The 72,089-nt window shown below is 38.1% G+C and overlaps 1 protein-coding gene, 1 long non-coding RNA gene and 1 pseudogene across 2 annotated transcripts; 2 read left to right on the forward strand and 1 right to left on the reverse strand.

Moving 5' to 3' along the window:
- The first annotated feature begins 30,645 nt into the window (after window positions 1-30,645).
- Window positions 30,646-31,870, forward strand: LOC145125270 (uncharacterized). The gene is made up of 2 exons (XR_013715906.1): window positions 30,646-30,880; window positions 31,498-31,870. It is a non-coding gene; the product is annotated as an uncharacterized LOC145125270 (long non-coding RNA).
- Window positions 31,871-33,711: 1,841 nt separating this feature from the next.
- On the reverse strand, window positions 33,712-37,290 carry EER5 (proteasome family protein). Its single transcript, XM_079061568.1, has 13 exons — window positions 36,830-37,290; window positions 36,596-36,732; window positions 36,400-36,493; window positions 36,214-36,303; window positions 35,998-36,063; window positions 35,808-35,897; window positions 35,685-35,741; window positions 35,523-35,584; window positions 35,360-35,447; window positions 35,196-35,272; window positions 35,027-35,101; window positions 34,416-34,521; window positions 33,712-34,166 (listed from the first exon to the last, which is right to left on the reverse strand). Exons 1-13 carry the CDS (start codon window positions 36,998-37,000, stop codon window positions 34,035-34,037), a joined length of 1,245 nt encoding a protein of 414 aa, XP_078917694.1. The 5' UTR covers window positions 37,001-37,290; the 3' UTR covers window positions 33,712-34,034.
- Window positions 37,291-67,614: 30,324 nt separating this feature from the next.
- On the forward strand, window positions 67,615-69,581 carry LOC145125078 (nucleotide pyrophosphatase/phosphodiesterase 1 pseudogene; annotated as a pseudogene).
- Window positions 69,582-72,089: the final 2,508 nt, after the last annotated feature.

A 72,089-nucleotide genomic window follows, 5' to 3' on the forward strand; every position in this document is an offset into this window, starting at 1 on the left:
TCCCCAACTTCTGCTATCATGCACCAAGAAGATGTGTTTCTTATGCTGGGAAGTTTTGTCGAACCCCCAATCAACACAACCCTCAAACCAAGCAGCCACTAGGGCCTCCATTCTCCCTGTCAGGTTGTGAAACTTATCCCCGTTTCAAAACCTCTCCCGCTCTGCATCCCGGTGTAACTCTCCCCCACTTAGATTCGACTAAGCCTTCATAATACATGAAGATTGGAGGATTCCCAATCCTTCTCACTTCCCAACAATCGACCCGATGACAACCAACTCTTTCCCGACAGTGCTCCATCACTAGCCAATCCCAGTTGATCACACACTTCTTAAGAACCAGATGAACACTTCTTGAACCCCAGTGAACCGACAGTCATTAATGCTTGAATGACCTCACACTCAAGTCCTGAAGACCACAATATAGATGCTCCAACTAATACCTCGGCAACGAGCTACTTCTCTTGGCGCTTTAGTCCGTCAATCACTAACGGTTGCTAACCACTGAATCCTGACAATGTTGAATAACCCTTCTGTGGGACCCTATCTGCAGACTTCCCACATACTACCCCTTTTCCAAAGGTGTTCCAAACAAGCTTCCCGCTCTCGGGGTCTAGAAATCATTCTCTTCAGGGTTCGCACCCTGACTCACTTACTAGCTCAAACGCCCACAGCTGAACTGCAGTAGATGAAACAACCTTCGCCCTAAACCGGGCTACAAACTACTCCCAATACATAGTCTTCAATCCCAAAAGTGCAATAGATCGCACAATCAATCCTTACCGTCTGATACAAGAGATCCAAGTCAAACCGGACCTCATAAATACTTATGCCATGTCGACCCACCTGCGCTCACCGGCGCTGAAATAATGTTGCCTATTCCTGCAACCAACTGACCCCGAGCAGGAATACAACCTAATCCTGGGGTCACAAGTCTGCTCACTCCTTCGAGCTCGAAAAACTAAGAGGGCACAATCCTTGCCCTATAAACGACAGTCCGATCCATGAACTAACCATTCCACTTCCAGCTATCAAAACCCCAGCCAAACATAATCATCACTCCTTTCCAGAGTCCCCGTGACTCACATTCCGGCCTCGAGCAAAACCCCGGAAGCCTCAAATCCATACACGCCTGATAGCCACTCCCGCTCAGCCCGCGGAAAAATAATGAGTACAGAATACCTCCCTGATCACAAGTAACTGCAGCCCTCCGCTCATCAGAATACGTCCCAGTACTGGAAACTCGACCAGCTCCTCCCCTTGCCGTCGTTACAGCTGCTAAAGTTGTCGCGGCAACTGTCTCGTCAATGGCTGCATAGCGCTCGTCGAAATACTCAACCATGGCAGTATTAATAGACCCAACATCTCCGGAAACTGCCCCCGGACAATCTTGATCACCTCCTCCCCCCCCCCCCCGGATGATATCACTAACACGCTCCCCTGAAAATGCTACCCTATCCTGGTTGCCCACTCCCGATCCTAACCTGGATCCGGTCTCAAGACGTCTCTTAACCACCATTCTGGTAAAACACCAGAAGGATCACTTATAACCCATATAATGACAGGGAACCAACTCCCAACCCAACCCTAGGGGTTGTAACTGATGGGTTTTAGGTAAAACAAATAAACTAGAAAACAATTCCTAAGTTCACATGCAACCTACTTTGGATCTATGTTTTAACTATTGAACATACAACTTTGAATTGCAAGCAAGAACCCTAGAGGAGAGAGGCTAATTTTGAAATTAACAAACTAGGGTTTAAGAGTTACATACCTTTCAATTATTATAGCAAAAAATTGATAATCCTCTTGATCTTGATCTTGATCTTCTTGGAAGCTTAGCACCACAAATGCAATGCCTCTAATGGAATCACACCCAAGAACTAGCAAGAAGGAAACTTGGAGGAGAGAGGATGGAGAGAGTATGCAATTTCGGCCTTAGGGTTTCTTCCAAAGAATCAGTACCCTAAAATGTGAGCCAGGAGGCTCCTTAAATAGTTGAGGGAACTAGGGTTTAGGGAAAACCCTAGTTATCCTTTGCTTAGGGCCTAAGCAAGACCCAAGGCCTTATCTTGGACCCCTTGGACGAATTCTCTAGGGTTTCCCCTAGAGTTTTCGTCCACCCCCTTCCAAGGGAGTTCTGGATCCTTCCACTCAACTATTAGTTAATTGCAAACTAGTCCCTGCACTTTATAATTAATTCTTTTAACCCAAAATTAATTCTGATTAATTTCTGGCTAACAATTAATTAAACATAATGATTTCTAATTAATATATTAATCCATTAACATATTAATAAATCATTTATATATATATTAATTTATTAATCTTATAAATTAATATCTCTCCTTTCATAATTTCCTTGTCCAGTTGCTAGGTTGAGGGCAACCCAAAAGGACTGTGCTGCTATCAATTCAAGTACATACCAATTATAGTTATGGGCTTAGACACCTAATCCAACAGTCTCCCACTTAGATAACTCTGTAACTATAATTGCTAGTATGCCTTCTAAATTTGACCTGCAAATTGTAGCTTCCAAAAAGTTGCTGCCGAACTCTGACCCAGTCAGTTACGTGTCCTAAGATAAGTGATCATATAACCCTTCGTTCTGCTTGATATCCCCAGACAAAAGACATGGAATGTAATCAATCTCTTTGTCCAGAATCTATGTTTCCCGATTCCTGATTCGTGATGATGTAGGACTTCTAATCGAACACATCAACTTAGTCCTGGCTGGGCCCAGCACATAAGTCAACACCAAATCATCGAGGGGCCCACAGATATCGCTTTTCCTGTTAGGGCAAAAGGAACGAATAAACGTTGACTCATATGCTTGTATCTTTTACTCATCAAATTATGCATGACAATACGTTTTATAACACCAAGTTACTGATGCGTTTTCGTATCACCAATGCACAATCGACTTGTAAATTACAACTCATATATCTTCGTTTCAAGATTATAAGATATTATCGTCTCAGTATTACTCGTGATGAATTCCATGAAGTAATACTCTGAGCGAGGGTTTATCCAATACTCAAATCTCAATTTCTGAGTACTCATGAACGTTGCAGCAATTCTATTGCCATGTCTATCCTTAGACAATCTGCAATCCAATTCATGACAGTCTTAATTCACTACTTACTTCCAAGAGTACGAGCGACTGTGGAGTTTGAATAATCTCATTATTCAGGAAGTAAAACATGCAAAAAATGAAACACAATAATAAACAATTGACAAAAGGTAGTAGCCAAACTTATAAATAATACTTTATTATTTAATCACCAAAAGTCAATTACATTTACTTTGTTACAAGTTTCAAAAACTAATCTAACTACTAAAACTAATATCATCTTTCAGTCCTATGCTCCGAGCATGCTGAATATGCTTAGCCCTACTCAGACCCTTTGTGAGGGGATCTGCTGGGTTATCTTCAGATGACACCCTCTTTACTATAAGATGGCCTTCTTCAACTCTATGTCTGATGAAATGGTACTTTCTGTCGATATGTCTGGTCTTACCATGATCTCTCGGTTCCTTTGTCAAGGCAACCGCTCCTTCATTATCGCAGAACAGTTCCATAGGCTCCTGGATGGTTGGAACAACTCCGAGATCCCCGATGAAGTTCCTCAACCAAGCTGCTTCTTTCGACGCTTCACTCGTTGCTATGTACTCTGATTCACAAGTAGAATCAGCCACCGTATTTTGCTTGGAACTTTTCCAAGTAACTGCTCCTCCATTCAGTAAAAATACCCAGCCTGACTGAGAACGGAAGTTATCTCTATCCGTCTGAAAGCTGGCATCACTGTAACCATCTACTCTCAAAGTATCACTGCCACCAAGCACAAGAACCCAGTCCTTTGTCCTTCACAAATACTTGAGTATATTCTTAACTGCTATCCAATGAGCTCTACCTGGGTTTCCCTGATAGCGACTGACCATGCTCAAAGCAAATGCCACATCAGGGCGAGTACATGTCATAACGTACATGATCGATCCGACAGCGGAAGCATAAGGTACACGACTCATGTCATCTATTTCAACATCTGTACTCGGGCATTGAGTCTTACTCAATTTGGTATTGCTCTGGATAGGTAGCTCTCCCTTCTTGGAATTTTCCATACTAAACCTCTTTAGTACCTTATCCAAGTATGTGCTCTGACTAAGTCCAATTAGTCTCTTCTTTCTATCTCTCAATATTCTAATCCCAAGAAATAGGCAGCTTCTCCAAGGTCTTTCATGGCAAAACACTTTCCAAGCCAAGACTTAAAAACTCTCAAGGTTGGAACGTCGTTACCAATGAGTAATATGTCATCGACATATAACACCAGAAAAGTTACTATACTCCCACTAGCCTTGATATACACACAAAACTCATCTTCACTTCTAGAGAAACCAAACTCTTTGACTTTCTCATGGAAGCAAATATTCCAACTGCGAGATGCTTGTTTCAATCCATAAATGGATTTCTCAAGCTTGCACACTCTATTGGGGAACTTTGCATCAACAAAACCCTCTGGCTGACTCATGTAAACATCTTCAGCCAACTTCCCATTAAGGAAAGCAGTTTTGACATCCATCTGCCAGATTTCATAATCATGAAAGGCAGCTATGGCGAGCAATATCCTAATAGATTTAATCTTAGCTACTGGTGAGAAGGTCTCATCATAGTCAACCCCTGGGGTTTGAGTGAAACCTTTTGCAACCAGTCGAGCTTTGAATGTGTGCACATTCCCATCCATGTCTGTCTTCTTCTTGAAGATCCATTTGCACCCAACTGTCTTGCGACCTGGTGCACTATCAACCAAATTCCAAACTTGGTTGTCATACATGGACTTAATCTCGCTGTCCATTGCCTCTTTCCACTTGGAAGCCTCTGGGCCTGCCATTGCTTCCTTATAAGTGACTGGTTCATCTAAGTTTACCAGTGTTCTGTCACTTATGAATGTGTCACCATCTGAAGTAATATGAAAACCATACAAATTAGGTGGCACACTCACCCTACTGGATCTTCTAAGAGGTAATGAGTTATCAATTGGTTCAACAGGAACTGTTTCCACTGGTTGAGTGCTAGTGTCATCTAAGGTTCCTTCATTGGCTGACTCTTGAATTTCTTCAAGGTCAATAGTGCTCCCACTGTCCTCTTTGAATATGAGCTCTCTCTCCAGAAAGACTCATCTTCGTGCTACAAAGACCACGTTTTCACTAGGTCTGTAGAACAAATATCCAAAAGACTGCTTTGGGTAACCAATGAAAACACATTTCTCACTTCTAGCTGCTAGCTTGTCGTGAGTCTCTCATCTTACGAAAGCTTCACAACCCCAGACTTTAATATGTGCTAACGAGGGAACTTTCCCTGTCCACATTTCGTGAGGTGTTTTGGCAACCTTCTTTGTAGGGACAAGATTGAGGATGTGGGCGGCTGTATCTAAGGCATACCCCCAGAAGTGAATAGGAAGCGAAGCCCGACTCATCATAGAACGAACAATGTCTAACAAGGTTCGATTGCGCCTCTCAGCTACACCATTTAACTGTGGTGTCCTAGGAGGAGTCAATTGTGAGACTATCCCACATTCTTTCAGATAGTCATTAAACTCGATACTAAGATACTCCCCGCCTCTATCGGATCTAAGTATCTTTATCTTTCTGCCCAATTGATTTTTGACTTCATGCTTAAACTCTTTGAACTTTTCAAAAGTTTCTGACTTATGCTTAATCAAGTAGATATATCCATATCTGCTATAATCGTCAGTGAAAGTCACATAGAATCGATTAGCATCTCTTGTAGTTGATCTGAAGGGCCCACACACATCCATGTGTATGAGATCCAACAAACCTTCACCTCTTTCACAAGACCCTGTGAATGGTGATTTTGTCATCTTTCCCAAAAGACAAGATTCACACATATCATCTGACTTTAGGTCAAATGATTCCAACACTCCATCCTTTTGGAGTTGGGCTATGCGTTTCTTGTTAATGTGTCCAAGACGACAATGCCACAAGCATGCCTTGTCTACACTATTAGACAAGTCAATATTAAGTACACTATTTCCTAGGCTATCAACACAAGTCACTGTTTCATACACACCATTACAAGGCAAAGCTTCAAACATAAAAACACCATTCTTATAAACAGAAATTGAACCATTCAAATCATTAAAAGAATATGTAAAACCTTGTCTGAACAATGCATGAAATGAAATAATGTTTCTCGTCATCTCAGACGAATAGCAACAATTTATTAAATCTAATCTAACATCATTACTAAGCAGAAGCTGATAAACTCCGATCTTGGTTACTGGTGAAGACTTTCTGTTTCCCATGATCAGGTTTATCCTTCCTCGCTCTATCTCCTCACTTTCCTTTAGACCCTGCAAATCAGAACGGATATGAAAACCACATCCTGTATCAAGGACCCATGAACGAGAAGATAATGAGTTATTAGCAGAAATAGTGTAAATACCTGCCGAAGATGGCTTCACTTTGGCATCCTTGATATCTTGCAGATATTGTGGGCAAGATCTCTTCCAATGCCCCTTTTGGTTGCAGTAAAAGCAAACTGCCTCTTTTGGATCAGAAACATGGGGAGTGGAACCATTGGGCTTAGCCTTTGGGCTATTACTAGATGACCCAGCTTGAGCCTTGCTCTTCCAGTTTTGCTTGGGAGGACCTTTCCTCTTTTTCCCCTTTCCCTGTCCAATAGCCAAAACAGGGGCACTCGTAGGTGTAGAGGGTATACTTTTACCCTTCATCCCTGCCTCAGCTGTCTGCAACAAGTTGTGCAATTGGGCCAAGGTCTGCTCAGTATTGTTCAAATGGTAAGTTAGAATAAACTGACCATAACATTCAGGAAGTGAGTTCAAGACCACGTCAATGGCCAATTCCTCATCAAAGTGAATATTGAGCTTGACCAAACGCTCTATGTAGCGTTGCATTCTTTGCACATGTGACACAACCGACTCCCCATCTTTCATCTTGCAAGCCATGAGTGACTTGACTACTTCGAACTTTTCTTGACGAGCTCGCTTATGGTACTTTTCCATAAGGTCCTTGTTCATCTCGAAAGGCCAGTAGTCCTCATAGTACCTCTGCAGTTCTGGGGACATAGTTGCCACCATGATGCATGCCACTTTGGTAGCATCATCGTAATGTTTCTTGTAGGCAGCAAGATCTTCAGGAGTAGCTTCATTCTCATCAAGCTCTTTGAGCTCCTTTTCAAGAACATATTCTTTGTTCTCGAAACGAAGAGCCATCTTGATGTTGCGCATCCAATCGTTATAGTTTGAGCCATCCATAACGACTTTGGAGCATATATTGAGCAAAGAGAAGTTTTGGTTGGAGGAGGACGAAGCAGAAGTGTTTCCAGGAGTAGACATCTGAAAAGAAAGAAGGTTTTAGTTAGATTTCAAGATACCTTAATAGAATAACCCAAAGATATAATATCAAGGTTAGGATCCAACTATGAAGATTCACAACTTAGAAATGGGATGCCGAGATCCAAGTGCAAATTTCATAAAGGTAGGTGAATGACGATTCACCAATTCCACCATTAGACGAAACAAACGAAGTGAAATTCCTAATTCTTTTGAGATACATTGAAACTATTCAATGGCATGTTTTAATCTCAGATTATGCTCTTTTATTTGTGACTGGGATGCTGAGGATCACAAACAAGATGTGAATAACCATGCAAATGTGCTTGGTAACCTCATTGTCTTTATCATTAACTATTGATGTGCTGGTAAACCACACACGCTCCATCAAAATGATAATTATGAGATACCCATTACTACTCTTTATTAGTGCCTTTTAGTGTGCTGGTTAACCACACACGCTCCACTAACGACCAATAAAGCATAATGTGCAATTTCATGGATTAGCATACTTTTCACATTTTTCCTAAAGTAACTAGAGTTGGGATTTTGAAAATAATGTTCTAGTACTTTCTTTAATATCATTATACTTTTAATGAGAAGTAGTTGTCCTATCAAATCCGTTCTGCTAACGATCCTCCACTAATCAAGGAAGCGGTGGGTGAGAGTGGACACTCATTCAACTACCATTTTATAGACAGTTTCCTTATACCCCCCTTATAGATTAGCTTCGTGAATGAGGCATACTAGCGATTTGACTGACCATATTCTTATACATATATAATATTAAACTTTTAATTATAATATATATATAAGGTGTGTTTTAAAACATTTTAAAACTTCAATGGTTTATAAATTTCGAAATTTAAGCTATTAAATTTAAATTTAAATAAACCAATTAACTAGATTTAATATTTATCTTTTAATTAACTATTAATCAAATTAATAAATCTTGTAAGGATTATCTAATTAAATTAATCCATTAATTTAATCCTAATCCTTATCCCTCTAAATTTCGAAAAATAGGGTAAGGATAATTATCCAATTAATCTAATTAACAATTATCCAAAACAAGAAACCCTAGTTATCCTCTAGCATATTTCAAAATTCACAAGGGAGTAGGCTAGGGTTTTCAAAACCCTAACCCTAATTTCGATTAGGGTTCTTTGGAGGCTAGGGTTTTCGAAAAAAAAACCTTTGATCCAAAACCCTAGAAATCGCAAATTATGGCCTTTAGGGTTTAATAGCTATAAACCCTAATTTGCAATTCAACAATTGTAGCAATTAAATTTAAAACAACAATGGCTCTGATACCACTGATGGGTTTTAGGTAAAACAAATAAACTAGAAAACAATTCCTAAGTTCACATGCAACCTACTTTGGATCTATGTTTTAACTATTGAACATACAACTTTGAATTGCAAACAAGAACCCTAGAGGAGAGAGGCTAATTTCGAAATTAACAAAATAGGGTTTAAGAGTTACATACCTTTCAATTGTTATAGCAAACAATTGATAATCCTCTTGATCTTGATCTTGATCTTCTTGGAAGCTTAGCACCACAAATGCAATGCCTCTAATGGAATCACACCCAAGAACTAGCAAGAAGGAAACTTGGAGGAGAGAGGATGGAGAGAGTATGCAATTTCGGCCTTAGGGTTTCTTCCAAAGAATCAGTACCCTAAAATGTGAGCCAGGAGGCTCCTTAAATAGTTGAGGGAACTAGGGTTTAGGGAAAACCCTAGTTATCATTTGCTTAGGGCCTAAGCAAGACCTAAGGCCTTATCTTGGACCCCTTGGACGAATTCTCTAGGGTTTCCCCTAGAGTTTTCGTCCACCCCCTTCCAAGGGAGTTCTGGATCCTTCCACTCAACTATTAGTTAATTGCAAACTAGTCCCTGCACTTTATAATTAATTCTTTTAACCCCAAAATTAATTCTGATTAATTTCTGGCTAACAATTAATTAAACATAATGATTTCTAATTAATATATTAATCCATTAACATATTAATAAATCATTTATATATATATATATATATATATATATATATATATATATATATATATATATTAATTTATTAATCTTATAAATTAATATCTCTCATTTCATAATTTCCTTGTCCAGTTTCTAGGTTGAGGGCAACCCAAAAGGACTGTGCTGCTATCAATTCAAGTACATACCAATTATAGTTATGGGCTTAGACACCTAATCCAAAAGTAACTTCCTTGCTACGCATATGGGTCCTGTGCTTTCAGTAGTACGGGCCCATACTACCTTCCACACCTACCCATATTTGTCTCAAGTGTCACCACAACACCCTAACAATATACATACACATGGTGGTCGCTCAACCTCACCCCTAGAGGAAGGCTAACTGTCTCATAACTGACCTACCGATCTCACACAACCCACCCATCCATGAACTGCCACACGACCCTCCATTGGTGCCAGTTAACTATTGCGTGAATACAATCACATTCCGCATGGCTTAATCAATCTTAGACTAAAAGATTTAATCCTACAACGGTTGGACTCAGACAAGAGCTGCACAGCAGGGCCAAATCCCTTACCCTAAGACCATTTAACCCATGTAGCATGTGACTTAGAGTACTCACCCAATAGTTAGTTCACACGCGAAAGAGTCATAAACAATCACTAAGGTACTCTACATAAGATAAGGCATCAAAGATCAGGCAATTCTATCATACGATTCCTGAGGATCCCTATCATAGTACTAGCATGTTGTTCTAACATATCACATAATCAAACAATTGCATGGTATTTTGGGGTCTACTTACTGGCTCCGGCTGATCGTACACCTTCCATCCTCCTTTACTTATTTTGAAAACCATTTTAGAAATCATTTTGAAAATCTTTCCTTGATTTGAGACTGGATTCACACAAATGTGTCCTCCAATTCACTCAAACCAAGGCTCTGATACCAACTTGTAACATCCATAAAAATCATGCCAAATTAAAATTTTAAAAACATTTCAAATCTATTAACCATTACAAAACTTGTTTTCAAAATGTATCATATCATAGTATCCAAGAAACAAAGTTATAAAAAGTGAGGAGTTGTACGATCATGCATTTGCCTTGCCACGATCCCCTGATGTACCTGAAACAATAAACTGAAACTGTAAGCCCGAAAACTTAGTGAGTTCCCCCAAAATACCAATACCCAAAACAACACACATATAATCATAAACAGTATACTATGGGTCCAGTCAACCATCAGGTTAGAATACCCCAGGCCCACAACCAACCGGTTGGAATGCCAACATACAATGGGTCCAATCATCCTCGGGATGGAATACCCCAGGCCCACAACCAACAGGTTGGAATGCCCACATACTATGAGTCCAATCATCCTCGGGATGGAATATTCACGGCCCACAACCAACAGGTTGGAATGCTCAGGTCTATTGGCCTCCGCACAAAGGAGATTAGCCTCAACCGCCAAACAAACATGTGCACATATAACAGATAATCACATAACAGTCTATAGACAACACTGATCTAACAGATCATACCACATAGCACATAATACCATCCTATCTACCAGGATACCGATCTAATAGATCATACCACATACTATATAATATTATCCTACCCTTTAGGATACCGATCTAACAGATCCTACTAGCATAACATAACGAGATAACAATCCAAAGGGCCGGCATTGGTGCCTTAGACCCTTGAGTATAGTGAGGATAACTCACCTCGCAACTGACGCGCTGAAGTGATAAGCTCGACTCTCGGATCACCGTCACAAACTCCACCACCTATATTCACCATAGAACCATACTCATAATTTCCAATTTCCCAAAATGCTCCCAGAAGTCAAATAGTCTACCCATAGTCAAAGTCCAAGTCAAAGGTCAAGGTCAACAGTCCATGTTGACCTCAACTCGTCGAGTTCCTTGCATAACTCGTCAACTCGCCGAGTCACATGCATGACTCGTCGAGTTCCTAATGTTTACGGCCGTAAACTCCTTTTCCAACCCGTCGAGTTTCCCTGCAACTCGCCGAGTTCATGCGTGCTAAAAGCCGGGAAAACCCTAACTGACTCGCCGAATCACCCTACTGACTCGCCGAGTTCGCGACAATCTTCATCGGACTCGCCGAGTTCACGACAATCTTCATCGGACTCGCCGAGTTAACCATGCAACTCGTCGAGTCCCTTCAGTCCATTTTCCATTCAGATGCTTTTTAAGCCATCTTAAGGTTCCATATTGTAGATCCAGCTTCCCAAGACATGTTTATCACGTAAAGTTGCAAACTTTACGTGCATGCAAGGCTCTAAAGTCTTATAATGACAAAACCAAGCTTCCAATGGAGTTTTACACTTAAGGAGGGGTTCATACTTGCCAAAGCTGATAGCTTTATGGACTTAGAGACCAAAGAGATTTCAGATCTGAAGTTACAACGTCAGATCTGAGCTCATTCCCAAGAATAGCTTCATAATATGCTAGAAAAGCCCAAATATTTAACCAAATGAGATCTAGAATGAAATGAGGTCAAGGTAACGACTTGATACCTTCCAAAAGATGCCAACTGAGGTAGATATCAGATCCCCACATGTTCCTTGCTTCTAGCCACTTGCTCTCCAAGCTCTCCTTACAAAGATCCTCATTCCAAAGCTTAAAACACACAAGAATGATGCCCACACACGGATTAGGGTTTATGGACTATTAAGAGGTTGTAAGGGGAGGCTAAGGAGGCCAATGATCCTTTAAATAGGGAGCAAAACCCCGGAAATTAGGGTTTCGTCCTCTAGCTCCTACCCGTCGAGTCCATTCTTGGACTCGGCGAGTAGGTCACTTAAACACGTGGACCAACCCGCTGCTACTCGACGAGTCTGGCAACCAACTCGTCAAGTAGACCTTGAAATCATGAGAATTTATAACCATAAATTGATACTCGAGAATCAGGGCGTTACAACTTGATTGAATGATTGTTTTTTTGTTGAGTTTTATCATCATATATATTTTGTTGTAAAATCATATCTCATTTTTGCCGTTGCCTTATTTGATGGTCATTTAGCATGTGTGTATTGTAGGATGTAGAGTATTGGGTATGTCAGCCACGTAACCCATTCTCTTGAGGTATGTTTTTTGTGGGGTGATAGAACAGGGGCACACCAGGTGTTCAACATATGGCATATAAACTAATCTTATAAATGTGTGCATGTTTGTGACAGGAGATTCATTTACTTTGTAACATAAACACACAAGTGAAAATATGTTTATCTTGGTTCAACTCCAACCCATATAGCACCTGCCAAACAGTAACTAAAAAAGATCAAGAAAAGGATAAAAAAAAGAAACTGAAAGGAAACACCATGAGAAAAAGAAAGAAACTGAACGAAACAGGAAAGGGTTCATGGATCGTGCTCAAAGCTTGAGGTTGAGGTCTAACAAAACTTGAAACAGGACACAGGTCAAAGGGTATAACGGTAAATAGCCATAACAACAAGGGAATTGTTGGTGGAAGGTATTTGGATCGAATGAGGGCCAAGTTCTTTCCATATTCAAGAACACTTGGCACTGGTGGTTTTTTGGGAAAGCTACAAATGCAAATGTTGGAAACACAAGAGAACATAGATCGATTTCTTATTCGAATCATTCCCAAAGTACCCCCAACAAGAGAGATTTTGTGCAGAATGATCGTGGATTTGGGAAATCAAATCCACGTCCAGATAATCATAACCATATTCGTCCTGTAAGTTTTCTTGTTACCCATTTTTTTCTCTAACTCTATAAATTAGACAAATTTAAAACACCATATTTGATTTTTCACTATTTTATTAATCTGACATTTATTTTATTTGCAGGCAGTTTTTGAGCCCCAACCTTATCCTCCTCCTAAAAGATCAAATCACTCAAATAATGATGGTTTTACCACCATGAGATGCCCTACAACAAGTAAATCAGGTATTACTCAAAAAGATTTGCTAAAACTTTACAAGTAAAAAAAGTAAACAAATTACTTAATTACATGGACCAATTGTGTAATTATATTCTCAATTCACAAAACAAACAGTAGGAATGGTACATCGACCAATTTAAATTTGAAAACATGCACTAGTTAAAAACAATTAAACGTCACATATAGTTGTATATAATATTCATATATTCTTTTAATATTAATATAAATTGATATCAACGTGAAGAAAGGAGAATATTAAATTTTTTAAATCACCTTATGAAGACAACAAAAAGTATTACCGGAACAAATGGCTTTCATATATATATATTTTTATATCGGGTATTCGGGTATACTCGAACGCCAATAAACATACCTTATACCTGAACTGATATAAAATCGGGTTAACCAAATACCCGGAATCATGATAGGAGAAGCTTCAATGGAAAAGAAACCCATTTGCAGCCTCACAGAGGTTATCCCATGGGTTATCTATGTACTTCCACCTTATTATTATTTATTCATCGACAAATATATTTTGGTGAATAATTAATAGTGTTTATCCTCTTAATTTGTGGATCATACATACTTATAAAGCTAGCATTTTTTCTTGAATCTCATGCATTTGAAACTCCATTTTTTAACTTCCTCAAACCACATTCATTTGAAACCCCCTTTTTTAACTAATGCAACTCAAAAGTTTTCTTAATTATGATTTAACACTCAAAAGTTTTATAACTTATATTATGTTTAATTAGCATTTAGTGAAAAGTTTACTATAAAAGGCCAATCTTTTATGTTATATAAAATCTTACATGTACGAAGGATTTGAAGATATTGTGATTCAAAAGTTTTCATATAGTTGAAGCATTCACGATCCAAATATGATGATTTGAAGAAATGGGTTATGTCTCATCGATGATAATTGTAATATGATTTTTTCTTTCAACCAAAACAAATGAAGCTTTTCTATTCTTTCTATATATTCAGTTTCTCATTTAATCTTTATATGTGATTTGTGTGTATTACTCAATCTTGAATGTGACTCTCCAAACATCAATGTTTTGCTTGGAATATCTTTCTGATTCTTCTTTTTCAAGAAAAATATTTTGATTGCAGGTTAGTGAAGAATTGTCATCAAGTCTCTATGGTTGAATGGTGTTAAATGAAGAAAGAAGATTCATAAAATGGATATAGTTTTTTTTGTTTGAGCAAAGTTGACGAATGTTAGTTTTTTCTTTTCATTTAAATGTATGTTTATGTAACATCTTTATTTATATATTCAACCACCCAATGCTCTTACTTATTTGATTGTAGTTTTTCTATTTTGATTATGTTTATTTTCTATTATTTTTTTGTTGGGTTATCCTACACAACATATTTAAAAGACAATATTTAAAAGATAACATAATTTTGAACATTTGATATGTAATTATGATAGACTTATCATGATATGTTCTTCATATGAAAGTAATTTATTCATATTACTACGACAAGAATTACATATGACATTTACGAATATATATATATATATATATATATATATATATATATATATATATATATATATATATATTATATGTGATTTGTTTAACATGTATATGTACCTATGTATGTTATAAATTTATAATTAAATATCTTTATGTTTAATAATTGAAAGGATAAAAATGATGCATCAAACCAAATTATTTAGACGAATATAATAATAATAATAATAATAATAATAATAATAATAATAATAATAATAAATTTCCAAGTACCGCATTCATTTGAAACTCACACTACAACTCAAGAGTTTTCTAATTTATGTATATTTATTAGTTACAACTCAAGAGTTTTTTACTTATGATTATTAATTAGTAATCACTAATAACTTTTTATTTTCCTTTCTTTTATAAGGTTGTAAAGTTTTGCTTATAAAAAAACATTAATGTATTTAAAGAGATTTGTGATTTAAATATGAAGAGTTAATATAAATGTTATAATAGATGTTTTAGTGTTTTTATGTTATTAAAAGTTATAGTGTTTATTTTTCAAATTTTTTATTATTCGTTGTATATATATATATATATATATATATATATATATATATATATATTTACATACTTATAAAGTTAGCATTTTTTCTTGAATCTCATGCATTTGAAACCCCATTTTTTAACTTCCTCAAACCAAATTCATTTGAAACCCCATTTTTTAACTAATGCAACTCAAAAGTTTTCTTAATTATGATTTAACACTCAAAAGTTTTATAACTTATATTATGTTTAATTAGCATTTAGTGAAAAGTTTACTACAAAAAGGCCAATCGTTTATGTCTTTTGTGTTATATAAAATCTTACATGTAAGAAGGATTTGAAGATATTGTGATTCAAAAGTTTTCATATAGTTGAAGCATTCACGATCCAAATATGATGATTTGAAGAAATGGGTTATGTCTCATCGATGGTAATTGTAATATGATTTTTTCTTTCAACTAAAACAAATGAAGCTTTTCTATTCTTTCTTTATATTCAGTTTCTCATTTAATCTTTATATGTGATTCGTGTGTATTACTCAATCTTGAATGTGACTCTCCAAACATCAATGTTTTGCTTGGAATATCTTTCTTATTCTTCTTTTTCAAGAAAAATATTTTGATTGCAGGTTAGTGAAGAATTATCATCAAGTTTATATGGTTGAATGGTGTTAAATGAAGAAAGAAGATTCATAAAATGGATATAGGTTTTTTTTTGTTTGAGCAAAGTTGACGAATGTTAGTTTTTTCTTTTCATTTAAATGTATGTTTATCTAACATCTTTATTTATATATTCAACCACCCAATGTTCTTACTTATTTGATTGTAGTTTTTCTATTTTGATTATGTTTATTTTCTATTATTTTTTTGTTGGGTTATCCTACACAACATATTTAAAAGACAATATTTAAAAGATAACATAATTTTGAACATTTGATATGTAATTATGATAGACTTATCATGATATGTTCTTCATATGAAAGTAATTTATCCATATTACTACGACAAAAATTACATATAACATTTACGAAAATATATATATTATATGTGATTTGTTTAACATGTATATGTACCTATGTATGTTATAAATTTATAATTAAATATATTTATGTTTAATAATTGAAGGGATTAAAATGATGCATCAAAACCAATTATTTAGACGAATATAATAATAATAATAATAATAAATATACATTTCCAAGTACCGCATTCATTTGAAATTCACACTACAACTCAAGAGTTTTCTAATTTATGTATGTTTATTAGTTAGAACTCAAGAGTTTTTAACTTATGATTATTAATTAGTAATCACGAATAACTTTTTATATTCCTTTCGTTTATAAGATTGTAAAGTTTTGCTCATTAAAAACATTAATGTATTTGAAGAAATTTGTGATTTAAATATGAAGAGTTAATATAAATTTTATAATAGATGTTTTAGTGTTTTTATGTTATTAAAAGTTATAGTGTTTATTTTTCATATTTTTTATTATTCGTTGCATATATACCTTTTTTAATACAAATGTTATAATAGATGTTTTTCTATTTTTATTTTACTAAAAGTCGCAGTTTATATTTTTGTTCATACATTTTTTTACCCGTTATATTATCATTAATTTGATATATAATTTACACAATTTTAAACGGTTTATAAAATTATCAAATAATTGTATATATCACAATGACTTAAAAATTAAACTATAATCTTTAATAAAACTAATATGTTAACTATATGTTTGCTTTACTACTAACATTTTGTTTCAAAGTAGAAATATTAAATAATAATTTGGTAAAAGTTATTATTTTAACTATATAATTCTATTCTCGCGCAACGCGCGGGGATTCGCCTAGTTAATTACATAAAAGAGTGAGCATCTTTTTAACCTACACTTTATCATGTTTTTACATTTCACTTAGTGTACCCATATCAGTTTAGGTTAACAAAGTGCATCCTGCCACACATATGCACCTGAAGCATAGATAAAGGGATTCAACAATGTGTGGAGGCAACCTTGCTTCCTATATTTCAAGCTTTAGTTACTTATTTTCTCATTTTCATAATCAGGAATTCTTGATACTTTTGATGTTGGTGCATAAGATGCCTTTATTTTTCATAAATAGAGGCCATTTTATTCATTTCACCGATGAAAAAGTGTTTGTTTTATCAAACTACATGGTATTGTCAAACCCCTCAAACTGCAGGGCAAGGATTGGAATGTGTACATATTTCAAACATTTTTCTGGGGCAAAAAAGGAAATCTTTGTTAGATCTTATAACAGATACCACAAACTAGAAAAATTTTGGTGTTAAATTTGTAAGAGCTTTGTTTATATCCCAACAGTTTTGAAACTTTTATAAATTATGTAAGTCTATGCCATCAATTTTTAATGTAAAATTAACTTCATTATGTAAGAATTTAATATGTATGTGAAATGACAAAGAAACAGCAAAGGTTAACTGCCAATAAATTCGACCATAAAGTGGGGAACTTTATACAAAAAGCAATATTTTACATTGAGGAACACCAGGTAAATTGTGTGTAACATGTGTATATACACAAAAGGGGTTCCTGTAAGAAGAATATAAAGATAAATCTCAACATGTTTCTCATGAAAGTTGTTGCTCCTTACATTAGGTTTCACTTTGAACCCAATAATATACAAGAAAACCATTCCAATATGGAATCAAGGTTGTCAATAATGGATTAAATTCCATGAAAAATTAAGTTCTCAGTCATAGAAACCTTGGAAATGGCTATATTAACTGAATGTTTAACTTTTTTTTGTTTGTATGTTTTAATGCAGGACAAGTGACAGATGCTCCTCAATCAATGCCTGGAATGTTCCATAACATGTTTCCTTTTGGTGCAGCACAGGTCATTCTTCTTGAACATCTTTTTCCTTTTTTTTTTTTTTGCAATTTTTTATCTCTAGTCTGGCAAAAGACTGGAATGCCCTTCTCATTCTTATCATCAAAGATAGCCCTAGAAAGCTTGTGAAGTTCTATTGTGTCAAGTGTAACAATTGCAGCCTATATGTTTTTATTGTAAATCTTTTTGTTTCCTTATTTACGTTGGTGGCTTGCCCCCTTTGGCCAATGAACATGTGTTACATCATACCTGTGTTGATTTTTTTTATTATTTTAGCATCCTACTTTCATTTTTAATACATTATAAATTAAAAGTCTTATCACATATAGCAATTTTCATTGCTATATTTGGGTATATTTCAAAGTACAACATTTTTCTTAAGAAACAAAGTTGTCAAATAATATGATACGCTAAACAACGATAAAAATTAATTTTCTATTTCTTTAATATTTTCTCTTTTTATGTGTTGAGCAAACAATAACAACCTTTTTTAGCCATCGATGACAGCCATAGGAGGAAATTTTGCGGGACCACGTTAGTTAAGCTCATTGACTTGAACTATATTTATTATATATAAATCAAAATGCTATAGCTATTCTATATTCCAATAGCAGGTGATGTTGTGGTTAATGTGTACATTAACCATGAAACGAAGTTTGCATTTGTGGAGATGAGAATAGTTGAAGAAGCAAGTAATGACATGGCATTAGACGGGATCATCTTTGAGGCATGCAAAAAATTACCAAATTACCCTTACATATTTATATTTTCTTACATAGATTCGACATGTTTCAAGCTAAATAAGTTTGTGTTTGAAAGTGCATTGCTATTTTTGGCCACACAACTATAAATAAATACATAAGGTGTTTGTTTCTTGCTCTAGAAGCCTTGGCTGGATTGGCTGGAAGGTAAATTTCTTCACACACACACACACACTTGTTGCACCAGATTTGGACTTCTCAATCTCTCTTTTTGGTGTTTCATCTCTTGCACAATACAGTAGATTTGATGAAAAGATGGTATGTCAAAAGATCTTGGAAAAGATGGGGCTCAGTGGATTTCAGGTTATTAAATTTTTATTTACTTTCGGTTTATAAAGAATAATCACATTTTTTTATAACACTAGGTGTCTTTTATACAGATTGGTAAAACGAAGGTGTTCTTGAGGGCTGGACAGATGGCAGAACTAGATGCAAGGAGAGCTGAGGTCCTTTGAAGTGCAGCATGAATTATTCAAAGGCGGATACGAACTCATATTGCTCATCACCAGATCAACGCATTGCGAAATTCTTCAAGCTTTCTGTAGACATGATCAAAACTCTCAGATTCTTGAACTTTTTTCTTCAAACTATAAACACACGAGGTGACACATTATTAATAAGTAATAATTGTTTACACTTTTAGGTAGTCTGGCTTGTAGAAAGTTTGATCAACTGAAGAGAATTGTAGCTGCTATAAAAATGAAAAACATGTGCGTAAATGGCGTGCTTGGGTGGCTTATACTAGGCTCCATGTGTCAGTGCTTGCAGTTCAGACATGTGTACATGCAGTAGAGGCGCGTAAAAGATTCTGATTCCGCAAGGAAACTAATATTGCTTTCAAAATTCAGGTTACTTTTATAATTTTATAAAAACTCTTTTTCGTTATACAAACAGAGGAATTCTAATTGTGTTTTTTTAATAGGCTCGGTGGCATTGTCATAAACATTCTGCATACTATAAAAGGCTCAAGAAAGGATCTTTAGTTACTCAATGTAGATGGAGGGGAAGGATTGTTAGGAGAGAACTGCGAAAACTTAAAATGGTCAGTTTTTTTTATATTTATTTGAAATCATATTCATGATGTTACGTTCTTTTTAGGGAAATTCAAAGTTGCTAGCTTTATCTGTTTTGCAGGTTGCACAAGAAACAGGTGCACTTAAAGAAGCAAAAGATAAGCTTGAGAAACAATTGGAGGAACTAGCATGGTGTTTACAACTTGAGAAATGTTTAAGGGCAATTTATTCAATTATGTTGAAATATTACAACTTTTGTTGGAAAAGTTTTTAATGTGATATGTCCTATGCAAAAGAAACTTGATGAAGAAAATGCATTGGTTGTAAAGGAAAGAGAGGCAGCTAAAAAAGCTATTGATGAAGCGCCTGCGGTTGTTGAAGAAAAAGAGATTGCTATTGAAGCCTGGATTCTTGGCAAAAGGTATTTTACTACATGCGTATTAAATTTTAATATTTTATAACATAGATTGATGATGCTTGAAGCCTTTCTAAATACTAATGTGTTGATGATGAAAACAGGTATCATGTGGAAACAGAAGCATAACAATAAGAAGTACAAACAAGAAGGCGTCGCTTAATAGCAATGTAGTATTAGGTTATATAGTTAGGGAAAAACTCTTAATAACAATGTACAATTAGATCCCCTTAATACCAATGTATTACAATTTTTTTGACATGATTGTTTTGCTATATATTTGTTTCCATATTTTTGTATTATGTGTAAATGAGTATCGTAAAGACGCGTCGTAAATGTATATCGTAAATGGTTGCTGAAGTTTATGACATGCAAATGCGTGTCATCTTCATTTATGACAGGGGCTTTAATGATACGCAATGCGTGTCCTAAACGAGCGTCGTAAGGTTATGACACGCAAATGCGTGTCATCTTCCTTTATGACAGGGCCTTCCTTGACACGCAATGTGTGTTGTAAAAGCGCGTCGTAAATGCGTGTCGTAATTGCGCGTCGTAAATAGACGACGCGCAAAAGCATGTCGTCTCTCATTATGGCAGGGCCTTCCTTGACACGCATTTGCGCGTCGTCTGAGCGTTTTACGACACGCATTGTGCGTCGTAAAAGGCTATTTTTCTAGTAGTGGGAGCTGGCAGTCAGGATGGGTCAGCTGTGACTAAGGATCGCATCAGAGATATTATCCGTGAGGAGGTTGTAGCTATTGTTATGGATCTAATTTCGGAATTATTTGGGTCTATTAAGACCGCTATGATGGAGTTCTTTGATGAGAGATACACAGCCGTTGTTGAGACTGCTGCTGCTGCTGCCATTCCAGCTGTAGGTGTTGGGTCGGGTCGGGTTTTTCAGTATCGGGACTTCGACAATACGAAGCCCCCAACATTCGATGGAGTTCAGGACCCGATCATAGCCATGAGGTGGCTATCTGATGTTGAGGGATGCTTTTTCACCTGTTCTTGCCCAGCTTACCAGAAGGCCAGGTGCGCTCTGAACCTCCTGAGGTCCGGAGCGAAGGATTGGCGGAGACTTGTTACAGGATCTTATTCTATTGAGCAGAGGGTTGCATAATCTTTGGATCAGTTCATGGAGATGTTTCGTACTCGATATATGTCGCAGGTGGAGCACGAGAGTTTGGCCCATGAGTTCTTGGATCTGAGGCAGGGGATGGAGTCGGTGACGGAGATCACCAGGATGTTTACTGAGAAGGCCATGTTATGCCCTGAGTTTGCTTCGGAGCAGGCTCAAATGACTCATTAATTGAGCATGCTCAAGACGGATATCAGGCAGTTTGTTTTCACCCAACGATATGATTCTTTATTGGAGATGTAGGAGGCCACCAAGCAGCGTGAGATCGAGATAGAGCTCCAGACAAGAGAGCAGAGACCAGTCTCGACGTAGTTGCAGCCAGCACTGAAGCGGTTCAAGTTCGCTGATTATAGATCAGGGGGTCAGCAAGGCCTCACTTGTGGGAAGTGTGGTAAGGTTCATGATGGGGCTTGTTGATCAGGAGGTGTGTGCCACAACTGTGGCATGGAGGGGCATTATGCGAGGGATTGCCGCCAGTTGGACCCCGCTCTAAGTACCATGATTTGTTATCATTGTGATCAGGTTGGCCATGTGAAGTTCAACTGTTCATTGCTCGTCACCAAGCCGGCGCAGGCCCCCGCGCCAGCTACTTTGAGGATCACAGATGGGCGCCAGGGGAAGGCCGAGCCCCCAAGGGCTCGAGGTCGCGCTTTTCAGCTCACTGTCGAGGAGGCCAGAGCGGCTCCAGATGTGGTGATTGGTATGTTTCTATCCATTATCTTTTTGGTTATGTTTTATGTTATGCTTATATATGTGCCTCTGTTAGGTACATTTCTAGTGAACTATTTGCTTGCTATAGTATTGTTTGACTCGGGTGTGAGTTGGTCCTTTGTTTCTCGATCGTTCTGTAGGGAGTTTGATATGCCCATTGGGGATTTGGAGTGTCCGTTGCGAGTTTCTATCGCCAACGAACACGGGGTTTCTGCATCATCAGTGTATCATGGTTGGGTTCTGTAGATCTTCGGCGTGCCATATCCGATCGATCTGATTCATATCCCCATGGGGGATGTTTGCGTGATTGTGGGTATGGATTGACTGAGCCGGTTTGGTGCTATGATTGATTATGAGGGCCAACACGTGGTAGTTTGAACCCTAAGTGGGGGATAACTGGTTATCTATGGAGAGGGAACCAGGATGGGTTCAAGGTTTTGTTCTGCAGTCAGGGCTCGGCAGTATATTCAGCATGGGTGTGCGGACTACTCGGGCTTATGTGGTGGCTACGCGTGTTGGGGATCAGAGTTCAGTTTCAGAGGTCCCAGTTGTGAAGGAGTTCGCAGATGTATTTCCGGAGGAGTTACCCGGTGTGCCTGCCAAGAGGCAGGTCGAGTTCAGGATTGATCTCGTGTCAAGTGTGGCCCCTATTGCCAAGGTGCCATACTGCTTGGCACCACCCAAGATGCAGGAGTTGTCGTCTCATCTGTAGGAACTGCTAGGCAAGCAGTTCATCAGACCGATCAGTTCTCCATGGGGAGCGCCGATTTTGTTCGTCAAGAAGAAGGATGGTTCACACCGGATGTGAATTGATTATCGGGAGTTGAACAAGTTGACTGTGAAGAATCGTTATCCCCTCCCACGGATTGACGACCTCTTTGATCAGTTGCAGGGTGCATATTGGTTCTCCAAGATAGATTTGAGGTCTGGGTATCATCAGGTCAGAGTGAGAGAGGAGGACGTGGAGAATACCGCGTTCCAGACTCGTTATGGTCATTACGATTTTATGGTGATGCCATTTGGGCTCACCAATACGCCTGCTATGTTTATGGATTTGATGAATCGGGCTTGCAAGTCGATGCTCGATCGTTCCGTTATTGTATTTATTGATGATATCTTGGTGTATTCCAAGACCATAGAGCAGCATGATGAGCATCTTTGCAAGCTTCTGGGGGTTTTGAGGCGAGAATGGCTATATGCCAAGTTCTCGAAGTGCGAGTTTTGGTTACGCGAGGTTCAGTTCCTTGGACACCTCGTTAATCAGGATGGGATATTGGTCGATCCGGCCAAGATCGAGGCTGTGATGCAGTGGGAGGTTCTGAAATCTCCCTTGGATATCAGGAGCTTCTTGGGTTTAGCATGGTACTATCGGAGATTCATTCAGGATATCTCCAATATTCCAGTACCACTCACTCGTCTGACGAGGAAGGGGTGGATTTTCGATGGGGCCCTGAGCAGCAGTCAGCATTTGAGACCCTGCAGCAGAGATTATGCGAGGCCCCGGTTTTGACCCTACCAGGGGGGATTGAGGATTTCGTGGTTTTCTGTGATGCTTCCATCACTGGTCTGGGGGCAGTCCTCATGCAGAGGGGACGGGTGATTGCTTATGCCTTGCGGCAGCTGAAGCCGCACGAGACGCGATATCCCACACATGATCTGGAGTTGGGGGCAGTGGTTTTTACCCTTAAGATTTAGAGGCATTATCTTTATGGGGTCCGTCGTACTATCTACATGGATCACAACAGTCTGAGGCATATTATGGATCAGCCAAACCTGAACATGAGGCAGCACAGGTGGCTGGATGTAGTCAAGGATTATGACTGCGAGATCCTTTACCATTCGGGTAAAGCAAATGTAGTGGCGGATTCTTTAAGTCGCAATTTGGCTGGGTCTTCAAATGGGGTGTCGTGTATGAGGATATTAGTGGATTCTCTGCTTCTGGGTTTGATAGGGAGGCTCAGGTCGAGGGTGTCCGACAAGACAATTGGAAGAAAGAGAGGATCAGTGATGAGATTACCAGATTTGTTTCAGATAGTCGTGGGTTGTTGACCCATTATGGTCGGGTTTGGGTTCCGATGTCTGGTGGGGTCAGACAGATTGTATTGGAGGAGGCTCATAAGTCTCATCTATTCATCTGGGGGCCACCAAGATGTATCGAGATTTTAGATTGATCTATTGGTGGTCGTTCATGAAGAGAGAGATAGCCTGCTACGTTGAGAGATGTATGACCTGCATAATGGTCAAGGCTGAGCATCAGAGGCCACATGGAAAGCTGCAGCCTCTTGAGGTTCCCATGTGGAAACGGGAGCAGATTTTGATGGATTTTATCACCAAGTTGCCGAAGACGGCAAAGGTTTTTGATGCTATCTGGGTCATCGTGGATCGATTGACAAAGAGTGCCCACTTTCTGGCGGTTCGGGAGAGTTCTTCGGCCGAGAAGTTGGCGGATGTGTATGTTCGCGAGATCGTTGCTCGCCATGGGGTTCCGGTCTCCATTGTTTCATACTGAGATGTTCGGTTCACCTCTCATTTCTGGCATAAGTTTCATGAGGAACTGGGCACGCGGTTGCACTTCAGCACAGCTTATCATCCGCAGACCGACAGCCAAAGTGAGCGGGAGATACAGACCCTTGAGGATATGTTGCAGGCAGGTGTTATCGTTTTTGGTGGGATCTGGGACTCCTACCTACCTCTTGCGGAGTTCTCCTACAACAACAGTTATCACTCCAGTATTGGTGCTCCGCCTTTTGAGCTCTTGTATGGGCGGAGATGTCGTACCCCAGTTTGTTGGGCGGAGGTTGGTCACAGAGTGACGGGGCAGACCGAAGTGGTCCTTCAGACCACGGGGATGATTCAGCTGATCAGGCAGAGATTGCAGACTGCGCAGAGTCGATAGAAGAGCTATGTCGACCGGCATCGGTCCAAGTTGGAGTTTCAAGTCGGCGACATGGTTCTACTGAAGGTCTCACCATGGAAAGGTGTGATACGATTCAGGAAGAGGGGGAAATTGGGTCCCCGGTATATTGGGCCATTTCGGGTTATTTCTAGGGTTGGCAATGTTGCTTACAGATTGGATCTTCCTGAGGAGCTCAGTCAGATTCACAATATTTTCCACGTTTTGCAGCTATGGAAGTGCGTATTAGATGAGGACGCAGTGGTGTCCTTGGATGATATTCAGGTTGATGAGCGCCTAAACTATGTTGAGAGACCGGTGGCTATCCTGGAAAGGAAGGTAAAGGTTTTGCGTAGCAAGGAAGTACCTTTGGTGAAGGTACGGTGGCAGCACCGAAAGGGCTCCGAGTGGACCTGGGATCAGGAGGCTGAGATGCGAGAGCATTATCCAGATTTGTTCACTGCAGCATACTTCGAGGACGAAGTCTAGTTCAAGTGGGGGAGAGTTGTAACATCCCAAGATTCAGGTACTTTAAATTCATCACTATGATTTTATCATATGACATTTTAGTCCCTAAGTCCATGGGAATAAGCCTTGAAGCCTTGTAGCAACTTCGTAATTTGAGCAGGATGAGTACGCTAAGCGTACATGAGGGTACGATGAGCGTACGAGGGCACGCCCTAGTACGCTGGGCGTACACTTATGTACGCGGGCGTACTCTTTTCAGGAGAAAACCCTAATTGTTAGGGTTTGGGTGGTATATAAGCATCATTATGGCTCATTTCTCCCCACGTTTTCAGCCTCCATACACTTTGAGTCGTTTTTGGCAAACCCTAGTCCCTTAAGAGTGTGTTTGTGCTAAAAAGTGTGTTTTTGGTGTGCTTAAGGAATAAATAGTTGCATCAAGGAGCTTAGAAGTTGAAGCAAGCTTGTGGATCTTGGATCATTACCTTTCTAAGGAGCTCCAGAAGGTAAAAAGTCTTCATCTTGATGCGTTGTTTGATTAAATTTGGTTTTGGGATACTTATGATGTTCTTCTTGTCCTAAAGGTCCTATTTTTGTGCATGAATGGTTATTGTTGTTTTGAGTTGTCCTTCCAGACCCTAGGAGGGGTCCTTAGCCATAAAAATGAGGTCCCTTTAGCTAGTTTTGCTCCATGCATCTTGTAGAAGGTGTAAATGGATTAAGACCTTGTGTTATGGACTTTATGGACGTGTAGAGTCATAAATTAGGAAACTTTATGACCCTAGTATGCCTCTGGACCTAGGATCTGAAGTTTGGACTTAAGTGTTGAAGCCATTAAGCACCTAATGAAGAAAATGGGGTTGTGAGGTTACGCCCCGCATAGCTTGGAGTACGTCCCGTGTACTTGGTCAGCCACCCCGATGGTGGTCTTCTGTGCAGCTTCGCGTACGCTGAGCGTACCTCCGGAGTACGCCCCGCGTACTCACATGGGTTAGCCCATGTTGAGTTAACTCGGTTGGGTTGACTCGGCTGGGTTGACTCAGTTGTTTTATTGGGTTTGACCAGTTAACTTTGAGTTTGACCAAGTTTGACTTTGAGGGCATTTCGGGTATTTTGGGATTTTGATGGAATTGGTCACTTGGTGGATTTAGGTTTTGTGTTGAGAGTTGAGATTCGGAGTCGGACCTCATCAGTTCTATCCAGTTGTGAGGTGATTTTTCCTCACTGTACTTATGGGTCGAAGGCACCAAGGTCGGCCATTTGGATTGTTATCCTGGTTAATCGTATGATTGTATGCTGTAGTGATCTGTTAGATCTGTATCCTGGTAGATAGGATGATGCTATGCTTAGTGATCTATAAAATTTGTCTGCTTATTATTGGCTGGTTAATTGTGATTATCTGTTTTATATATATATATATATATATATATATATATATATATATATATATATATATATATATGTGTGTGTGTGTGTGTGTGTGTGTGTGTGTCGACACGGTGTATGTGTGGTTGGGTTGAGGCGGTCTTGCTTTGTGCTGAAGGCCAACAGACCCAGGGCGTTTTGGATGGACTGAAGGCCAGTGGGGTGTATCAGTCAGGCCAAAGGCCCGGAGAATGTTCCAGATAGGCTGAAGGCCCGGTGTGGCGTGTCACTCATCTTGTAGGTTCTGTGAGCGTACCAGGTAGACTACAGGCCGGTAGGGCGTTCCAGTCAAACTGAAGGCTCTGTGTGCATGCTGTTTATTGTTATTATTCTGATTTCATGTTGTGTCGGTATGTTGGGGGAACTCACTAAGCTTTGGGCTTACAGTTTTGGGTTATGATTTCAGGTACCTTAGATGATCGCGGGAAGGCAAATGCATGATCGTGCACCTCCTCATGTTTTGTTTTATGATTTTGGGAAAACTCTGATAATAAACATGTTTTGAAAAGTATTTTGTAAACAATGATGGCTTGTGGGATTGTTTGAAAAGTTTAAATTTTTCATGAATTTTATGTATGTTACATCTACTTTCAAGCTTTGCAATCAAAACATTTTTTATGTGATTCAAATTTTTTTCTTTTTCATTTGCATCTTCCATATATGAAGAAAATTATTTATGAATTCTTTTGTAGGATATGTCTTTAATCGATGTAAGAGTGCATCTTTTTTTGTTTCGTTTAAAGAACGACCTTCTTTTTGAACTTTAAACGTTGCATGACATTCATTTCATATTTTGGTTTGTCTTGTACTAAACGATGCAATTTGAGCATCATATTTGCCACACATCAAATGTAAATGTTTCTTTATTAGTAAAACACACATGTAAGTGCAGTAGATAAAAATAATAACTTAAATTTGTTTTCAAAGAATAAAACACTTACAAGTATAGATTATATCCAGAATATCACTTATATCACTTATACCATTATAAAGTTAACGTCATATTAGTTCAACAATTATTCCACAGAAATATTATACCAACAATAAACAATAAAATAATATATTTTAAAATACACAGTATATTCTTTGTTTATAGCATAAGTGATGAAGTTCATTTTTATTTACTAGTAAATGTATTATCTTTTGGAAAAATATTAATTTTTGTAAATGTATGAAACCATACTTTGTCAACTTTTTGATAGATATGTTTTTAATATTGTTATGAAAAAAAAAATCAAACTGATTACATAGCTTACCCTGCATTTGAAGTTGAAACCGTTTCATTTCGAAAATTGAATTACAAATTTCTTTTTCAATTTCGATTGATAGCTTTCGTTTTTTTTTTTTATGAAGAATCTTTACAATTTTTTTCTCAGCAATAGGCTATAGTTATAATGATAACCATAATCACGCTTTCTATAATGGAGCATTTATAAATAATTATGTTAATATAAATACTTAAAAATGTCTATATCTAATGTGCATTTAAATTAAATCTGAAATTTAAGTGTAAATGTGATCACTCCATTTTATTTAGAATGGAGGAAATTATTCAAGATGTGATAAAAGATGTCAGTGATCACTCCATTTTATCGTTAACTAAAATATATTGCCACTTTGCAGGCAGATAAGCAAACAAAAGAAAATAAAAATATATTAAAAATAAATATGGTAACTGTCATCTTATCAATAGATGATATGATTCAAGAAGTAAGACATGACATGTTCATGCATTTTCATCTAAGGAAGAAATTGTTAAATTTATGAGATAAAATAAGGGCTAATGTCATAAAAACCCTCAAGTTTTTAGGGTTTTGTCGGTTTTGCCCAAAGTTGAATTTTATGTCTGTTTTTACCCTAACATTTTCCAAAAAATGTTCGGTTTTACCCTTTTACCGGTGATAACAGGTTACCATTATATTAACTTCGCAAAAAACCCTTAAGTTTACAGTTTTTTTACGTTTTTACCCTTAAGTTTATAATTTTTTTTACACTTTTACCCTATGTATTTTTTTTCATATTATACGTATTCATGCAGAAAAATCATATTTATATACGAAAAAGTTTTAATTAAATATTGTGTTTATATTTTTTTAATGTTATTTCTTTATATATATATATATATATATATATATATATATATATATATATATGTGTGTGTGTGTGTATGTGTGTGTGTGTGTGTGTGTGCGCGCGTGGGGGGGGGGGGGTTCTTGGATAAACCATTTAAGATGTAAAAAAACACAAATTAATATGTTTTTAGAACTACAAATACGTATTTTTATGTATTTAAAAATATACATATCAATAAAAAAACTTGTTCAATCATAAACATGTTTATATAAGTATATACATATATTTTTAGAAGTGTAAATATGTATTTTGATATATGTTTTTTTTAAAAGTATAAATATATTTTTAGAAGTATAGATACATATTAATATATAAAAATGTAAAAATATGTATTTATACTTCTAAAAACTATATCTATAAAACACATACTCATAATTCTAAAAATATTATTTATATTTTTAAAGGGTATAACCTTGCAAAAAACACACACAAACAAACAAATATATATATATATATATATATATATATATATATATATATATATATATATATATATAACATTAAAAAATATATAAATACAATATTTAATTAAACATTTTTTCGTATATAAATACGATTTTTCTGCATGAATACGTATATTATGAAAAAAATTACTTAGGGCAAAAGTGTAAAAAAATTATAAACTTAAGGGTAAAAATGCAAAAAAAAGGGTAAACTTAAGGGTTTTTTGCGGATTTAATATAATGTTAACCCGGAAAACCTGTTATCACCGGTAAAAGGGTAAAATCGAACATTTTTTCGAAAATGTTAGGGTAAAAACGGACATAAAATTCAACTTTGGGCAAAACCGACAAAACTCTGAAAACTTGAGGGTTTTTATGACATTAACCCATAAAATAACAATGGTTTCAATGAAAATCTGTACCTAACCATACAGCTTAAGCACTTTCCCATAAACACCAAATGGTATATGGTTAAAGGACATATTTACAGTTGTGGGAAAAAAGACACACATGTGTTTGTGTGTTCAATGGATATTCTCAATCTTATTGATGAAATGGTGAAATAAAGAAAAGTTTTCTTGAAGACACTCTTGAAGGAATGAAAATGTTTTTTCTTTGTTATTTTCAAGCAAATTTTTTTTTTTTTAACATAAGAAGTTCATGATGTTATAAAAGTATATTTTGGGATATTTATTTAATGCATGTTTTATTTACAAATAAAAACAACAAAAAGATGTTAGATGTCTTAGCTTTCACGTGTTCGGAGAGGGAAAGAAGGGGAAGGATGTGGGGAAAGAAATCACTCTTGCATGTATATATATATATATATATATATATATATATATATATATATATATATATATATATATATATTAATGCAATATTCAAGAGATTTTTTTTATCATACAAAATATTAGCCATTTCAAAAGTTATTGATATTTTATGTTAACTAATTTTATTAAATGCATAAGTTGAAAACAATATTATATGAACATATAAAGCATATAAATATTGTATAATTTTGATAAATAAGCGTGGAGTTCTGGATCAAAAAGTAATTGGGCCAATAAACCAAAATAAGAAGACCCGCAGCCCATTGGAGGTACAAACGTCAGAAAGTCGTCGTCGTCGTCGTCGACACTGCTTACAGAGAACCGTCGTCGAGATTTCAATGGAAAGACCTCCACCACCACCGCCGCCCCCTCTGCCGCAACCACCGAAGGAAACTCTTGCTCGAGGTTATAAATTTGTCTGGCGTATTCTTCTCATTTCTAACCTTGCTCTCGGAGGTCAGCCCACCTCTTTCTTTCTCCCTTTCTCTTTTTGATGCACTTACAGCTTGTTTCAGAATACTGAAGCATGCGTATATATAGCATCTATATCTCGATTTCATTTATTTCATATGATTTATGCGATCCGTTTAGGTTTAGGTAGAATGCGATTTAGACGTAATCTTAGGGTTTGATGATCAAACGCCGTAAACTTAAATTTTAACTTTCCCCCTTCCATTTTATGTTTGGATAATCGTGCACGACTCTAAATCCGACATTATTAGGTGCTAAATTTCGCAGTAAAGAAAAATGCGTATATGCTGTAGTGAGCAGAGACTAGTTATGAATATTGTATGTTTCAAATTGGGAAGCAATTAGGGTTTCATACAATCCATTTTAGAATCCATTATGCAAAGATAAATTTGTTCCCAAGAATTCCCAATTGGTTTATACATCAAGTTCAAGATAACTAGTTGAATCTAACTTTGGAATAATTGGATTACTTACATCATTAGTATGTAGTTTGTTCATAGGATCACAGTTAACATTCATTAGTTCTTCATCTTCTTATAAGAAATACACTGAAATCTGAGAGATAATGGGCACATAACCATTCTTTATTTCTTAATTTACAGCATACATATTTACAAGGCCAAGAAAGAAAGAGGCAATGAAAAAAGATAAGAAAGTTACTGTAGCTCATGAGATAAAAACCATTCCTGATTCTGAAGAACATGAACATACCACAACCCCTGTTTATGAACCTGAGAAGATCCCAATTCATGAAAATCAATGGTCTAAACCCTTCAAGTGGTAGTTAGTAATTACAACTTGTTACAATAATCGATATCAAATTCAAAAGCTCTTTTTGATCATCTTATAGGTGTCTTTTATAAAGAATGTGACTTGTGGTTGATGATTAGATTAGGTTGAGGAACAAAGAAAGAGAAGAGAATGACTGTTGGTTTATTATATTTTGGTGGAAATCAATGGTTGTGCTTCCTGTTCCTTGTTTTCTATGTTGTTTATTCATTTTTTTTTTCTTTAAATCTTTTGAGCAAATAGCACCAAATAGCAATGATGTTACCTATTCCCAATTTACCCTTGATGTAATCATAGTTTTAAGGTATTGGTTGTCACCAAACAATCATTTCTGGTTTTATTTGTTCTTTGTGAACATGCACATGGAAGGGTTTTTTTTGTCTATGTCGGTCATTGGCAAATTTTGATTTTGATCACATACTATTTCTATTTCCAAATTCCAAGTGGTGTCCATGTGGGTTAACTTATATTAATTATTGAAATTATTGAAAGAGAAAATGACAAAAACAAAAAAATATATATATCAACTTTTTTAAAACTTAAGGTTTTCCCACAAATTCCGCATGTAGAACCCAAAAATTACATTGATATTTTAATGTAAACCGTGAAATTGTTCTTTTTATATGAAAATCATGATTTTATGGAGAATTTTTTTGCTGTTTTTTTGTGGTAAAATCTTTAAAAATATTTTCGGAATAAATTAAAGGTTTATATTTTGCCAAAAACAAGTCTTAGGTAGTGATAGATTAACACAATAAAAAAAATATGATGCAAGACTAAGAAAAAATGAAAAGAAAAAAATATATATTCTTCATATTTAGCTATAATTTGAAAAAATAAAATACTTGACATATGATGCAAGTCTTTTGTTAAAACTTATAACACATTTTTTACTTTTATGAAGGCTAGCATCTTTAAAATTGCAAAACTTGGGAAAATGACTTAGAATGATAACAAACTATAAGAATTATACAAAACATATCATTAATTTGTTTTTTAGAGTACACATATTAGCAACCAACTATAGTTTTTATACATGAATCGCTATTAAACTTTACATTTTATTCAAAAAATATATCATAGTATTACCGTTAATAGTAGGTTAACAGCCACGTAGCATGTTACATGGTTGTTGATGAGGATTTTATTGTTTACTATGTATATCATTGAACTTTTTTTGTACATATTTTATCATTAATCTTATATAATTCATCTAAAAAATACAATTTCAAAAAATACATATTATTACATACATATAAAATAATTTTACAAATAAACTCATGTATAAACATATAGTTTTACATACATATAAATTTTTTTCTTTTACATAAATGTGTTTTTTCATATAACTAGACATTTCAGTGTATAAATATATATTTTTACATTCGAATACTATAGTCTGGTCATAAAGTATACATTGTTACATTCAAATATATAAATACTAATGTCCAAGCTAGAGTGCTAGTAGTTTAATTTCTTATGAAGTAATGGATAATTGTATATTTAGTTTTGTAGATTTAAATGGAATAACTTCGGCTAAAATAATAGATAATTGAGTATTTATATACTTATACATTTAAATGTAATAATGTATACTTTCAAATGTCAATATGTATGTATATATTTAAATGTCTATATATACACAAAAACCACATTTATTGTAAAAGTACTTTTTATATATATATGTAAAAACATATGCTTATACATTGAAATAGTTTGAACTTATTTGTAAAAATACTTTATATGTATGTAATAATATGTATTTTGAAATTATATATTTTAAACAAATTATATAAGATTACTGGTTAAAATATGTATTAAAAAAATAAAATTTAATGGTAAATTATACTTAAAAAAATAATATAATATGAACATAATAAATGATAAAATCCACGTGACATGCCACATCATGCACAACTACATGGCTGCTGACCTATTAGTACAAATAACAGTATTTTTGAACAAAATGTAAAGTCTAATGATTATATGAAGCTATAGTTGATTGGTAATACATGTACACAAATAAGTTCAATGATATTTTCTTACAATTCCTCTACTTTGTTAACCTTCTAAGTCATTTTGCCACAAAACTTTTGTTCCAAAATGGAATGGAACAACAAGCCTCATTATCAAAACTAAGCAAATCCAAAATCCCATCAATAAAGTGTTAAATTACAAGATTTATAATAGTAAGCTGCAATTTCTACCTTCCTCTTCAAACAAAACTAACTCAACTAATTCTTCTTATAAAGTAGTTTTTTAAAATACACGTTTGTTATAAATGCTGCCTAAATGCACATATCTGAAATCTCTCAAAAGTAAGATCCGTGTTTTGTTGTTTGGATTCTAATTATGAATTAATCGGCTTGCCATTTAATTTGGGAAATGGATCCTGTTTGCTTAAAACTGCCACTTTACTCTTGTGAGCAAAGTACCCTTTCACCAAATTCTTGTATATCAATATTGACATTATGCATTCAACCTGTCAAACAACTCAAACTATAAGGACCAAATATGTAACATTCACAAACTTTAGTTTACAACTTATCCAAATCACAAGTATATCTACAACTTACTAAGGGACTATTTGATGGTAATTTTCAACAATAACTTTTGTAATCATAAATAAAATTCCAACCAAACTGTTTGTGTAAAAAAATTGGATTATTTATTTTTCAAAAAGGGCTTTTTATAATAATATTCAATAAATCTTTTGATAAATAAACTTTACCTCATCCAAATCCATCTCCATCTCAAGCCATTTCAATGCTTTAACAATTACTTCTAATTTAATCTGGTGCGCCTTACTAGGGTCCTTCTGCTTTTGTATAAAGTATCTGCCACGTCAGCACAAATCAAATCAACACCATTATATATTTATATTTATATCCTACAAAAATTCTAACAATATTAATTTAGAATTAAGAGTAAATTACACGAATGGTCCCTATGGTTTAGGGTAATTTGCACGTTTGGCCCCTAACTTAATTTTTTTACTTGGAAGGTCCCTACTGTTTGTTTTTGTTACGCGTTTGGTCCCTGTCTTACCTAAAAAGACTATTTTGCCCTTGATTTTCTAATTTATTTAAATAAACGCACCCCAACCCCACCCCCCTCACCTTACCTTACCTACCTCACCATTTTTCTCTATTTAAATAATAGTCTTTTTAGGTAAGATAAGGACCAAGCGCGTAACAAAAACAAACTGTAGGGACCAAGCGTGTAACAAAAACAAACAGTGGGGACCTTCCGAGTTAAAAAAATAAGTTAGGGACCAAATGTGCAAATTACCCCAAACCATAGGGACCATTCCTATAATTTACTCTAGAATTAATAACTCACATTTTCTTCACCAATCGTTGATACACCTGAAGCTCTAACTTCTCAAGAACAAGATATACACCCGATCTCAAGAATCTGTATATGTAACAACAAAACATATTTAATTTTCCAAAAAAAAAAAAAATTGGTTAAAATTATTTTTTATAAAAAAAAAAAAAAAAAAAAATACCGATCTTCATGCTCTTCAAGTGCATGCTTAAGAAGGCGTAAATCACCTCTCCTCATAGCTACCACAATGTCACTATACTGTAACATGATTAGAAAGTAAATAAATAAAAAAATACATTTTTGTAATTATATTTAATATAAAAAATATTTATTTTATAAGAATACCTCAATCAGGTTATACTTCTCAAGGAGTGTTCTTTTAGGTAAGATCCCTATCGAAAGCTTCACAGGTATTAAATATTTCAAAATCATCCTGTTTCAAAAAAAAATTAAATATTATTATCTTAAGATAAATAAATAAGTAAATTACATGAAATGGAAAACAAACCTTATGTTTGCTTCAGTTTGAGGGTCACAATGTGATAAAGCATACGATAATTTATGATCAGCCTAAAGAAAAAAGAAAACGAAAATATAATTATTAAATAAATATTTTTCCAATTAAATGAGATAAAAAAAATTATAATTAGGGAATGTGGGATTAATTTACAGCTGGAAAATTTTCGTTGAGCACTTCCAAGCGACCAGTGTAGTACATGTAGGTTACCTGTAACAAAATAACATTAAATAATTATAAAATGTTTTATATTTATTATAATATTTAATTTCTTACCTTATCTCTAACAGGAAATTCCTCAAAATCAAATATTCTTGCAGTTTCAATGCTTCTTATCACACTTCTACAAAGATGAACAGTTCCAAGCTGCAATATAATTTTTAGTTTCTCAACATAAATATTACAAAATAAAGTAAAAACCCTAAAAAAGAGTTAAAAAGATGAATAAAATGTAAAGAAGTGTCACCTTGAAATAAACTTTGAACAATTGGCAAGTGACATAAAGTGCTCCAACACGTTTTGGTCCTTTTCCCTATAATTAAAATACCACATTCAAAAATTGGATGAAATAGCAATGTACTTTATTTTCTTTAAACATATATCTATTTCCATTTTATATTTTATTTAAATAATTGTTGCTTAGAAATTAGAATATATTTGGAGTATGAAGTGAAAGACATACAGCAAGAACTCCAAACACTTTCATAAGGAAGGATCCAGCTGCTTTTAGTTTCTCTGGAGTCTTTCCATTTGAAGCCAATTCTCTATCAGCCTGAATGCATAATACACAACTTCAAAAAGGTCATTTTTGTCATTTTACAGGAACAAGAGTAATGAAACTGTTTCTTAATCTTAATCTTAATCTTACCCTCTCAGCAAGAATCCTAATTTCATATACAACTACATACAAAGCTTCTAATGCCCATGCTGATTCCCAGTTTCTGAATTCCTGAATGAAAGCACTGAATAATGTTCCATATTAGCATACTATCAGTAAGATAAAAGTGACAAAAGTAAAGAAAAACAAAAGAGAATTCAAACATCAAAGTGGATATGAAAAGTACTTGGAAGATTTTTCAAATGCTTGATATGATTCAGCAAAATGGCTGACCCTATAACTCTGCATAGCCCGAAATAAAGGAGAGACTATTTCAGCATACTGAGAGTACTTGTCTGCTTGTCTGATCAATCTGTTAGCATCCTGGATACATAAAAATCGATAAGGATACTGGATATATGAATCCTAATGAACAATCGAATCTACATAGAAATCACTGGAGATATGTAATTGATTCAACCTGGAAGAGATTGAGGGCATCGGCGAGGGCGAGAAAAGATGGAGATTCGGAGGACAGCGAAAGAAGTTGTTTGAGAGATGTGCCGTCTTGGTACGAAACGACGTCGGCGAATCGATTCAAATACTCTGTTATCCTTCTGTGTGCATCTCCCATGCTCATGTATGACGCCATTGCTAGCTATTCTTCAGCCCTTCTACTACAAGTCTTCCGTTTTCCGATCTTTTTATGTATGTATGTGGTGATGTAAAGTGGTGAAGATCTGGTTAGGGTTTTCACGAACTGATAAAAATTGGATATTGAAAGAGGAAAGACGATTAATTGCAAACAAATTGTAGAAATTGCTTCGAATTGGTAACGACTGTTGTTCATGAACACCAACCCTCGAGTAGGAACCTGCACACAGGTGAATTTATACACATGGTGCTGTACGAGGGTTTTGGAATGGATGTATTCTTTCTTGACTACTGTTTTTGTTATTTGACCAAAAAAAATAACAAGCAACTGAATACCAAAATATTGCGGTTAAAAAATTGAAAAAAAAAAAAAACCAAAAAAAAACCAAAATAAAATCATGAGAAAATTGCAATAAAATTATGAGAAAATTGCAAGAATTGTCATGTTCACAAATTTTATGGGTATAGTCAATCAAGCGTCATTGACTCTACCCGACTCACTCACTGATGATGATGGTAGTAGTATTTTTTTTTATATGTTCACATCACCTCAATCGAACTTCTTTCAATTTTTTGTTAATGTTCACCACTCCTAACAAAATTCTTATCGTCGCATTTGGTATCCTGTATAGTAAAATTTTGCGACAAGTCCACCTCAACATCTTCATTTCTGCTACTTCCATCTTTCTCTAGCGATCTTTTTCTGTTCGACCAACATTTATCCCCATACATCATGAGAGGTCTAATAGTTACTCTATAAAACTTCTCTTTCAACTTTAATAGATTTTCCTGTCACATAAGATTCCTAAGTCCGCCGTTCATTTTAACCGATATGTCTTTATACGATGGGTGACATTTATATCAACACCCTTCCTTTATGGATCATGTATCCTAAATATTTGAAGCTATCATTCAGGGGAAGGGTTTGATCCTATATACTTACATCTACTCATTTATCATTCGTAACCCCACTAAAATTGCAGTAAATATACTATGTTTTAGCGGAGTTGATTTGTAGCCCTTTTTCTTCTGACGTCAACCTCCATGTATTCAACCTAGCATTTAACTCGGTCCTGGTTTGCACCACCAACACGATGTCATCGAAAAAAAAAGTATACACCAAGGCACTCCCCCTCTGGATCTCATGTGACATCTCGTCCAAGATCAAGGTGAAGATATACATGTAACGTCCAAAAATTTCACGCCAAATTCAAACTTTTTAAATCACAAATAAAAGTCAAATAGTATTGTTTACAAAAGGTTTTCAAATCAATATCCATCAGAGTGTCCCAAAATCATAACATAAGGATGAGGAGCGGTACGGTCACGCCTTCGCCTTGCCACGATCTCCTGAAGTACCTGAAACAATAAACTGAAAACTGTAAGCCTGAGGGCTTAGTGAGCTACCCCCAAAATACCAATACCACACTGACAATACCATATCAGTAACAATCAATCAATCAATCATGCATACTGGGCCATCGGCCTGACTGGTCCGCCCTACCGGGCCTACAGTCTATCTGAATCTATTCATGCATACTGGGCCATCGGCCTGACTGGACAGCCCTACCGGGCCTACAATCTATCAAAATCTATCCCGAGCCTTCGGCATGACTGGTCCGCCTCGTGGGCCTGCAGTCTCCCCGGACCGCTCATAGGGTATGTTGGCCTTCAGCACAAAGCAGGACCGCCTCAACCCAACCAATAAGCAAATAACCAAGTTCGCATAACTATCATATACTGGCATATACAAACATCAAACATATCTGTCATACTGATCATCAACCATAGAATCCTCTCGTAACTAGAGTACCGACCTAGCAGGTCACTAACATACCAATCCTTACGGATCATAAAGCATAACATACTGTCTACCCTGATTCCGATCTAGCAGACCAAACCATATGTAGCATACCATAACAATAACAACTAAAAGGGCCGGCCTTGGTGCCGTAGACCCTATCGATATAGTGAGGATAACTCACCTCGCAGATGCCGACTCAAAAGGTAAACTCCAATTCTCGGATCACTTGACACAGGCTCCACCGCCTATGACCATAGTACAATATACTCATAACTCCTTAAATCTATAAGGTACTCCATAACCCACCAGTCAACCCCTGGTCAAGGTCAACAGTCCATGTTGACCCCTAACTCGCCGGGTGCCCTTGGCTACTCGCCGAGTTCCTCGAAGCACATTCCACTCGCCGAGTCATCGGGGTGACTCGTCGAGTTCCTTCGATTCCCGTTCAAACTCTAAGGCCACCCGTCGAGTTTCCTCCTTGCCACTCGACGGGCACACATGCATACATATCCTAGGGAAAACTCATCCGACTCGCCGAGTTGTTCTTCAACTCGTCGAGTCTTATGGTGATCTTCATCGGACTCGCCGAGTTGTTCATCCAACTCGTCGAGTTCACGACCATCTTCATGTGACTCGTCGAGTCAACCTTGCGACTCGCCGAGTCCATTCAATCCTTTTTCCATACAGACTTGTTTTGAGCCATGCAGCGGCTCCAAATCACAGATCCAAGCTTCTAGGGCATGCTTTTCACGTAAAGTTGCAAACTTTACGTGCATGCATGACTAATAAGGCTCTTAATGCCAAAACTAAGTTCTTAATGGGGCTTTATGCACAAGGAGGGCCTCATGCTCGACAAAAATCAGAGCTTTATGACTCTAGAACCCAAGAAGGTTACAGATCTGAAGTTACAACTTCAGATCTAGCTCATATCCCACATTACCATCTCAACCAAACCATAAAAACCCTAGATCTCAACCAAAAGAGGTCTAGAAAGAAAAAGGAGAAAAGATGACGACTTTATACCTCCAAATGATGCTATTTGAGGTAGATTTCTGATCTCCCACACTTCCTTGCTCCTAGCCCTTTTGTTTTCCCCAAGCTCCTTTCCTCACAAGATCTCCTCTCCAAAGCTTTACACACACAAGAATGAAACACCACACGAATTAGGGTTCTCTGAGCTCTCAAAGGACTGCAAAGAGGCCAAAGGAGGCTTATGCTTCCTTAAATAGGGTGCAAAACCCCAGGATTTAGGGTTTCATCTGCCAGCTCCTACTCGCCGAGTCCCAATATGGACTCGTCGAGTAGGTCACTTAACACGCGATCCCACCCCGCTGCTACTTGACGAGTAGGTCAACCAACTCGTCGAGTAGAGCTTCACCCAATAAATCTTATTTAAACAATACCTGAGAATCGGGGCGTTACAACTCTCCCCCACTTGAACTAGACTTCGCCCTCGAAGTCCGTCGGAATAAACAATGTCGGGTAATGCTCGCGCATCTCCGCTTCCGGCTCCCATGTCCACTCGGATCCCCTCCGATGTTCCCACTGTCCCTTTTACCAAAGGTATTTCCTTGTTCCGCATAATCTTCTTCTTCCTTTCCAAAATAGCCACCGGCCTCTCCACATAGTTCAGGCGTTCGTCGACCTGAATGTCATCCAACGATACCACTGCCTCCTGGTCCATAATGCACTTTCGCAATTGCGAAACATGAAATGTGTTGTGGATCCGGCTAAGATCCTCCGGAAGCTCTAGCCTATAAGCCACCCTGCCAACCCTGGCAACAATCCTGAACGGCCCGATGTAGCGGGGACCCAATTTTCCCCTCTTCCTGGAGCGGATCACTCCCTTCCAGGGTGAAACCTTCAGGAGAACATGTCACCCACCTGAAACTCCAGCTCAGATCGGCGTCGGTCGGCATAACTTTTCTGCCGACTCTGAGCGGTCTGCAGTCGCTGTCTAATATGTTGTATCATCTCGGGTAGTTTGTAGAACTACCTCTGTCCGACCCATCACTCTGTGCCCAACCTCGCCCCAGCAGACTGGGGTCCTACACTTCCGCCCATACAACAGCTCGAAAGGCGGGGCGCCAATACTGGAATGATAGTTGTTGTTGTAGGCGAACTCTACAAGCGGTAGGTGGGAATCCCAACTCCCACCGAAATCAATGACACACGCCCTCAACATATCCTCGAGGGTCTGTATGGTCCGCTCACTCTGCCCATCAGTCTGCGGATGGAACGCTGTACTAAAATGTAACCTCGTACCTAGTTCCTCGTGGAACTTCTGCCAAAAACGGGAAGTAAATCGGACATCCCGGTCGGAAACTATGGAAACTGGAACCCCATGGCGAGAGACAATCTCGCGGACGTACAGGTCGGCCAACTTCTCCGCCGACGAACTCTCCCGTATAGCTAGGAAATGGGCACTCTTGGTCAATCGATCCACGATGACCCATATAGCATCGAAACCCTTTGCCATCTTTGGCAACTTCGTGATGAAATCCATCGTGATCCGTTCCCATTTCCACATGGGAATCTCCAGGGGCTGCAGCTTACCATGCGGCCTCTGGTGCTCGGCCTTGACCATCTGTCACAACTAGGAATTCTGATACGCTGTAAACACTTAACAAAGAGTGACATTGTAGTTAAAACTTGAAAACATGTATTGTGTTAAATCAATGACAACAAAATTCCTATACAAGCATTCAAATAGTCAACAAAGATTGGAAACCCTAAAAATCCCGATTTAAGTTCATTTTTGGATTAGGATTTTCTTATTGGGCCTAATAGACCAATAAGCTTCCAATTTGACTATTTTGGACTTAGAACTCTTAAATGGGCCCTAATTGGACTCATTTGCATGAAACTTAATATTTTGGGCCTTATAAGCCTAAAATGAACTAGGTTATATTCAATGGGCCTTATTGGGCCATCACAAATCTAAATAGCCCTAATGGGCCATAAAACTCATTCCTTGATTTATTTTGGGCCGTGAACCATCTCCAAAGACCAAATGGGCCGAAAAACCATCAAATTGGGCCCATAATATGGAGTTAAACACAATAGGCCCAAAATTCCCTTCTCTCTTCTCTAACCCTCGGCCCAAAGTTTAAAAAAAAAAAAGATTAGTGGAGGAATTAAGGAGAAAATGACACCTCACCTTTGTTTAGGGGACAACCAAGCTAAGTATACAACATACAACAATGTAATCACATGTATCTATGCAAAATCCCTCTTTTTCTTCCTCCTTCCCCTACTCTCGGCCGAGACCAACTCAAGACACATCTACACACTCTCAAAAATCTCTCTCAAACACATAAGAACACCCTCCTTCTTTTCATCCAAATTTTCAAGAATTAGAAGCATTCCAAGGAGTTTTTCATTCAAAAATCACTTCAAGTTACAAATCTTTGGTAAGTTCTTACTTAAATCCAAAGTTTAACTTCTATACCTCATCAAAAATCATCTTTTAATTCATTCAACTTCATGATCATACTCCCTAGAAGCAATCTAAGCTCAAGGACTTCTAAAGAAGCTTGTTAGGCCGAAATCTTCTCTCAAATCTTCATCAAAACCAAATCTAAAACTCAAGGTGAGTTCATACCCCTCTATTTTCAGTTTTTACAAGTTTTATGGGGGAGAATACAAGTAAAATGTGTAGATCTATGTGTATGTGTATGCTATGTATGATTTCATGTATGTATGTGTGATTTTATGTGCTTATGTGTTGAATATGTAAACAAAAAGGAAAGAAATCTCGAGATCATGGCATAAGAAGGAAAACAAACATGATCTAAGGTATATTACACTAAACAAGTCAAGAAAATTACCCTCTAAGATTAAAATCAACATATTGCAACATAAAACCAATTTTTGGGCTTAATTTGTCAAATAAACAAAAGTTGGGTTAAAATTGCCATTCACGGTTTTCTTAAGGATCAAAAGAGTCAAAACAATTAAAATAAATGTTTTTATGAATATTATACTCTTCAAAGGATTAGAAATGTAATTTGTAGCTTAATGGGCCAATTTTTGGGCTTTTCGGCCCATTAAGCCCAAAATTGCGAAAAACCAAATTTTCAAGGGGTTGAATGATAAATTTCACAAAACAGGAGGTAAAAAGTGTAAACAAAACCAATTCAGGGGTAAAATGCTTTTCTTTTCCAAAAAGGATCAAAAATGTAAAGTTTTTGGAAATTGGGCCAAAAATGTAAAAGTTGCGAAAAGATTGGGTTTTAACTGAAAATTCTGTATTGGAAGGGCTGAAACTGCCAAAGAGTAAATTTTGAGCTAAAACCCTTTATTTAAACAAGTCTATGGTCAAAAATGTCAAGAAAATGAGTTAAGGGCGTAAAATGTCTTTTCTTTATGTAAGGGACTAAAATTGTCATTTTTATTAAAGAAAGGGTTGAATGGGTCAAATCAATATTTTGAGTCAATTATTTTGGTTTTAAGACATTTGGGTTAAAGAGAATACCACATTACAACTTATGAAAATAGAAGGAAAAATATACATATATTCTCAATTATCGTTATAAACAACCGACAAGTTTCGTGCTGTTGAGATTTTAACAATTTTTCAATCAAACTTCCGGCCATTATATTATACCTAAAACACGTAAATATTCAAATAGTTGGACTTGAAAGATCTTAATCATGCTTAATGGGCCTTTGTGACCCATTAACGTGACTTTTGGGTTCGACGATAATAACACATGTCTATTGAGCCTCTTGTGACCCAATTACATGTTTAAAGGACCATCAATGGCTTATATGTGCTATTGGGCCTTGGTGGCCCGTTAGCATTGCTAGTAAGGTCCAAATTTAATCAAATATGAAATGGGCCAATGTGTCCTTCGTATAACCAACAGCCTTAAATAACACGTGTAATTAGCAGGACCTTGTATTCCTCTTCTCCGTGTCTGTTAGGCTTATTTGAAATCAAAGTAAACAAATCCCAGTCGTTAATCAACAATAATCAATTTTGTTTGGATTAAGTGAGTAATAACGAGCGACACCTCTAAGGGTCGTTCGTAGTCTGTAGTTATAATCAAAGTCTCCTGGAAGGAGAGCGAGAGTTTGTGTATAGATCTATACGGGGGTGACTCCCCCACACCTCAGTTGTTCGCTACAGTTAGACTCGGCCAGTCTAGGGTGACAAAATCGTAAGATCAATCCCGGCATACATTAGGATGCCAAGACAGACGAACTAGTCATTATTATGCATGGTTATAACGACTCACATAATTAATTAAATCCAATACCATCCGAGTAATCAAGGAAGAGTAATCAAAATCATTCGTTGTGGCGGTATAGCAATTTGAAAAACAATTATATTTTATGTTATCGGAAAACATCGGGTTTTTCGAGGAAATCAACACCACTCGCTTGTATTTTTCTATAACTATAATACAAAACTCCCTTTTATACACGTTTTGAAATCATTCATGCATCAACTTATGGATCTTCACACTTTGGTAAACAATTGTCTTTTCAGAAAATATCGGATTTTCTGGGTTTTATAAACTACACAAATCATTTTTATCACAACCCTGCTTATGAACTCACCAACATTTCATATGTTGACGTTTTTCAAAATAACTTGTATTCTCAGGTAACAGGTAAGCTGCAGGGTAATATCAAGTATGTTAGGAAGCTATGTTTTGAAAACTCTTAAACAATTTATGTTATGGATGTGTAATATTTAAAACAATGTACTGGATGTGAACAATATCAGTTGTAATGTATTGATGCATGGTGATGTTTATGTTATGATTCATTTATATCCATTGTGATGATATTCAATTTAAGTCACGCGAGCCCTCGGACGTTTCCGCCGTCTGGTTCGGGGGTGTGACACCATCCTACAGGTCAAGCACCTCTCAACAAACCAAGCGATATCTCGCTTCATGCCCGGCCACCAATAACTCGAACTCAGATCACGGTACATCTTGGTGGCTACCGGATGAATAGAGAAGCGAGACTTATGAGCCTCCTCCATCACTGTCTGCCGGACCCCTCCGGTCATCGGAACCCAAACCCGACCGTAACGGGTCAACAATCCGCGGCTATCCTGAACAAACTGGGCGCTTTCGCCCTTAATCTTCTCCAACTTCCAGTTCTCTGGTCTCATACCCTCAATCTGAGCATCCCTGACCAGACCCACCAGCGGGGAATCCACCGCTATCCTCATACACCTGGCTGGGGTCGAGGACCCAACTGACTTGCGGCTCAGAGCATCCGCAACCACGTTCGCTTTACTAGGATGGTAAAGGATCTCACAATCACAGTCCTTGACTACATCCAGCCACCTGCGCTACCTCATATTCAGGTTTGGCTGATCCATAATGTGCCTCAAACTCTTGTGATCTGTGTATATGGTACAACGGACCCCGTACAGATAGTGCCTCCAAATCTTGAGAGCGAAGACCACCGCTCCCAACTCAAGATCGTGCGTGGGGTATCTCGTCTCATGCGGCTTTAACTGCCGCGATGCATAAGCTATCACTCGTCGCCTCTGCATGAGGACTGCCCCTAAGCCTGTGATGGACGCATCACAAAATACCACGAAATCCTCCACTCCCTCGGGGAGTGTCAACACCGGCGCCTCGCATAACCGCTGCCGGAGGGTCTCAAACGCCCTCTGCTGCTCAGGGCCCCACCGGAAATCCACTCCCTTCCTCGTTAGACGAGTGAGGGGTACGGCAACCTTGGAGAAATCACGAATGAATCTCCGATAATACCCTGCTAAACCCAATAAACTCCTGATGTCTGAGGGAGATCTCGGAGTCTCCCACTGCATAACCGCCTCCACCTTGGCCGGATCGACCAAAATCCCATCCTGGTTAACGAGATGTCCAAGGAACTGAACCTCTCGTAACCAAAACTCACACTTCGAGAACTTGGCATACAGCCGCTCTCGTCGCAGTACCTCCAGCAGCTCCCTGAGATGCTCCTCATGCTGCTCTCGGGTCTTGGAATATACCAAGATGTCATCTATGAACACAATGACCGAGCGATCGAGCATCGGTCTGCAGACTCGGTTCATCAGATCCATGAACACTGCTGGCGCGTTGGTGAGCCCAAACGGCATCACCACGAACTCGTAATGACCATAACGAGTCCGAAACGCGGTCTTCTCCACGTCCTCCTCCCTCACCCTGACCTGGTGGTATCCTGATCTCAAATCAATCTTGGAAAACCAAGATGCACCCTGCAGCTGATCAAAAAGATCGTCTATCCTCGGAAGCGGATAACGGTTCTTCACCGTTAACTTGTTCAGCTCCCTATAGTCAATGCACATCCTGTGCGAACCGTCCTTCTTCCTGACGAACAGGATCGGTGCTCCCCAGGGTGAACTACTCGGACGAATAAACTGCTTACCCAGCAGCTCCTGCAACTGAGACGACAACTCTTGCATCTCTGGCGGTGCTAGTCGGTACGGCGCCTTAGCGATAGGGGCCGCACCCGGCACTAGATCAATCCTAAACTCAACCTGCCTCTCCGGAGGCACTCCGAGTAACTCCTCCGGAAACACATCAGCAAACTCTCTAACCACCGGAACCTCTGAAACTGAGAGCTGCTCCCTAACCCGCGTATCTACTACATACGCCAAATAACCGGCACACCCGTGCTGTATATACTGTCGAGCCCTGGCTGCCGACCAAAACCCTGATCCCAACCTGGTGCCCTCGCCATATACTACCAGTTCTCCCCCATTTGGGGTTCGAACCACCACCCGCTGCTTCTCACAGTCGATCATGGCGCCTAAACGGCTAAGCCAATCCATCCCTACAATCACGCATACATCCCCCATGGGGATAGGAATCAAATCTATCGGGAAGGACACCCCGAAAATCTCCAACTCACATCCCCGGTAAACCGAAGAAGCAGAAACCCCGTGCTCGTTGGCGATCGAAACTCGCAACGGACACTCAAGATCACCTATCGGCACACTGAACCCTCTAGAGAAAGTCTGAGATACAAACGACCGACTCGCCCCCGAGTCAAATAATACCAAAGCGGGCAAAGAATTCACTAAAAACGTACCTAACCACAGGTACAATCAATAAGCATAACACCAATACAATAACTGAGACAGAGAATAGAAATGCACCAGCAACCACATCTGGCGCTGCCTTGGCTTCCTCGGCCGTGAGCTGGAAGGCGCGACCCTGAGCCTTCGGAGGCTCCACCCTGCCTGGCCTCCCATCTCCAATCCTCACAGTGGCTGGCGCGGGACCCTGCGCCGACTTGGCGGTAAGCTGCGGACAGTTGGTCTTCACATGACCAACCTGATGACAATGGTAACAAATCCTCATATCTGCTGGAGGAGCGGACTGACGGCAGTCCCTGGCATAGTGCCCCTCCTTGCCACATTTATGGCACCCCCCTCCTGCTCTACATACTCCCGAATGAACCCTGCCACACTTTCCACAAGTGCGGCTCTGCTGACCCCCAGACCGTGCATCAGCGGTCTTAGACCGCTTAGGCGCCGACTGAGACTGTGCCGGTGCCTGATGCTGCTCCTTCAGCTGCAGCTCTATCTCCAGCTCACGCCGCTTCGCGGCTTCCTGTAGATCCAGGAGGGTCTCACAACGCTGTGTAGCCACAAACTGTCGTATATCCGTCTTGAGCATACTCAGATAACGAGTCATCTGAGACTGCTCCGACGCAAACTCCGGGCAAAACATAGCCCTCTCCGTGAACATCCGGGTAATCTCCATCACAGACTCCCCATCCTGTCTCAATGTCAAAAACTCCTGAGCAAGCCGCTCCCGTTCCACGCGCGGAATGTAGCGGGTGCGAAACATATCTCGGAACTGCTCCCAAGTAACAGCAGCCCGCTGATCATCAGAATATGAACCTGTCGTCAATCTCCACCAGTCCTTTGCCCCGAGCCTAAGCAGGTTCAGAGCATACCTGACCTTCTGGTCAGCAGGACATGAGCACGTGAAGAAACAGCCCTCCACGTCAGACAACCACCGCATAGCCCTGATCGCATCCTGAGTACCATCAAATGTCGGGGGCTTCGTATTATCGAAGTCCCGGTACTGGAAAGCCCTGCCGGCTCCTCCTCCAACCCCTGCCGCAGTTACAGCCGAAGTGGCTGCAGCGGCTGCTGTCTCTGCCAGAGCTGCATATCGCTCATCAAAATACTCGACCATCGCGGTCTTGATCGATCCAAACATCTTTGGTAGCTGCGCTCGGAAAGCCGCAGCGACCTCATCATGTAGAATCTCCCAGATCCTGGCATCCATCTCCTCAGTCCCCATCTGAACCACGGGCTCAGGTGCTACCGACACCTCTAGCCCTCCGTCCCCCTGTCCTGATCCTGATCCGGACCCAGCAGCAAAACGTCTCGTTACCACCATACTGAAAGATACGTTCAAGACATCAGATACACAACATAATATCGGAAGACCAAAACTCACAAATCCTAGGGGTTGTGACTTCCTTGCTACGCGTATGGGTCATGTGCTTCCAGTAGTACGGGCCCATACTACCTTCCACACCTACCCATATTTGTCTCAAGTATCACCACAACTCCCTAATACTATACTCAACATAATGTGCGCTCAACCATCACTACTAGGGGACATCGCCTATCTCACTACTGATCCCACAGCTCTGCACAACTCACACCTCCATGGAACTTCCATCAGCCCCTGCAGCGCTAGTGTATGCTAGCCGCACATAACGCTGGACCCGATAGACTTTCGAATATCCAACCCTACCCTAAGGTCGAGTCAGACATTCTCATGCTATAAGATCTTAACTATACACGACCGTGATGCATACACTAAACATCTACAGTTATGATGTCAATCCCATATACAAGAAACCCATTGCTAATAGGTATCATATAATCAGGCAAATCTATCATGCGATTCCTGAAGATCCCTAGCCTAGCACTAGCATGCTATTCTAACATATCAGAATATCAAATAACTGTATGATATTTTGGGGTTTACTTACAGGCTCCGGCTGATCGTACCCTCTGCATCCTCCATCCTTTCTTTTGAAAACCATTTTTAAAACTTACTTCCCAAAAATCTCCTTGGTTTGAGACTGGATTCACACGAGTGTTCCTCCAATTCACTCAAACCAAGGCTCTGATACCAACTTGTAACGTCCAAAAATTTCACGCCAAATTCAAACTTTTTAAATCACAAATAAAAGTCAAATAGTATTGTTTACAAAATGTTTTCAAATCAATATCCATCAGAGTGTCCCAAAATCATAACATAAGGATGAGGAGCGGTACGGTCACGCCTTTGCCTTGCCACGATCTCCTGAAGTACCTGAAACAATAAACTGAAAACTGTAAGCCCGAGGGCTTAGTGAGCTACCCCCAAAATACCAATACCACACTGACAATACCATATCAGTATCAATCAATCAATCAATCATGCATACTGGGCCATCGGTCTGACTGGTCCGCCCTACCGGGCCTACAGTCTATCTGAATCTATTCATGCATACTGGGCCATCGGCCTGACTGGACCGCCCTACCGGGCCTACAATCTATCAAAATCTATCCCAAGCCTTCGGCATGACTGGTCCGCCTCGTGGGCCTGCAGTCTCCCCGGACCGCTCATAGGGTATGTTGGCCATCAGCATAAAGCAGGACCGCCTCAACCCAACCAATAAGCAAATAACCAAGTTCGCATAACTATCATATACTGGCATATACAAACATCAAACATATCTGTCATACTGATCATCAACCATAGAATCCTCTCGTAACTAGAGTACCGACCTAGCAGGTCACTAACATACCAATCCTTACGGATCATAAAGCATAACATACTGTCTACCCTGATTCCGATCTAGCAGACCAAACCATATGTAGCATACCATAACAATAACAACTAAAAGGGCCGGCCTTGGTGCCGTAGACCCTATCGATATAGTGAGGATAACTCACCTCGCAGATGCCGACTCAAAAGGTAAACTCCAATTCTCGGATCACTTGACACAGGCTCCACCGCCTATGACCATAGTACAATATACTCATAACTCCTTAAATCTATAAGGTACTCCATAACCCACCAGTCAACCCCTGGTCAAGGTCAACAGTCCATGTTGACCCCTAACTCGCCGGGTACCCTTGGCTACTCGCCGAGTTCCTCGAAGCACATTCCACTCGCCGAGTCATCGGGGTGACTCGTCGAGTTCCTTCGATTCCCGTTCAAACTCTAAGGCCACCCGTCGAGTTTCCTCCTTGCCACTCGACGGGCACACACGCATACATATCCTAGGGAAAACTCATCCGACTCGCCGAGTTGTTCTTCAACTCGTCGAGTCTTATGGTGATCTTCATCGGACTCGCCGAGTTGTTCATCCAACTCGTCGAGTTCACGACCATCTTCATGTGACTCGCCGAGTCAACCTTGCGACTCGCCGAGTCCATTCAGTCCTTTTTCCATACAGACTTGTTTTGAGCCATGCAACGGCTCCAAATCACAGATCCAAGCTTCTAGGGCATGCTTTTCACGTAAAGTTGCAAACTTTACGTGCATGCATGACTAATAAGGCTCTTAATGCCAAAACTAAGTTCTTAATGGGGCTTTATGCACAAGGAGGGCCTCATTCTCGACAAAAATCAGAGCTTTATGACTCTAGAACCCAAGAAGGTTACAGATCTGAAGTTACAACTTCAGATCTAGCTCATATCCCACACTACCATCTCAACCAAACCATAAAAACCCTAGATCTCAACCAAAAGAGGTCTAGAAAGAAAAAGGAGAAAAGATGACGACTTTATACCTCCAAATGATGCTATTTGAGATAGATTTCTGATCTCCCACACTTCGTTGCTCCTAGCCCTTTTGTTTTCCCCAAGCTCCTTTCCTCACAAGATCTCCTCTCAAAAGCTTACACACACAAGAATGAAACACCAAACGAATTAGGGTTCTCTGAGCTCTCAAAGGACTGCAAAGAGGCCAAAGGAGGCTTATGCTTCCTTAAATAGGGTGCAAAACCCCGGGATTTAGGGTTTCATCTGCCAGCTCCTACTCGTCGAGTCCCAATATGGACTCGTCGAGTAGGTCACTTAACACGCGATCCCACCCCGCTGCTACTCGACGAGTAGGTCAACCAACTCGTCGAGTAGAGCTTCACCCAATAAATCTTATTTAAACAATACCTGAGAATCGGGGCGTTACAATACAGACCAAGAGTTGAGCCCTGATATAGTTCAATATCAATTGAAAATGACTTTGTGTCACATATTGGGGTCTGCACACAAGTTGTTGAGCGATAATACATATCATGTATGGCTATAATATATCTCTTGGGAACTTCTCTATATTATAAGGTCCTCCAAAATGCCTCGAGATACACTATATCATAAGTCTTCTCCAAGTCCGATGAACACCATATGTTGGTCCCTATTTCTTTCTCTGCATTTCTTTATAAGGCATGTAAGGAGATAAATCGTCTCCATCGTCGACTTTTCAGGCATAAAACCAAATTGGTTTCTAAAATGAAAGTGATCATATGCAACCTAGCCTTTAAGACTCTCTCCTACAATGGTATGACTAAGGAGCTTAATACCCTTATTGTTACCGTCACTTTGAATTATATACAGAAAAACATAAAAGATCATGTGGAAATAAGTTGTCGGAAATCATGTCCAACAGTCAATTTTTACTTTGCAAAGTAAAAGAGTGAACTTACTTTTTGTGTTTGAAGTGCATGTTACTATCGATGAAAGGAAATAAAGTTTTTTTTGGTCTAAAAGTTAAATCAACTAAAGTTAAGGGTGAAAAGTCAGTTGTTGAATTTCGTGTCTTTATGTACTATTACAGGAGGATTGGAAGTTTACATATGGATAAAAATATATAACATAAAATCTAAGATTATGGCTTTATAATAATTTATTTTATATTTTCGAGAGATTAAGATGATGATAACAGAGCAACCTATAATGTATTGGATCTATATGCTCAAGAATCATTATTGAGTGATATTTATAATAACATATGATCTTATAGGATCACACCATTAATCAAGTTGACACATATTGAATATTTTTTATTAATAAATATAATCAACTCTTGTATTCTAACGTCCTGTTTTCCATTTTCTAGTTAAATAATCATATAATGGAATAAAGGAAGTATATAATAAATAATAGTAACAATAAAGGGTAAATAAATAATAAGTAAAACAAAATGAAAATAGTTATTAAACTATAAACAAAATTGTTTTAGGCTGGGAGGGGCTAAAATTATCAAATTTGTAATGTGGTATGAAAAGGAATTTGTATTGAGGGACCATATGCGCCAGTTTGGCAAAGGAGGAGGACCAAGTATGAAACATTTGGTTTTAACCAGTGAAGTCAACAGGATTTGGAACTCCCGTTGTTCCTGGCTGCAAGGCGTCCTTAGGTCGCACATGAAATCGTATAACCCTAGAGCTCTACTTCGGCGACGCAATTGAATTCATCATCGATAGAGGGGGGGGGGGGGAGTTATAAGCACCGCCAGAGGAAGGGAAGGGATTATCGGTGAGTGTGTGTGTGTGTTGGAAGTTCCGTCGGAGAAGGAGAACATCAAGGAGTGTGAGGCAGAGGTTGGGACCGAGTCAGTGGAGTTACAATCACATTTCTTTTATTTTTCTCTCTTTCTTCCATCTATCTCCTAGGAGCACCAAAGTTATCATCGTCGGCAGCCTCCTGCTACCGATATCTGCCATCTACCACCACCACCGACCGCTAATGGTGGTTGTGTGTGTATTGTGATCGTTTAAGATTGTAACCGTTTGGGGGAGGGTTTGTAGGCCTAAGCGTTGTATCCCGTTTTTCTTTGTTCCTTTATAACATCATACTTTATGGTGGTTTTGATCGTCGTGTCACTACCATGGACCACCCTAGCACCCCCATCTGACCACCATGAGGTGGTGGTTATGTTTGACCTTTGTTCCAACTTAATGGTTTTATGATAAAGCTTAATGGGCTAAGTTGCAAACTTAACCCTTACGAAGAGGTATTATGATTTTATGTGATGTCATCATTAGTTTAAGCCTTTGTTTAGCCAAGTTCTTAAGACTTTAAGACACATTAGTATACTCATCTTTCTATCAAGAGTTTTAAGGTTAAAGCTTAACCATTAAAGACCTAATGGAAGATTAAAGCATGACTTAAAGCCTAAAATTTGATGTCTTTATCTTTAAGGCATTATACTTTGATTGGTAGTTTTTGAAGCCCCTTTGAGGGTCATTAAGCCATTAAGAAATGTATTGGACTTCAAGCATCTAATTTTCCATCTTTAGGATTGTTTCCATTTAGGGATTAATGGGTTATGAAGCTAACTTAACCCAAAACAATAAGTTATGTGTTGTGAAATACACTAATATGTCCAGATCTTTGAATGATCATATCTCAGTCATGGATAATCATTTTTGGTCGAAACCAGTGCCCAATGTTTTGTATGTGAGACTACTTCATTTCATTAGTTTTGTTTGAAAGTTGGAAATGACTCTAACTAGGGTGAAAAGGGTCATTTTCACTGACTGGTCTGAATTTAGTTGCATTAACATGTTGTTTTGTAAAATCCATTGTAAATTGTAGAAAAATCGTATGGACTTGTGCAAGTAATCCCTAAAAAGGTATTGACCTGAACTTCAATAATATGGATTCGTAATCTGGTTTAGATGGGTTTAAGGAGTGGAAAATAGGTCTTTAACATGCTATTATTTGTGGTTAAAATTTGCAAGTTTAACCTGATAGTTTAATTACATGTTTAGGGTGAATGGTAGCTATTTTTAATCCTGATTGCTATTCGTAGGAGTGTTGAAGGGTGACTTGGTGTGAGTGGATTTCGAGCTGTAGTTGGAGGCTTAATCTGCTACCGACTCGCGTTGCCCCAATAACTTAGTTGTGTACACAACGTTTTCCATGTATCAAACCTTAAGAAATGTCTCTCTGAGGACACTCTAGTTGTACCTCTCGACGAAATCCAGATTGACGCCCAACTCAACTTTGTCGAAGAACCAATCGAGATCATGGATCGTGAAGTCAAGAGGGTTAAACTGTAACACCCACGTTTCTTGCTAGGCATATCCTATAAAATATGTATTTACGTCGGTCGACGATTGTAACCTTATAAGAATAAGTGAAAGATAATTATTCGAGTATATGTTATATGTGTAGACATTTGACAAATATTATGTGTATATAATATTTGTGTAAAAAAATTATTTTAAAAAAAACTTAATAAATATGGCTAAAACAAACATTAAAAATAAAAAGATTATTTATGATTAAAATCTTAACGAAAGTTGTAACGAATCTAAAATTACAAATTATATGTTATAAGATGTATTTTGTCTAAATACATTTAAGGGTGAACCCATGTAGTGAAACGATAATTTTTCCGTTACACCCGTTTTTCGATAATAATTGACCGGGTACTTTTTACGACGTTAGTTATTGATTATAAATGATTTGGATAAAATTTTATTATAAAGGGTATAATGATTTTATTAATAAATGGTTAATGGACTATAGTGTAACTTGAAGGATATATTGTGTTAATACAAGAATAATTGAGGGACCATAAATGTAACTATAATTGATTTGTGAATTGCAATACGTGTAAGAAATATAAGAAATGTCGCACATATTTTATTAATTAAAAATAACATGTGTTGTTTAAATATGTGATCGTACAACTTCATTTAATAAAATGGTATACGTGTTTTCTTTTTCTATTGACTCTTGTAACTAGAGTTATACGTGTCAATAATTTTAAATGAGTAAGCATTTTAAACCGTAAGAAAGATAAGAGATAGACGATTTGAATTCTAGTATAAATAGCAACATCTTGAATTATTTTCATATATTAACGAAAGTCTTTCAAGAAATTATTTTTGGATATCACTTCACATATTAGATGTTTTAGGCAATATAATAAGTTGTCAAGCAGTGTTGAACTTGGAGCCATAATAGTAGTTAGTTTTCACTAACTAGTCAGGTGAGTGCATAGTTACTTTCATCATACACGTACATATGAAGTATTTAATATAAATTACGTGCTATGTGTGCATATTATCTATGTTCTTGATATTTATGTTGAATGAATAAAATATACATGTTTTATTTGATTTAAACTGTATATGTATTTTATACCTATAATTATGATGGGTAAAGATGGGTAGATGTTATACATGATGAAATAAATGATGAGAGATGAATTAAAATTATGAGAGGTCTTGTAACACCCATAAAAATCATGCCAAATTTAAACTTTTAAAAACATTTCATATCTATTAACCATTACAAAACTTATTTTCAAAATGTATCATATCAGAGTATCCCAGAAACAAAGTCATAAAAAGTGAGGAGCTGTACGATCACGCCTTTGCCTTGCCACGATCCCCTGATGCACCTGAAACAATAAACTGAAACTGTAAGCTCGAAAGCTTAGTGAGTTCCCCCAAAATACCCATACCCACAACAATACACATATAATCATAAACAACATACTATGGGTCCAATCAACCATCGGGTTGGAATACCCCATGCCCTCAACCTTCCGGTTGGAATGCCAACATACTGTGGGTCCAATCATCCTCGTGATGGAATACCCCAGGCCCATAAGCAACAGGTTGGAATGCCCACATACTATGAGTCCAGTCATCCTCGGGATGGAATACTCACGGCCCACAACCAACAGGTTGGAATGCCCACATACTATGAGTCCAGTCATCCTCGGGATGGAATACTCACGGCCCACAACCAACAGGTTGGAATGCCCAGGTCTATTGGCTTTCGCACAAAGCAGATAAGCCTCAACCACCAAACAAACATGTGCACATATAACAGATAATCACATAACAGTCTATAGACAACAATTGATCTAATGGATCACACCACATACCACATAATATTACCCTACCCTCTAGGATACCGATCTAACAGATCATACCACATACAACATAATATTATCCTACCCTCTAGGATACCAATCTAACAGATCATACTAGCACAACATAACCATATAACAATCCAAAGGGTCGGCCTTGGTGCCTTAGACTCTTGAGTATAGTGAGGATAACTCACCTGGCACTGCTGAAGTCCCGCAGATACAACTCCAGCTGCTGGTTGACAGATTCCCGAACTGTCAACATCAAACAATACCCAATTAATAATTGGGTTCCAAGCCCAAGGTCCAACTCACACTACAAAAGCCCAAAAGTCAAATAATGGGCCAAAGCCCAACATATGGCCCAATTTTCCAAATTGGGCCCAAGACTCTCACATGGGCCTTATCCTAAAACCCATATAATTATTTAGTCCATTTGCTTATTCTTGGAAATCCCATTCATAGTACAATCGCCAAAGCCCGATAGAAAGGCCCAACACAAAGTCCAAGTGAAATTAGGGTTTCACATAAAATGACAATTAGGGTTGAGTGTTTCTCACTTAACCCATTAAGGACTTAATCCATTAAGTCCCTCACTTTACTAAATAAGTCATATGATGTGATTGGGATTAATGCACAATTCCATCCCAATGGCCCAAATATGGGTCCCGATAAGTCCAAGCTCATAATCCCAAAATTAGGGTTTTCTCATGAAATGATGATCAGGGTTAAGTGTTTCTTACTTAACCCGTTAAGGACTTAATCCATTAAGTTCATTCTTGCCTTAAGTTAGTTTGCCAATGATTATTAATTATTATTTTAGGTTTAATAATTAATTCTCGTGTGTGTGTCCCGATCAATTCCCAAAAATTAGGGTTTTAAGCCATTAGGGTTTTCCAAACCCTAATTAGGGTTTCCCTACCCAATAGTAGCCCATTAATCAATTGGTTGGGCTTTTAGGTCACTTAGGGCTTCATTGGGCCCATTTGGGTTTCATTGGGTCCACTAGGGTTTACTAGGCCCATTAGGGTTTTAGTCCCTTTTCCAAACATCCCAAACGAGTCACAATACGAACGAGGCACACCGCCACCCGTCACGGCGGCCGGTGGCGGCAGCCACCACCCTACAGTGGTGGTTTGAGTTTTTCTTTTCATTATTTCTCTTTTGTTACAATTACAATGCTAAAACCAAAATAACACACACACACTAATACAACACATACACACAGCCACCCTAGTGGTGGCCGGCGGTGGCAGAGGGTGGCAGCCACCACTTCATGGTGGTGGTGGTGGCCATCTTGTGATTCCGGCTAAAACAACCCAGACACAACACCTTCTCACAACAGCATTACACCCACACGTACCAAAACACGCACATAACCACCTCCCACGGTGGCTGGTGGTGGCAACAAAGGGGTAACATGGTGGCAGCAGCTCTAGCAGCGACGGTAGTGGCTAACGGCAGCACAACTCTCCCCACGATGATGGCTACCTCGAACGATAGCAACAGCAGCGGGGAACGGGCCCACTGGTGGTCCTCGTCTCCAACATCAGCACCTGCGGCGACTATAGCTGGTGGTTTCGACCTCCAAAACGGGGTTGGCGACTCCGGTCATCCCTCTCTCGAGCGACCACGACGTCCGGCAGCAAGATGGGCACGAGGTGGTCGTCATCGTCGACGAAACAGTGGCAACGGATATTTCTTTGGTTCCCGGTCAAACAGCCACGGTAGGAAGTGGCGACAACGACACATCCTGGTGGTTTTCCGGCCACACAAGATGTCCAACGACGTAGTGATGGCGGTGCTCGATGGCAGAATGGCCAGGTGGCATGGTGGCGACGGATGAGGCTTGAGATGGCGGCTGGAGGAAGAGAAGGAGAGGATGGCGGCCGACAACCTTTAGGGTTAGGGTTTGATGCACATGGTGACGGGTTTTAGATTATATACCCGGTTCCTTCAAATTTCAACCCATAATGACATAAATGATCCCTCTTTCTCTCTTTTCTTTCAACCTAAGTCCGAAAATTACCAAATGGTCCCTCCTTTTCCCTTCTTCTTTCAATTTCGATCCAGAAATTACCATTTCCACCCTGCCTTCTAAAATCCTTACAAAATGAGTCCAATATTTACTCTTTGACCCCTGCTTCCATAATTTCTTCTCAAAATAAATCCCGAAATTACATTTTAACCCTTGGAGATTCAATTCTTTTCATTTGGCTTCCCGAAACCAACAACCCACTAATTGTTAATTAATTTTGGACAATAATAATATAAAATAATAATAAAAATTACTTCTCGGGGTTCCGGTTTTATTATTTAATTATTATATTTTAAATGGGATGTTACAGGTCTCGATGTTTAAGCCGACTTAGTCATCTAACGGAGTATAGATGACGACCACAGACTATTATAGACAGTCTAGTAGAACGATGGCAGGCTCGCAACCTGTAGGTGTTTGTGAACGATGTGTTCACCGGTGTACTCCATCCCCCCATGGTTGCCTTATTTGACATGTATTGCTGAGGAATCCCTAAGCAGTGTTGTCTCCCCGATGAAAAATCCTTAGGCTAGGTCCCTTAATTTAGATGCTTTAGGGGCAGAAAGTGAGGATAACGAGAACGGGTAACCGGGTTGATTGATTGATGAAATTAATAAATTTAATTATTGTGGGTTGAAAACCCTATGTGCTCACCAGGATTTACCAAGCCTGACCCAATCAGTTTCTTTGTATCACAAGTAGCGACATAAGAGCACAAATGTGATGAGTTTAAATCTAGAGAAAGATTTAAAGGAGAATAGGCCATTAGAATAATAATCTATTGTAAGACCTGTAATATTACGTTTATGCTTATGTTGCTGTATTGACCATGACATCCCAAGGTTTTTAAATATAAATGAAATACATTTCCTCGGAAATGCTTTGATAATTATATTGTCATATTTTTGGGACCAAATTCCGCATTATTACTCTTTTGAAAAGAATACTATGATTTAAATAAGCATAAATAAATCGGTCTTTTCTGGCCGTGAGATTAGGGATGTCACATAAACAGAGCTGCATCTCTATAGTCAAGGTACGATGAAACTCTAAGCGAGGACCGTAGTACACATGGGAACGCGAAGATCAAATGAGAAGCAAGTATCCCCACTTGTTTGAAAACACCCCAACTACCCATTAAATTTCGGGACAAAATTTCTTTTAGTGGGGGGAGGATGTGACAACCTAGAAAATACTTCATCGACTGCCGTTAATATTTACCGATAAAACACAAAAATGTAATAAGGACAACCTTGTAACCACCCATTATATTTTAATATATTCGAATTTTCGTCCTTAATTACGTAAACCTTATGGCTCAAAAAATAAGTGCACAAAAAGTCGCGTCACTTTAGGAGTAGATTAACATTTTTAGACTCTATAAGCTACCTCGATCCCAAAAATATAAATTTCGCAACAATCAGACTCAGTAGGTGAGATATGAATTTTATAGTAAATAAATATCTACCGTAAGTAAAAATTTACAATGCCGAAAACTACGAGAATATTGGTCGACTTTTGGAAAAAGTCGCCAACAAGACAATCATAGTACTACTCAAAGTATGAATTATGAGACGAAGAACGCTTAAAATGGAAACCGTATGAGAAAGTTATGATTTTTATAAAATCATAACGGTAATAAAAACTAGTCGAAAAACGAAAGTCAAAACTAGCCAAAATGACCAAAAGGAAAGTTGTAGTGTACATCGATACCTACAAGGATATATAAGAGTCGTTGAAAATGGAGTTCGTATGCGAGAGTTACGGAATTTCAAAGTTGAAATCTTACTGTCACGCGCGCCCATGCGCAGTGCGCCACACAAAAACTGACACACGAGCCGCCTAGATACGGGGTGACGTGGTACACAGAGAGGACGACATGTGACAACCCCCTTGTGGCTGACACACACAAGTGTGGTGTGCACCCTAAATGCTATAAATACCAGACTTCGACGTACCTCTTTCCACACCTCTCAAATTCGCTCTCTCACTCTCTCGATCCGCGTGTCATTTCCCCTGAGTGCCTCTCGATCCAGAGTTGTTCTCTGCAGCAAACTTCGATGACGAAGTCTAGTTCAAGTGGGGGAGAGTTGTAACACCCTGGTTGCAGGTATTTTCAAATTCATCCATTGGTTTAAATTATAAGTCAATTTGATCCCTAAGTCCAAGAATTATGCCTTGAAGCCTTAGTGGCATTTTGGTAAATTGAGTTGGAGGAGTACGCTAAGCGTACATGTGTGTACGCTGAGCGTACTAGGGCGCGCCCTAGTACACTGGGCGTACACTCACGTACGCTATGCGTACTCACGTCGGGAGGAGACCCTAAATTTTAGGGTTTGAAGGGTATTTAAGCATCATATTGGCTCATTTCCTTTCCACGTTTCAACCTCTACTCCCTTGGGACGTTTTTGCAAACCCTGAGTGTGCATTTTGGAGCTCAAGTGTGTGTTTTTTGGTGTGTTCTTGGTGTGTTAGAGGAAGAAGAAGATTCTTGGAGAAGCCTTGGTGAAGGAGCAACTTGTGGATCTGGGATTCTTACCTTCTTAAGAAGCTCCAGAAGGTATAAAGCTTCAATCTTGCCTTGTTTTCTTTTAGATCTTGCCATGAGGAAATTTATGTGTTGTTAGTCCCTTTTCTTGGTGTTAATGAGTATGTGCTACTCTAAGACTAAAGGATCCGTCCTTTCTGAGAAATGACGTGCAATAAGTCATAAAAATGTTATCTTGGCTCTTTTGGTGCATGCATGAGGTCTTTAGTGGTTAAGAGAAGCTAGAATTTTGATGTTGGGCCTTATTAAGAAATGCATGACCATAAAGTTGGAAACTTTATGGTTTGGAACACCTCTTTGACCTAGATTTGAAAGTTGCAAGTTGGACTGAATGAGATAAGTTCTTAATCAAGCTTTGCATGGCCACCGTGTACGTTGGGCGTAGGTGGTCAATGGTGTGATTCCGGTCAATGCAATGTACGCTGAGCGTACAGGTGGGTACACCCCGCGTACTCAACCTATTGGATTTTCGAGTTTGGGCTTCAAGCTTTGGGCCACCTTTTGGGCTTGGATGCTTGGTACGTTATTGGTCCATTTAATTATGAGTATTTTGGGCTAAGTGAAGTGTTGGACCTTGGAGTAAAGCCCAAATAGGAGTTAGGCCCAATTTAGGAAATTGGGCCAATTATGGGCCTTGAGTGATTATTTATTGTTGGCCCTTTTGGGTCAAGATTTGAGCCTGGGTCTTAGCCCATCTAGGGAAAGGGTAAAGTGGCCATTTACCCTAAGTGTGGACTATTAGTCAAAGATTGTAATCCAATTATTAATTGGATGTTTATTTTGTTGTGTTAGTGCGTGGATTTTAGTGAGCTAGCAGCCGGAGGCTTTCAGTGTGATTCAACAGTGTGAGGTGAGTTTTCCTCGCTATACTCGCGGTTCGAAGGCACCAATGCCGACCCTTGGATTGATATCTTGTTATGCATGTTTTTGTATTGTTGAGATCTGTTAGATCGACATCCTGGTAGATAGGATGATGTTATAGTGATATGTTAGATCGGTATCCTGGTAGATAGGATGATGTTATGCTTAGTGATCTGTAAGATATGTTTATTTGTTTGCTTGATGGCTGGTTAATAGTATGCTTATCTGTTGTGACATCCCCAAATTTCACGGCCAGAAAAGACCGATTTGTTTATGCTTTGTTTTAAAATCAGAGTAATCTTTTAAAGAAAACTGTTGCGGAATTTGTTCCTAGAAAACATGATAAATACTTTATCCAAGCATCTCCGAAGAGATGTATTTTATTCGTTTTAAAACATTTGGGATGTCCTGGTCAATACAGACACATAAGCATAAACCGAACTTACATTCATCTACACTAATGATATACATCTCTTTAATCTCTCAGTGTAATGTGTCTTTGTATCGATACCTGTGATACAAAAATATTGAGTGGGCCAGGTTTGGAAAACCTGGTGCGTACATAGGGATTTCAATCCCACAATGTTATAACATATATATAATTTAGAATTCACACAATATAAAATTTTCTATATATATATATATATATATATATATATATATATATATATATATATATATATATATAACCAACTCTTACCCCACCTCGTCAATCCTCTCAACGAGACTATCCATACCCTTGGACCTTAAATTTTAACTCTTACTCCCGGATATAATCCATATTCTCGAGTCCATGATTGTGCCCATTCCATACTCTCGGATAAGGGATAATTGGTCTATGTCTAAATCCATACTCCCGGACTAATGACGGATTCCATGTCCAGTCCATACTCCCGAACTAAGGACAACTGACTATGTCTTAATCCATACTCCCGAATGAATGACAACTGACTAAGTCTGAATCCATACTCCCGGATTAATGACAATTAACTAAGTCCAATCCATACTCTCGGACTAGGGACGGATAACTATGTCTAATCCATGCTTCCGGATCAATGACATATTTTAAAGTTCTATTCTCCGTATATATCTCACTCGTACTCATAAAGAGATACTACCCCATAACCATTATAACAAATCTTAGGTTTACTCTTTAACCTAAGTTATCATAAACAATCAGGTATGTTCTTTAACACTTAATTCAGACATCATCAAATAACTCACACAAAACATATATTTAATACATTCAAACAATACTTGTATTGAAATCATGTTCATGAAAGGGACTATGCACTCACATTATAAGACGATGATTGGACAACACTTCGTCTCTTAAAATAATATTCTTTGATGAAACCGAAATGTTTTCTAAAAAACCGGGCTTCTCGCGGGCAGAGTTTCGGCTCGAAAACTCTTTTTCTCAGGATCTTCGGGGCTTCGGGTATCGGGATGATACCGGGACTTCGAGGGGTTAAAAGTAGGCTTAAAGATGAGAGAAGTAGGAGAGAGGTTGAGAAATTAGCAACCAAAACCGGCTGCCTTCGATTTCTATTTATAGGGCTGAATTTCGCTATTCACGTCGTGAACCAGGATTGTTCACGTCGTGAACTTGGTCGTCATCAGGTGCATAGTCCCGACATCAGTTTGTCAGGCTCTGAAGGTGTCAATCACTGAGTTCACGTCGTGAGTTCTGACACAGGTTGAAGTTCGTGCCCCGAACTTCAGAAATTCATATCTTTTGCATACGAGCTCTATTTTCGACGTTCTGTACATCCACGCGTAGGTGAGATTATGCTCTATAACTTTCATTTAGACTCTGTCGGCTAATTTTGACTTTATTTTTAATAATATATCTTTAGTAGGACGGGACAGGAAAAGTCCGTTATAAATTCATAACTTCTTCATCCGACGTCCGTTTTCGTCTGTCTTTTTACCGTTGCACTACTATTAACGAGATCTTCGATTCTCGTTTAGATTGTTTCGACTAAAAATCACTCGATCTCATATTCGAACTTTGGGTTGCATACTACTAAGCTGAAACTTAGAAAAATCGTAACTTCCTCATACGAAGTCAGATTTGGACGTTATTTTTATGCACACTCTCGGTTTAATGTATTCTATGACTTTCATTTGGATCGCTAAGGCTAAATATCGCTCTATCGTAAATTTAGTATTTACGTCGCACAGTGTCGTGTCGGTTCTGTCGCGAAACTTCGACAGGTCATAACTTCTTTGTTATAACTCGAATTTCGGCATTCTTTACATACCCGAAATCCTTGTCTCGACCACTACCTCTTTATGTATAGATATCAGGTTTATCTAACATTTTATTATGACACTTATTTTTACCCTTAATTCATTTAAGTCACACAAGTAAGCACAAAACACATAATACCCAATAATACATTTATATTATTTTGAAACGGGCTACAAAGGTTAACCTACACTATTACATCATCATTAGTGCCTAGCCTAGAAACATGGGCATTACATTTATGTGCACATGTTTGGTCGGTGGCTGAGGCTTCACTGCTTTGTGCGTAAGCCAACAGGCCGGGGCATTCCAACCCGATGGTTAAGGGCCTAGGGTATTCCATCCCGAGGATTATTGAACCCATAGTATGTTGGCATCCCAACCCGATGGTTGAGGGGCCTGAGGTATTCCAACCCAATGGTTGATTGAACCCATAGTATGTTGGCATTCCAACCCGATGGTTGAGGGGCCTGGGGTATTCCAACTCGATGGTTAATTGAACCCATAGTATGTTGTTATTGCATATGTGTTATTTGTTGTGTTGGTACTTTGGGGGAACTCACTAAGCTTTCGGCTTATAGTTTTGGGTTATGTTTCAGGTACCTCAGATGATCGTGCACCTCCTCATGTCGTGTATTCTGATTTTGGGAAAAACTTTGATGTTAAACTTGTTTTGAAAACTACAATGTAAACATTTATGATTTTTGGTTGGTTTGAAAAAGTTTAAATTTTTATGAAATTTTATGGATGTTACAGATAGGTTGATCATCTGGTTAGAGAAGCGGGTTACATCTGTTTAGACTGCTAATAGGACCGTGGAGGCGTCTCATGATAGAGAGCTTAGTTTTGAGTCATAGTTGGGAAGTAGTAAGCGGGCATAGGTCCCGACTCTGTTAACAACTAGCAAGAAGTTTGATGCTTTTGTACAAAGAACTGGAGGTCAAAAGAACCATGCCATTTATGGTAAGTGTGGGAGGACCCACATTTTCATGGGCCTCAAATCCAAATTCAGTAGGTGCAAACAAAAGGGTATGTTCGTCAAGATTACCCACCAGAAGTGAAGTTATGTCACCATTGTCATCATCATGATCACATTAGGGCCTCGTAACGTAGCTAATATGTTTTTTTTTGTATTTGATGTTGTTATTATATCCTAGTTACATACGTTTGGCATGTATAATCGGCTCTGTATCATTTATAGTGTGACCATGTTTGGGAAGTTGCACAAGTAAGTTTACATGACCTTAGAATTAGTTATTCGACTTCCTATTTGATTATTTATTGTGCGTGGGTGCTTAAACTAATTTCAACCTGGGGACGAGTTGCTCCTAGGATCGTTTACATTTAGCAGGAAGATAATGTTGGGGTGGGAGTTTTGGAGCACCTTCGGAAGTTAGAGGTAACCAATCGAATTGACTTAGATAAAGATAGGTGATTATGTATGATAGTGGGGATGGATCTCAAGGACACGTTGGATGTATAGTTTATTTTCGTCACAAACGGATATTAGTGCAAAACCAAGAGGGGGAGAACTCTTAGTAAAGGTGACGCCTTAGACGAGGCCCAAAATATGTCCAGTCACAAGGACTCGAAGGTACCAGTAGCTCAATGGTGTCGGATATTTAACACTTGTGACGGATATATGTGACAATGTAGAAAAGAAGACAGTTGAGGATGTGTTGGTCGTATGGGATTTTATAGGTGTTCGCCTTGAGAAGCTCCGAGATCTTTTCGTGAAAAGAGAGTTCTATCTAGTTTCGTATTGTGCAAATTCACATAGAATCTGAATCGTATGATCCGTTTAAGATAATTAGGGGTTCGATCAACCAAGGGCATCGATTAAGGTTCATTAGATTCCAAGTGGGGGATAGTCGCCCATCTAGGGAAACAGTCTAAGGACTACACAGACCTCGGTATGATAGGGAAAAATTAGGATAGTTGCTAAAGATTTTGATTTATCATCATCGATTCACGTATTATGTATTTGGATATGATATGGTTTAGGATCGATGTGAAGGTCCCCTTGTCTGTTCTTGTTTGATAAAGGCTTTGAGATCTGATACGTGATTCAAAAACCGGATAGTATTTTTTAGGTTCCTAAAGTTCGATATTTCATTTTTTCTTAGCTACTATTATTAAGGGATGTGGGATGATGGTTGGGTTCCTTCAAGTTAGTGGGATGATGATTTTATACTTATAGGCCCATTGATGTGTTACTTGTGAGCCAGACAAGCTCGTTTGGGATGATAGCAAGACCGACGAGTTGTCATGAGCTAAAGGAATGTTAATCAGAATCTTACAAAAATGTGGGAGGATGGTCACATATCTATAGACCTGTATTGGTAGGTTATGAGATTATAATTGGTAGGTATTGTATGTATGCTTAGACTAGTTAGTATGATTGTCCGATAATTGATTGACGAGGCACCTGTTGGGTACAATTTGATGCAAAATATGAGACCTTGGGTGCAAGGTGAAAAAGTGTACGAGTCTGGATTATGCGTGTTGATGGAAGATCAAAGTGAGTGGATAGGATACACCTTTTTCATGTAATTGAGAATGTTGATTGGTAGGGAGCAGGAAGTGGCATTCCTAGAGGAGAACGCCAAATACAATAGAGTTTCAGGCAAGATTCTGACTATTGATTAAGACACTTAGGGTTATTTGACATATTATGGTTAGGATTATGTTCCTACACTGGGCATCAGTACATAGGTATGTATAAGATTATTTCTCGAGTGGAGAAGGTAGCATATTATTTGAGGCTGCTAGATGAGTTGAGGTTGATCCCCAACACCTCCATGTGTCTCAGCTTCAGACGTGTTGGTGGGTGAGACAATGGTGGTTCCACTGGAGAATATGCAGATCGTCAAGCAGTTTGTTGACTTTAAGGACGAAGTCTGATTTAAGCGGGGTAGAGTTGTAACTAGACCTGACAAACAAGTTGTGTCGTGTCGGGTTGAGACATTAAACAGGTTGAGGGTGGTTGACACGGACACGACACATTTAATAAACAGGTTGGAAAATCTGACACAAACATGACTCGGTTATAGTCGTGTCAACACAGCACGAGCCGTGTAACCCGTTTAACCCATGAAACCTGTCAAACCCACCAAACCCGTGATTTTGGCATAAAATGGTAAAAAAAAATACAAAGTTTACATTGTCATCAAATATCAAAAGCAATAGAAATGTAAAATGTAAAATTCTAAGTAATAATCTAAATGTCATGAAATATCAAAAACAAAAGAAATTTAACGTTCAAGTAATCATCCAAATTACACTCCAACAACAAAAAAAACAAGTTTAAAACCAACAAAGCAATAAAAGTTTAAAACATTAAATATCGAGTCTTTTTCAAACTATTTCTTCTTCATCCTTCACATAATCCAGATTGTTGTTTTTAGAGCACCATATGTATTACTTTCGTTTGCATCTTTATCAACACCAACCTTCAATGTAGTAACATTTTTGCATAATGCCTCAATTTTAGGTTGCAATGATGCTACAAATACAAAAACTGATATTAGCATACCAATAAAAAAATCAATACTAATGTTGCATTTTTATAAAAAAAACAGTAACAATGCCGTTTTTTTAACTGTGCAGTTTTTTGAAGGAAAATATCCGATGAAGTCTCAATAGTTTGGGTCTGTTTACGATTTAATCGCAACTTTTATTTTTTGGACGAAAAAGTCCGATTATTTTATATTTTGCACAAATTAATGAAATAGTCATTTTTTTCAACAGAAAATGATAAATTACCGTATAAAATTAGATAATCGAAAAAAGACACACACCTACTCTCCTTTATCTCTCTTCTCTCTCTGCATGCTGATGAACCAGCAAGCTCATCATGACACATCTCCTTAGCTTGATGTAAGGGGTAGTACTGTTGGCACAAGTGGTGGATCCAAGAAATTTTAGAAGACCGGACAAAAAATATTTATTTTTTTAAAAAGGAAAAATATTTTTAAAAGTCAAAATATATTATTTTGAAGGGTAAAATTTTTATTATTTTTGAAAAAAAAAATTATTTTCTTAATTAACCTCACTGTCCCATTGTAGGACTAGAACCGCCAAGGTTGGAGCATGCTAAGCTGGTTGGCGAGTGGGCTCGTGTTCTTCAGGAAGGCCTAACATCGACCGGTCCAGATCCATGGACTTAAAGAAAAACCGGCCAATAAGTTGACTAAAAATATCCACTGTCAAGCTGAATCGCAATAGACAAAGTCATGTACAAATCCATAAACGTAACACACAAGCACATAATGCTCTTCAATCCATCCATCCCCAATCGACCAACTACAAACAAGATCCCATAATCGCGTAATTCCATGATTTTCTGAAGATTTCATCCAAAGTCATCAACAATTAACATAACACAGATCACAAAATCCCACAATTTCAAAACCCCATCAGAATTTCCCTAAATTGTTCTTGTATGTTTGGAATTTTCTCTCTGAAATGGGATTAGATGCTATCAAACCCTCACCGGTGCCGACCGGAGAAGAAAACACACCAAATCAATCCACTTCGCTTCTCTCTTTCGACACAGACATCACCACCATCCCAACAAAACCCTCTAGCACCACCGTCCTCCTCTTCTCCCTCCTCATCACCACCTGCGTGGCTCTCTCCGCCGCCTTCGCTTTCGCCTTCCTCTTCTTCTCCTCAGTTACATCCACCAATCACCACCACAGCACCACCGCTCTCCAAATCGCCCGTCCATTCAGTAAACTCACTCACCCAGTCGTTATCCTCATTTCCTCAGATGGGTTCCGATTTGGGTACCAATTTAAAACGCCAACACCCAACATCCATCGATTAATCAAAAACGGAACCGAAGCTGAAACTGGATTGATTCCAGTTTACCCAACGTTAACCTTCCCAAATCACTACTCAATCGCCACCGGATTATACCCTGCTTATCACGGTATCATAAACAACAAATTCACTGATCCAATCGCAGGTGATACTTTCACAATGGCCAGCCATGAACCCAAATGGTGGCTAGGCGAACCCATATGGGAGACAATCGCGAACCAAGGGCTCAAAGCGGCTACATATTTCTGGCCTGGATCCGAGGTAAAAAAGGGTTCTTGGGATTGTCCTGTGAATTTCTGTGCACCCTATAACGAATCAGTCCCATTCGAAGAACGCGTTGATACTATCCTCCATTATTTCGATTTACCAACTGAAGAAATTCCTGTTTTCATGACATTGTATTTCGAGGACCCTGATCATCAAGGTCATCAATTTGGCCCTGATGATCCTCAAATTACAGAAGCTGTTAGTAACATCGATGGGTTGATTGGTAGATTGATTAACGGATTGGAAAAACGTGGTGTTTTCGAAGATGTTACCATAATCATGGTAGGTGATCATGGAATGGTTGGTACTTGTGATCAAAAGTTAATATTTTTAGACGATTTAGCTTCTTGGATCAAGATTCCGACAGAATGGGTACAATATTATACTCCTGTGCTATCTATTCGTCCACCTTCTGATCAATCCCCTTCTGAAATTGTCGCCAAAATGAACCAAGGATTGAGTTCAGGGAAGGTCAAAAATGGCGACAAATTGAAAGTTTATCTCAAAGAAGACCTTCCTGCGAGGCTGCACTATTGGGAAAGTGATAGGATCCCTCCGATTATTGGGTTAGTCGATGAAGGTTTTAAGGTTGAGCAAAAGGACTCGAAGAGTAAGGAATGTGGAGGTGCACATGGATATGATAATGCATTTTTTTCGATGAGAACGATTTTTATTGGTCATGGTCCTCAATTTGCTAGAGGTAGAAAGGTACCATCTTTTGAGAATGTTCAAATATATAATTTAATTACTTCGATTCTCAACATACATGGAGCTTCCAACAATGGGTCTTTATCTTTTGCAAAGAGTGTGCTTTTGCCTCATCATTGACTGACGTTTGAGTGTTGAAATCTGTGCATGTTTTAAGGCATTGCTGTTTAATTGTTGTAGATTTAAAGTTAATAATGGTGCTTATAGCTTAAGATGCATTGGTTCATTGGTTGAACGTAACTTCTGAGTGTTTGAATCTTGTTTGCATCTAGTAAGGGTGGCAATCTTATAGTGTTAGGTTGGCGTGATGTGGATTGGCGGGTTGACACTCAAAAAACTCAACCTGGACACCACCCATATAATTATTCGTGTTGTGTTTTTCAACACTAACTCGCATACGACTTGCCTAATCCCTTTAATTATATGAGTTTACATGTTTGTGTATCATATTTGGGTTCGTATGTCATACTTGATTTGATTTATTGATTTACCCCACCCAAACAAGATCCTTATAATAAACGGGTTATATGGGTCAACTCATTATGACGCGGACCCGTTTAAGGTCAACCTAAAAGTATCGCGTGTGAGAATTGCTACCCTTACATATAGACAAAGATTAAAGCTCCCAAAACCAATACTAAAACCAAATTTAAAGTAGACAAAACCAATAAAAAAATGATATACAATTAATGAGACTTGAACTTATGACATTAATATGAAAGTCACTTCTTATTGTTATACCAAAGACTTTTAGTACCAATTATAGTTGCATGGAAAAGATGTAAAATATGATAATTAATGAAAATAACAGTCTATTTAAAAACGACTTTTATGACGCAATTTATGATCTATGAATTTATTTAAATTGTTGTTAAGATGTCAAACTGTCAAAGAACAGTGTAAGACTGGGTTGGGGGGGGGGGGGGGTTACACAAACACTCAAATAATTATAATTTTTTTTATTATATAATTATTTCTATTAAATATTTAATTAACATCTCATTTATAAAATATAAATTTATAACAATAATATAATATTTTTAGTATTTTTATCTTATTTCTATAACTATAAAATAATAACTATTTGTATACGTATATAATAAAGATCCGATATAATTATATTTATAAATCTCCATTCTTAATAATTGTCTTTCCTACATGCCACATGTCACTTCTATATGCTCCATCAATCCACATGTCGCTTTTCTGGAGCTCCTCTCCTTTTGTTTCCCGCACAATCTTTTCCAATCCATTCCTCAAATCTTCATTCTTAATAATTGTCTCTCCTACATGCCACATGTCACTTCTATATGCTCCCTCAATCCACGTGTCGCTTTTCTGGAGCTCCCCTCCTTTTGTTTCCCACACAATCTTTTCCAATCCATTCCTCAAATCCCATAAAATCTGCTAAATTTTTAATTAGATTTCAAAGTCCGTATCTTTATTGAGGATATTACGGGATTTGGTTTAAAGGAGATTAGGGATTCAATTTAATTAAGCTTTTAAATCCAAATTTCTGAAATCTCGGCACCATCTACTGTGACGATTAACTGATTGACATATTTCACCACAAATCAAACCCCAATAGATTGATTCTCAATAAGGTCTACATGACTACATCAAGAATCAATGGAAATCGATTTATTGTATGAAACCGATGATGCATGATCTCAAGAAGATTGAAGATAGGGAAAATGTAAGAAGACTGGGTTGGGGGGGGGGGGGGGGGTTACACAAACACTCAAATAATTATAATTTTTTTTATTATATAATTATTTCTATTAAATATTTAATTAACATCTCATTTATAAAATATAAATTTATAACAATAATATAATATTTTTAGTATTTTTATCTTATTTCTATAACTATAAAATAATAACTATTTGTATACGTATATAATAAAGATCCGATATAATTATATTCATAAATCTCCATTCTTAATAATTGTCTTTCCTACATGCCACATGTCACTTCTATATGCTCCATCAATCCACATGTCGCTTTTCTGGAGCTCCTCTCCTTTTGTTTCCCGCACAATCTTTTCCAATCCATTCCTCAAATCTTCATTCTTAATAATTGTCTCTCCTACATGCCACATGTCACTTCTATATGCTCCCTCAATCCACGTGTCGCTTTTCTGGAGCTCCCCTCCTTTTGTTTCCCACACAATCTTTTCCAATCCATTCCTCAAATCCCATAAAATCTGCTAAATTTTTAATTAGATTTCAAAGTTCGTATCTTTATTGAGGATATTACGGGATTTGGTTTAAAGGAGATTAGGGATTCAATTTAATTAAGCTTTTAAATCCAAATTTCTGAAATCTCGGCACCATCTACTGTGACGATTAACTGATTGACATATTTCACCACAAATCAAACCCCAATAGATTGATTCTCAATAAGGTCTACATGACTACATCAAGAATCAATGGAAATCGATTTATTGTATGAAACCGATGATGCATGATCTCAAGAAGATTGAAGATAGGGAAAATGTAAGAAGACTGGGTTGGGGGGGGGGGGGTTACACAAACACTCAAATAATTATAATTTTTTTTATTATATAATTATTTCTATTAAATATTTAATTAACATCTCATTTATAAAATATAAATTTATAACAATAATATAATATTTTTAGTATTTTTATCTTATTTCTATAACTATAAAATAATAACTATTTGTATACGTATATAATAAAGATCCGATATAATTATATTCATAAATCTCCATTCTTAATAATTGTCTTTCCTACATGCCACATGTCACTTCTATATGCTCCATCAATCCACATGTCGCTTTTCTGGAGCTCCTCTCCTTTTGTTTCCCGCACAATCTTTTCCAATCCATTCCTCAAATCTTCATTCTTAATAATTGTCTCTCCTACATGCCACATGTCACTT

Source organism: Lactuca virosa, chromosome 7 (assembly GCF_052849685.1).
Source record: "Lactuca virosa cultivar CGN04683 chromosome 7, Lactuca_virosa_CGN04683_v6, whole genome shotgun sequence".
Classification (NCBI taxonomy): Eukaryota; Viridiplantae; Streptophyta; class Magnoliopsida; order Asterales; family Asteraceae; genus Lactuca; species Lactuca virosa.

What these genes read in the sequence shown, in the direction of transcription:
- EER5 (XM_079061568.1), bottom strand. Translation starts at nt 37,000, where the DNA reads ATGGCGTCATACATGAGCATGGGAGATGCACACAGAAGGATAACAGAG. An exon ending in AAGTGTTTGGAGTTCTTGCT is followed by an intron (nt 36,064 to 36,213) that starts GTATGTCTTTCA and finishes TTTTAATTATAG; the next exon opens with GGAAAAGGACCAAAACGTGT. An exon ending in TCAACGAAAATTTTCCAGCT is followed by an intron (nt 35,585 to 35,684) that starts GTAAATTAATCC and finishes TTTTTTCTTTAG; the next exon opens with GCTGATCATAAATTATCGTA.